The 72,089-nt window shown below is 47.1% G+C and overlaps 3 protein-coding genes across 3 annotated transcripts; all 3 read right to left on the bottom strand.

The window, feature by feature from the left end:
• Positions 1–16,673: 16,673 nt before the first annotated feature.
• Positions 16,674–23,945, bottom strand: LOC135919732 (uncharacterized). The gene is made up of 10 exons (XM_070528576.1): positions 21,550–23,945; positions 21,364–21,417; positions 21,243–21,302; positions 21,071–21,136; positions 20,816–20,881; positions 18,716–18,784; positions 18,505–18,570; positions 18,351–18,419; positions 16,987–17,731; positions 16,674–16,925 (listed from the first exon to the last, which is right to left on the bottom strand). Exons 1-10 carry the CDS (start codon positions 21,850–21,852, stop codon positions 16,714–16,716), a joined length of 1,710 nt encoding a protein of 569 aa, XP_070384677.1. The 5' UTR covers positions 21,853–23,945; the 3' UTR covers positions 16,674–16,713.
• A 4,144-nt stretch (positions 23,946–28,089) lies between these two features.
• Positions 28,090–28,500, bottom strand: LOC139051687 (neprilysin-1-like). The gene has a single exon (XM_070528654.1). The coding sequence runs from the start codon at positions 28,498–28,500 to the stop codon at positions 28,090–28,092; it is 411 nt and encodes a 136-aa protein (XP_070384755.1).
• Positions 28,501–29,160: 660 nt separating this feature from the next.
• LOC139051688 (uncharacterized) lies at positions 29,161–30,794 on the bottom strand. Its single transcript, XM_070528655.1, has 2 exons — positions 30,549–30,794; positions 29,161–30,155 (listed from the first exon to the last, which is right to left on the bottom strand). The coding sequence occupies exon 2, from the start codon at positions 30,064–30,066 to the stop codon at positions 29,161–29,163; it is 906 nt and encodes a 301-aa protein (XP_070384756.1). The 5' UTR covers positions 30,067–30,155; positions 30,549–30,794.
• Positions 30,795–72,089: the final 41,295 nt, after the last annotated feature.

Below are 72,089 nucleotides of genomic sequence, written 5' to 3' on the forward strand. Positions count from 1 at the left end.
TTTTTCATATCAGCGGCATGCACTGCTTTCCTGGTTTCGAACTGATATAGTCCTAAAGTTCGTGTGATATTTTCTTGACTTAGTAAATAGACAAAAAACATGGAAGCATTGACGTCAGTTATGTTGGGCACACTTTTTGGCACATACGAGTATAATATTTTATGAAAAAATACATATTTTACTTGTATTTACAGTGCGTAGCTTTCAAGAATTTGTTTGCAGCATCTTTGGCAATGACAATGCAGTTATTATTCATGTATTTGAACCCTCGATAAATTGTTTAAGAGGAAGCTTTAGCTCGGGCCCAATCCGACACGGCCTATTCAAATACTTGTAAAACGCAGAAACGCTTTTCTGAGATAATCCTGCTAATCGCTTTTATTGAAATTGGTTGCATTTGAGAGAGAAAGTTAAATCCTAGTATTTGTTGGAAACAGAATTTCGATTTAGGGCCTGAATTTTGTTTAAAATATTTTGCAAAATTCGAAAGTTTGAAAAAATAGAAGCGCGACGTTTACAAACTAACAGCTATGCATGAAGAACAGATATTGTGGTTCTGTAAACGGCATTTATTATAACATTCAAAGCGCACAAGTTTGCTGTGTCAATTTCTATCTTACGTGAATTGGTTACGTTGTGTACAAAGGTTCTGCAAAAGCCTTATTTCCACAATACTAAATTTTTTTGAGATTCATGTGTAACATATCTATTTTGTCCGCTGTAGATGTACTATTAGATGCTATTCACAGAATTGTGATATCATTTTCCATTGTTGAGTCACGGAGTTTTAAACTTGATAGTTTCGTTTTCAGAAAATTTTTAATTTTGGCCAATTTTTAATAAATAATTGACCACCTAAATGAAAAATTCGAAGCCAGTAGTCACTAGAATTAAACTTTTTCTTTTAAATGCAACAAACCTCTTCAAGTTTGGTGATGTGGTTGCAGGGAAAAATGAATTCCCCTTCTACGTGTACCTAAATAGGAGCACTCGAGCTAAAGCTTCCTCTTAAGGAGGAGGCTGAGCTGCAACGTGCAGCTACACACACACACACACACACACACACACACACACACACACACACACACACACACACACACATATATATATATATATATATATATATATATATATATATATATATATATATATATATATATATATATATATATATATATATATATATATATATATATATATATGGCCAGTGGCGTAGCCCCCCCCGAACAAAATTTCTGGCTACGCCACTGGTTTGGAGATACAAATTTATCGTCGAACGCACCGCCACTTATACGGACGAGCGAAGGAGTGCCCATGCAGACCGCCCGTGTTGCAATATATAATTCGTATACTTGGATAGTCATCGTGAATGAATTCTGCACGAATGTGTAGCTTTTCCTAGAGAAATCTGTGGGGAAGGGGCGCGCTGCATGCTTTCTCTTATGAGATAAGTCCATCCATGGGTCATACTTTTTTCTGTAGCGATGCATTTAATTTAGAATTCTTATTGCCTCAATCGTATTGTAGCGAAGTACGCAGCCGTTCGATATCTGACGCATCAGCTCACCAGTGAGACGAAGATGAAAGGGGATGAGCTCTGGCAGGGGCAAGTCCAAATCCGCTGGTACGACGACGAGAGATAGCATTTCAATTAACTAGGTTTATTCACATGGCATTCACCGTAAGTTTAAACTGTACAAAATATCTACGAACAAAACGATGTCACACCCCCGTCGACGGCCTGCCTGACCGGCCTGGTGAAGTTGCGCCGTCTGCTGCTGTCTGTACTTGCTCACACTGAAAAACTACTACAACTATTCCTTAAATAAGTTTACACAGCATCCAAGAGACACTTTCCTCCACCAATGGGCTATTTCGTTACTCCGACCATTCAGGCAGGTCGACATCATCCAATAAGCGTCAGAGTTCCAGGGGCCAGGAAATGGTCGCGTCAACACTCCGTACACAAAAACACTCTGACCATAACTAATCAGCTTTTGACAGCCGAGCGTGGGACGAGGACGCGTCATGTGTACGTGTGACGTTAGGCGCGGCGGCAGCCAATGCCCGCGGCGCCGTCACGGTTATTTGTATACAAAGGTTTCCCCCCGCGTCGAGGAGCCCACAAAATTCCCGGAAAAAAGCAAAAGAGGCCCGCGCTATACTCTTTTCGCAACAGTATGCTGCCGCCGTGAGGGTGACCTGACCGAGGAGCATGGAGGAGCTCTATTATCGCCCTTCCTGGTTGGCTCGACGTAGCTCGGGCTCTGCCGCACCACTATTATCGCGCGGGATCGAGCACGCGGCTCAAGCATGACGCAAGGAGAACAGAAACCTAAATATAGACCTTTGCACTGAGGCTTCCATGGGCGCCACCATATTTAGACTACTGGCGCCGTCTAGCGTCTGCTTGGCGGCGACGCCATATTGGACTGTCGTTGATCAGCCTCCGCCGGCGTATCGCTGCTGTTGCGATCAACGAGCAGGGCTAAAAACGTTTGTTGCTTTCCACATCTGTGTTTCTCCGTGTCTCTCCGTGTCTTCGGCTTTCACAGAGTCGTCTTGCCACTTTCGTGCTATTCCGATCTGTGTCGAGAGGCATCGGCTACACATCGAGACGAAAACGTTCCTGCTGGCAGCGGCGGTACGACTACGCGCGACTGCCGGATGGCGCCGGCAAGCGTCAGCTCAGCGCTGCTGCTTTCACCGACGATTCTCTGTGGCTTAATTCTCCTCAGCGTCGCTCGTCGCTCAGCGTCCAAGTATCACCAGTGTTGAGAGGTGTCGGTTTAGCATTATTAAGGCGAATACATTCCTGTTGTGAGCACCCGTGGCTGTGAATCAGTCCGTGCGATTGCGGAATGGCGTCGACATCAGCCACTGTCGGCTTGCCGCCAGATTCTCAAGCACCCGTCGATATCGGAGGTAAGTAATTGTTTAGGCCACCTAGTCACGGCTAAGTTTGCGCAGTTCATGACGTTGAATGCAGTCAACATCGTGCCGTGCAATAGTACCATTCGAAATGCGGATAGTGCACCGAGGATCTTTTAAATTTGTGCGAGACAGTAACGACTGGCTTTCGAAGCTTTGTCATTGCATGATACTCATTCGCGATGAGCTGCTGGAATCTATGCTCGCAAAAAGCGATCAGGATCCTGTTTTGCCCACTGTGTGTGGCGCCTAAGGAAACTGCTCTAATTTGTTGTATGTTACAAATTACTTGGTGGTTTAAATACAGGAAAAAGCGAAGGTGTGCATTCGCTAGCGAAAACGCTAGCTTGTGCCTACGGGATAAGTGCTTGGTTTCTAGGTAGCCGATTACGTACATTACGTACCGGATGCATTTCCGTGCTGTAAGGTAATTCACCAAAGCTATAAAAACACACTTATGCGTTTAATGTCGATCGGCCGTCCATTCCTCGCTTATGTGCAGAGAGCGCGCGAAACTGTATTCAGGCTGTGGATGCAAGTTCTCCCGAACACCGCTGACCGGATAGCATACGCGCTTACTCAAGGTAAACTGCCAACGCAGGGAAACGTCGAGTACAGTTACCTGGCGTATATGCCTTCCTTCATAAGGCATGATGTACTGTTACTTTTAAGGGCACGCAGATGAGATTCTTAGATGTTAACGTCAGCCGAATTATCACTCGATTGTTTTTGTGTGCTAGTGTGCACGTTTGCATGCGTGCGCGTGCTTCCCTGCATCCAAATTGGCTTCTCTGTGAGCACTCTTTTGTGTATTCTTGTATTAAAGACTGAAACCGACTAAAATTGCATACATTTGTTTTGGTTTGTTTCAGACAATAGCACATACAGCCACCCAAATGGAGTCACTGCTTGGTGTGAAGACATGCGGGAGTGGCCAAATGTGAATGCGGCAGATATTATATTTTGCCTCGTGAACTCCAAGGCATGTGATTTTCAACAGATCAAAAACTTCAGGGCCCTCGAGTCCTATAACTACGTGCAAAGTGGGTGGGTGGGGAAAGTTTTCACTCACAAGATCTCGAGTGACTTATGTTACGTGAAGGGCACGGTAAGCCCTTCTCAGTCCCTGAATGCAACACCAAGGACTGCTTGGGCGTGCGTGAAACAATGCGGAGAAGTTGTCACAGCCGGATGCACTTGCATGGCCGGGCTAGGAAAAGCCTGTAGCCACGTCGGTGCAATCTTATGGAAAATAGAAATGGCTGTGGCAAAAGGCTATACTACAACTTCTTGCACAGACAGGGCTGCATTGTGGAACAGTGGCACAAAACGCAATGTTGAACCAGCCACGCTTGAAGAAATAACTTTCAAGGTGCAGAAGCAGGTTGTGGATGATCCCCCCCCCCCAAAGCGGCAAAGACCATCATTTGTGCCAATGACCCGAGAAGAAATCCGCAAATTTCATGCTGAGTCACCATTTCCATACCTATTTGATACCCCAGGTAAATAGAATTGACTATATCCTAAATAGCTTTAACACTTCCTTAAATTACTATCATTCTTTGGCATGTCTCTAGACAGTCCTACAAATAAAAGGCTAGAGCACTGCTGAGTGATGCTCAAAAAGACAAAAGTGCAAGCATTAGACCTTAGATCCATGTTTTGAGCTCCTGGTGTATTTCCTCCATCACTGAAGCTGAACACTGACAGCACGCTAAGCTTTGGTAGAGTTGCTGGTTCAGTTCTAGACCGATGTCTGTGGTGTGAAAACAGTTAAGCTTCTTTCAGGACTGTTATGTAAATGAATGCTTCCACTAGTTTCATTTTAACGTAATACGGCAGGAGAAACATGCACTTCACTGCAAGCTAAGAAGTACAAAACACTAGTAGAACAATGTGTAAAAGGTGTGAATTAAGCCTGAAGCGTTGGTTCATTAAAAATTAGTTTCGGGGGAAAGACACTCAAACTAGTTCACTGTCCCGTGCCTTGAGAGACAGGATGGAGAGGGAGGGAAAGGAAGACAGAAAGGGGGCTGTAGTGTAAGGCTGCAGAATAATTTCAGCCACACAGATATGTTTATGTGCATGAACAATGCATAGCACATAGGTGCCTTTTTACAATTGCGGTTTGCGCCCTGCCGCGGTGGCTCAGTGGTTATGTTACTCGGCTGCTGACCCAAAATATGCGGGTTCGATCCCAGCTGCATTTCGATAGAGGCGAAATGTTGAGGCCCATGTACTGTGCGATGTCAGTACACGTTAAAGAACCCCAGGTGGCCGAAATTATCCGGAGCCCTCCACTATGGCGCCTCTCATAGCCTGAGTCGCTTTGGGACGTTAAACCCCATAAGCCAACCAATCAATCCTAGCTCACCTTTCGTTTGTTTTAAGGCTTAACCTGCAAGGGGATGAAACATGTTGTACATAATTGATTTGTGATGTCTTATATTTTATGCAGGCACTCTTCTCTATGAGACGTTCCATCCAAGCATGCAGCGGCAAGTGCCTCCACCACCAGCCAATGATGGGAATGAGCATGGCGACCACGGAAACGAAAGCTGTGCGGTGTGCACTACATTTTATGAAAAGTATGTGGCATTGTCACCCCGTGGTGCTGAGGTGCTTCAGTCAGAAACTGCAAGCCAAGCAACGCCACTGTGGTTTTTTTCGCGGAAGCTACGTTTGACTGCCTCAAATGTCAACAAGGTACCGAAAAGAGAGACTACGGGATGCGAGAAAGCAGCCATGAGGATGCTTTCCACCAGCTTTTCTGGCAATGCTGCCACCAAGTATGGCAAACAGATGGAGCCTGTTGCCCGGAAGCAGTTTTCAAAAAAGACTGGGCTTACTGTAAACCAAATAGGAACAGTGGTGAACACTGAGCTGCCGTGGCTTTCAGCTAGTCCGGATGGAATTAGTGAAGGAATGGATGCCATTCTTGAAATCAAATGTCCCAACATGAATGACTGTGTGCCACTTATCAGTAGTGGCAAGTATGATGTGCGGCTAAACAAAGATGCCGAACTTGTACTTCAAGAGAGTGGGCCAAATGGCTATTACAGCCAGGTCCAGTTTCAGATGCTCTGCACCAAGACCCAGATATGCTTTTTTTATGTATGGAGTGTGGAAAATGATGTCATTGTTCAAGTGCCTTTTGATCCCAAGTATGTGTCGCAGACTTTACCACGGCTGAAAAAATTCTATTTTTCAGAGCTACTTCCTCGCTTGTTAGATTTACACACCAGTGGCAAAATGGATATACTTCATCGATATAAGCATATTTGCTCATTATAGTTGAATTCACGCACTTATCGACATTCCTATTATTAGTGAGAAGCTTTGCCGCAATTTGAACAAAGTGACCGTTCCCCTTACCTCTCTTTCTCTGCGTACGGCAACCTCGCATCGAATTCAGCCTTCAACGTCGTGCACAGCCCGGGTTGTCATTCAAAGCGTTATGTATGTTATAGAATTTGTCGTCCTACCTCGTTCCTCACACGACGTTATTCTTGGATGGAATTTCCTATCTGTCAATCAAGCTCTTATCGACTGCGCTCGTGCCGAACTTACGTTATCAGTGCCGTGCTTCGACCCTGGCGACCATTTTTCTCCTAAAGTTGTTGCCGCCTCTGACATCGATATCGCACCTTGCTCCGCCGCTCTGGTTCCTGTGTCATGTAACTCTGCTGCGAACTCATCTGTTCTGTTTACACCGTCGGCCACTTGTGTGCGCCGCCGGAACTTTCTGCTTCCGTTTGCTGTCGTCACTTTTTGCGACGGTTCTGCTGCCCTTTACGTCTGCAATCCGTCCGCCTGCCCATCATCCCTACTCCGCGGCGAGTGCCTGGGTACAGCTGAAGGTTTCGATAGCGTTCTCCCGGCCACCATGTTTGGTGATACGGCATCACTTCCGATTTGTTCCGTCACTAATCCCGGCGCGACTAATGCCCCAGCAGACGTCTTCGCTCGTGCCGTCAACGCAGAACTCACACCTGCGCAGCAAACAGAAATCATCAAGCTCCTCCAACGTTTTCGTTCCTCATTTGACATTGACCAACCATCCTTGGGTCGAGCATCCGCAGTCGTTCACCGTATCGACACCGGTCAACAAACACCATTGCGCCAGCGTCCCTATCGTGTGTCGGCTGCTGAACGCCGTATCATCGACCAGCACGTTGACGACATGCTGGAGCGTGGCATCATCCAGCCCTCCAACAGTCCCTGGGCATCTCCGGTTGTCCTCGTTAAAAAAAAGGATGGCTCTATTCGGTTCTGCGTAGACTATCGCCGTCTTATCCGAATAACGCGCAAAGATGTCTATCCTCTGCCGCGCATAGACGATGCCTTGGACTGTCTGCAGGGAGCGGAATTCTCTTCGTCGCTGGATTTGCGGTCCGGGTACTAGCAAGTGCCAATGGCAGAGGCCGATCATCAAAAGACGGCCTTCGTAACGCCTGATGGGCTATATAAATTTACTGTCGTGCCGTACGGCCTCTGCAACGCGCCTGCCACTTTCGAGCGAATGATGGACACCATTCTTCGAGGGCTGAAGTGGAAAACGTGCCTCTGTTATTTAGATGATATTGTGGTTTCTTTCTACCGACTTTGCATCACACCTCAACCGCCTCGAGCAAGTATTTGCGTGCCCCTCCACTGCAGGACTCCAACTAAATTTGAAGAAATGCCACTTCGGCGCTCGTACGCTTACTATTCTCGGCCATGTAGTTTCAAAAGACGGTATCCTTCCGGACCCCACTAAACTTAACGCCGTATCCGAGTTCCCTAAACCAACCACCATGAAAGAGCTTCACAGCTTCATCGGCCTGTGCTCATATTTCCGACGCTTTGCCCGTAACTTTGCCTCTGTCATTGCCCCCTTGACGCAGCTTCTCACCGGCAGTTCTGACCTATCAGCCTGGTCCTCGGCGTGCGATGACGCATTCCAAGAACTACGACGCGTTCTCACCTCGCCTCCAGTACTGCGACACTTCGATCCCTCTGCCCCAACTGAGATCCATATGGACGCTAGTTGTGTCGGGCTCGGCGCTGTTCTCGCACAACGCAAGGATGGCTTCGAAGAGTACGTCGTCGCGTATGCCAGCCGCACCCTTACCAAAGCCGAGGCGAACTACTCGGTTACTGAGAAGGAATGTCTGGCCATCATTTGGGCAATCGGCAAATTTCGTCCTTATGTGTACGGGCGTCCATTTGACATCGTGACCGACCATCATGCCCTATGCTAATTATCTTCACTAAAAGATCCAACTGGTCGGCTTGCCCGTTGGGCATTGTGCCTACAAGAGTACGACATCCGCGTTGTTTACCGCTCAGGCCGAAAGCATTAAGACGCCGACGCTCAATCCCGGTCACCCCTGCCCTATGGTCCTGTCCATTCGTCTATCTCTACCTGCGGTGCCTTCGCCCTCAACATTTCCGACATGCCATCAGAGCAGCGCAAAGACCCATGGATTTCTTCGCTTATTGACTTCCTGTCCAGCCAGTCGCCAGCACCGATCTCTCGGACGCTTCGTTGCCAAGCCATGCGCTTCATCATTCGGGATAACCTGCTGTACCGCCGCAACAATTCCAGCGGCCGTAAGTGGTTGCTTGTTATACCCCGACACCTCCGCTCCGACATCTGCGCCACGTTCCACGACGACCCACAATGCGGCCACGCTGGTGTATTAAAGACATACTCTCGCCTCCAGCTTCGGTACTACTGGCGCGGTATGTACCGTTTCGTTTGCCAGTATGTTTGGTCATGCCACATATGCCACCGACGCAAGACGCCACCTCAACATGCCACCGGCCCCTTGCAACCTTTACCATGCCCCGCACGCGCGTTCGACCGCGTCGGCATTGACCTATACGGTCCGCTTCCCAACACTCCAAGCGGCAACCGCTGGGTTATTGTTGCTATCGACCACCTCACGCGGTACGCTGAAACTTCAGCCCTAGCATCTGTCACAGCAAAAGACGTCTCCAGTTTTCTCCTTCAAAATCTGATTTTACGCCATGGAGCACCTCGAGAATTACTGAGCGACCGCGGTCGCGTTTTTCTCTCAGACGTCATTGCAGCTTTGCTAAAGGAGTGTCGCATCATTCACCGCACTACCACAGCATATCATCCTCAAACTAATGGGATGACAGAACGTTTCAACCGCACCCTTGGTGACATGATGGCCATGTATGCTTCATCTGACCACTCGAATTGGGATCGCATTCTACCTTTCATCACCTACGCTTACAATACCGCCACGCAAAGCACCACTGGGTTCTCCCCTTTCTTTCTTCTTTACGGACACGAACCTTCATGCACTATGGACACGATTCTACCTTACCGGCCAGATGCTTCGGAGTGGACGACTGTTTCTAGAGCCGCTGCTTACGCCGAAGAATGTTGCCAGCTCGCTCGTTCGTTCACATCCCAGGACCAGTGGCGTCAAAAGCTTCGCCACGATTCATCCACTACGGCTAGGTGCTTTGCGCCTGGCTCGCTGGTCTGTTTGTGGGTGCCCTCTACTCCTCCAGGCCTTTCCTCCAAGCTGCTCTCCAAGTACCACGGTCCTTATCGGGTACTCAAACAAACATCCGCGGTCAACTACCTCATCGAGCCACTCGAAACGCCTTCCGACCAGCGTCGTCGGGGCCAGGAAATTGTCCACGTCTGCCGGCTGAAGCAGTGCCATGACCCACCTGTGATCTCCTGTCCTTGAGTCGCCAGGATGGCTACTCTTTCGGTGGGGAGTGATTGTACTGAAGGCACTGGGCAGTGGGCATGGTGCTGGTGCATGAGAAGACGACGAGAAGTGCTTGCTTACCCGTTACGATATAGTGCCGACCTGTTTAAGCCTAGCGCTACAACCTATAACTAGTGACCCTTCTGCTAGGCGAACACCCCCGTTGCAATGCACATTGTCGTAGCAAGTGTAAAACCAGGCATCATCATATTCAGCTTGATCACGCCCACTGCAGGGCAAAGGCCTCTGTCGTATCACTCCAATTAATCCGGTCCTGTGCTATTCGCGACCATGTTATCCTCACAAACTTCTTAATCTCATCTGCCCATCCAATTTTCTGCCGCCCCCTGCTACGCTTGCCTTCTCTTGGAATCCAGTCAGTTTAAGGACCGTTTATATTGCCTTCTCATTACATGCCCTGCCCATGTCCATTTGTTCTTCTTTATTTTGATAAGGATGTCATTGACTCGCATTTGTTCTTTGACCAGCTAAGCCCTCTTTTTGTCCCTTAACGTTACACCTATCATTTTTCTTTCCGTGGCTCGCTGTGTAGTCCTCAATTTAAGTTGAACCCTTTTGGTAAGCCTCCAGGGTTCGGCCCCATAGGTGAGCACCGGTAAGAAGCAGCTGTTATATAATTTCTTCTTGAGGGATATTGGTAAACTGCCATTCATAAAACCAGGCATGTGGGGACATATATATTCTTTAAGTGTCAGACTATCACTTCAGTTATTTTTTTCGTTCGAGGAAAGTGACAGTCACAACCCACATTGTACACTCACACACTTTTGCAGGCCGTGCTTAATTTGTGATGTGTTTCACCAAGTTTCGTCTTTTTGCAGCAAGGAAATGCTCTTCCCTTTTATGGCATCATTTCGATATTAATTGCCATTATCAAGTGTGTCCACTGTAGGACAAAGGCATATCCCACAAATCAATCCTATGCTATGCCAGCTGCAGCCAATTTACCCGTGCAAACTTCCTAATCCCATCTGCCTGATTATCTGCCTAACCCTGCTACCATTCACTTCTCTTAGACTGCTATATCTCTAAGGGAACATTGATCGTGTTGCCTTGGAATCACATGCCATGCCCATTTTTTTCTTGGTTGAGCTAGGGTACCATTACCTCGTGTTCGTTCCTGAACCACTCTGCTCTCTTCCTGTCTCTTAATGTTGCCCCCTATAATTTTCCTTTTCACAGCTCAATGCGTTGTCCATTTTGCTAGCATCCACATTTCTGCCTCAGAAGCGAGTACAGGTAAAGTACAGCTATTATAAATGTTCCTCTCAAAGGATACTCGTAATCTGCTGTTCGTGATCAGAGTGTCTCCTAAGTTCACTCCATATCATTCTTATTGTTTATTTCGCTCACATGGTCCGAATATGCGGTCATTACCTGCCATAAGTACACATACTCTCTTTACCACTTCCAATGTTTTGCAGGAAAGTAAACTGTGGTTCCGTTTAGAGGGTGTTGAAGATTACTTTAGTCTTCTACATAATAATATTTAGAGTCACCAGTTTGCTTAGCCTGTCTAGCTTCTCAGTCACGTTCTGCAATCCATACCTGCCAACCTGGCGAGATAAAAAAATCGGGAGACTTTATTTGCGGCAATGGAGGGGGTGGGCCATTCACTGCTCTAACGTCCGGTGGGACCAGGGGAGGGGAAGGGGAGGGAGGGGTTGTTCAATCTTTCAAGCAGTGTTCGACGAGTCCTTTTGCAGGGACCTTGCAGTAGCAGACTTTGCTCGCTTCAAAACTTTGACGGAGTAGCTCTGCTCGAAACATGGTCCAGACTGATGGCCCTTCTCTAGCAGCAGGTTTTGGAGGGTTGTGTTGCACTGATGAGTGGAATTCGGTCCTAGTTTTTCGCACCGTGCTAAAAACCCTCTCACACTCTGCATTGCTGTGCGGTATCTCGAGTAAATTCAGCATCACCTTGGCAACTCGGTGAAACATCTGTTTTCCGTTAGTATTTTTCATTTTTTCCATTCATAGACCACTGCACATCGCACCTTTCTTCATTCAGAATGTCCTCTGGAAAACTGTACGCTTGTAGTGTTGCAAACTCGGCTTCAAGAGCATCTAAAGCATCTTCAGCAGATTTATTGGAATCTCGGTGCAGCAGCTGAGGGAAACTCTGAATAAAGTAACAAGGACTCGAGAGCGATGCCTCTCAAATAAATTTTAGGTTGGCCACCTCCGTATTCTTCAGAGTTGCATTTTCAAGTCGGAATATGTTCCTCATGAAATCGCACGCAGTGATAAAGTAAGAGCGGACACAAGTTAAAAATTGATCTGATCATGTGAACTAAGTTTCGCTAACAATGCTGCTGTACCGAACTGTACCCAATGACCAGATCACTGTCTGCCTTCTGATTGCGGATATCTTGATATAGAACTTCAAGCGGAGAAGGAGCAACCTTTACAGCAGTTGTCAAGGCAAACCTAGTCAAAAGCTCAGTGAGGAGTTTGAGCAGAACCGACTGCAGAATATGTATTTGAGGTGCCTGTGACTGTAGCTGGCAATTGGCTTTCTCAAAAAGCGAAATCACACTTTAAAAAAAAATCCAAAAGCCAAGTTAATGTCAGAGGTCAAAAAATGAAGCAGCCTTTCACTAGTCGGAACAATTTCTTGTCTTGCAGACTCTGTTAACATTTTGGCTTCTTTTGTAGCTGGGGCATCCTTCTCGGTTGGTGCTTTACGCCTGCGACTGGCTTCGTTGGACTTTGCACCTCCTGATGATTCAGGCCTACGAGGAATCTGATAAGACTCTAAAATGGATGGGTGCTGCTTCTTTGATTTGATTTCTTTGAGAGGTTTAACCAGAGGTTGCCACTGGTCAGGCACTTGCCTAGTCACAACAAGTCGGTACATGCTTCAACATTTTTTGCATTTCTACATTGTGCATCTCTTGAAATTCAGACAGCTTGTCCTGGCGTTTAGAGCTTTTCTCCAAGTAATAAAAGATGTCCACAAGAACCTCGCCTAACTTAGCCGGCAAGCACGTGGCTCCTTCTCAGCAGCAAGGTTAATTAGATGGCATGGGCAGCCAATCACAACCAAGTTTTCTTGTTCCTCCTTTAAGACTGCGGCGATGCCGTCTTTTTTCCCTAGCATAACATTTGCGTTGTCGGCACAAGACGCAATGCAGTTTGACACAGGCACGTCAAAGGTTTCCATTGCCTTCAACACGACGTTCCTGATTTTTCGTCCCGTCGCCTCCCCATGGAGTTCCTGAATTCTGAATAACCTACTTTCAATGCGCGAGCATTCCTCGACGTAGTACGTCCCCACAATCGGGTACAGCTGTGCAGTAGTGTTGTTGCTGCCGTCGACCGCAACAGCAAAAGCACAATGCTTGATGGTCTTCAGCATCGTGCTCTGCACCTCTGATGCCATTTCTCCTACAATTGCGCTTGCCTTCGTACGTCCGCATCCATAATGCTTCGCCTCGTCGCATTTCGGAAACATTTTCCGTAGAAGAGGCCCGACGTGGTCGCTGACACTAAGGGGCAGGTTGTGTTCGACGAGGATTCCCGTAAACAGGCCCTCCGCACGTATGACACTGTCATCGCAGTTGTTCCGAAGGAAGTTCACCATGTTGCCTTGCTGCTCAGCGTTGCGAACATAGCTTTGATGCTTCGCCGTGGAAACACGAAGTTTCACGTCGCCTTTGCCACCGTGCGACACGATGGCATCGCATCCACATGTGCAAAATGCAAAATGTTTTCTTGATGCCAAAAAGAACGGAAATTTGGAAGTATATGACAGTAAAAAACTTCTGCAGATACCTTTTCTTGGGCTTTGGTAGCACCATGGTATCAGGCACACAATAACTTTACACGCTGCGCCGCACACAGACGGCATAGCCAACACTAATCACACACTGTGACACATACGTAGCAATAACAAGATGCACAATGGAGGAAGGCATGCACAGGCATACATGAAATGCAAGAGCGACATTGGCTCTGGCTTTGGTTGGCCTTCTAAGCACCGTAATTGGCTGCTTAATTGATGATACCGATGGTGCTAGTGCAGCCGTTGTTGGTGATGCCGACTATTACGATGTGGCTGGAGATTCCGCGGTGCCGGTTTCGCAAAAACCATTATTGCGCGAACAGAGACCGCTTTTCGGGAGATATCATGCAGTGATCGTACAATTGGAAAGTTCAGTAAAAAATCTGGAGTCTCCTGGGCGAATTTTCAAGCAGAAGGTTGCATTGGAAGTGCTGTCCTTAACAAATGAAATGCAAAGAAAACAGACAATCTTAAGGAGGCCAATATAATAGCTGCTGGAAAATTAATAGAAGCTACTTTTGTTAGCAGTTCCACCCGCCGGTCCACATGCCGTGAAGCTGACAGCCCAATATTAATTATTCAGTCTGCCCGAGTTGAAATCTTGTTTTACTGTTCGCGTTTCTTTTGTTGAACACCGTACAGTAAGGTACCATGACAGTTCACTCGGTACCAGTACATTCACATAAGCTGCTTCACAAATATGGCAAAATAAGTGTTTATAGTCGAGCCTGTCAATGAACTGATGTAAGGAACTGTGAAATGATTACTTCAGGTTTTAGAAGAAATTAGCTGCGTTAAAGGTTTTTGAACCATGTGCAAACAAGATAAAATTCTCGCACCAGTGCCCAGAATGTTGGCGTGTATGGTGCCCATTACAGTCATGCATAAAGTTCACTTTATACGAAACAAAAATGTGTACCAATTACTTAACACAAGGACAAATCAGTGAATTCCTTTTCAGTCATTTATGCCTTTATGCCTTTTTGCCTTGCTAATGAAGTTATGTGCAGATATTCTGACAAATTATTGAGCATCTTAGTTGATGCCAACTGTGTTTTTGTACATTTCCTCCTCTCTGACAAATGTACCGTAATTTGTGTGCCTTTGTTGCTCAATTGTATAGACGAGCTTCATGCTCAACTTTCAAATGTTGGCGAAGGTCCCTGGCACATTGAGACTAGGACTGCTGTTCACAGGGGTGCCCTGAAACTGAAGTTGGAAAATTAGATTCTAGTGTAACAGAGTGATGAAAATATATGTATACTCGAGGTGCTTCTTGATAAAAAAGGAACTGGAGCAAACCTTCAAAATAAAGCACTTTATTGCAAAGTACCACAACTGCACTATTTTTACTGTGAAGCTGACAGCATTGTTCCTTCAACTCTCTGAATTTAACAGGATGTGAAGCAAACTACTCCTTCAAATGTCTCACACTGTGCCAATGGAAATTTCTTTGCAAGTGAAGGGCAAAAAAAACCATTGCAACCAACGATAACAGACCCTATACTTCAGTTGATCCAGCAGGAAGTCATGTACAGAAAGTTATGCTTTTTATTGGTATTCTATAGGCCATTTCATCGGGCGAGGAGGATAGGGCGCGCGGAGGGCCTTTCCTCCTCTCTGGCTTGGGCGATCCGGCGCGGCGCTGCTTGAAAGTATTGCTGTCGCGTGCTGCGGAACGATTTCGAGATGTTTTAGATCTTACTTTGTGAAATTTACGCCATGTCCGTTCATATGAGCTCGTCAGGGGAGATTTTCCGCGCATCGGTAACTACAGTAGGCTGAAATATCTTTTCGGGGCACAAAAATCTGACGCGTTTTATCAGCCGCGGTGTACGCACATTATCAGTCGCGGAGTGTGTATGTGTTGTGAACTATTTTGCATATATCGGTTTAAATTCGACAAAGAGAACCGGTGTCTCTGTATTAGCCGCATGAAATGGTAAATCTGTTCAATATCTGATCGCTTGGAGTAGGGAGTAAAACATAAAGCTTATAAGAGCGCATGCTCGTGCACGGCCAACCTAAGGCAACCACGAAACACCTAAGCGGCGGGCGCAATCAAATATTTGTGATGCACCGGCATCGTTCTCGCGCATTTCAAGTCTAGTACGCTTCAAATTACCATATGTCTACGCTAGCCTTCCTGCATGAGGCCGATGGCGCTGCTCAAGACAGCGATCACTGCGGTTGGTGAACCAGCACAGTACATATGTAAGCTGTGCGCTTCGACATTGCCTTTTTGGCCTGCATACAGCCATAATATATGAGGGATCGCATAAAAAGAATGCGATGCCTATTTTTGAGGACAAAATTTCCGTAATGCGTGTGAGTGCATCGTTGAGAAAGGAATGAACACAACCGAAAAAGAAACTCGGTTATCATCCTCTTTCTCGAAAAAGCAAGAGAAAACGGGCTAACGCCGCAATAGGGCCTCGCATAGTCACGCCGCACAACGTTTATAAATATATAACCGCTGATGCGATATGCTTGGACCATGCGGTATATAGAAAAAAGATATATGTAATCCAGCACCTACCACTGCTTGAGACGCTCGTGCAGTTCGTAAACAGTCCCTTTGCTGGACAAGCGTAATTCGGACTGTAAGGTATGTTGCTATCACTTGCCAAAACTATTTTATTCAGGGCGGAAACCTCATTCATCGAACCAAGTAATCACGCAATGTAACCTGCAGCGAACAGTTTGAACGCTTGTCAAAGTATAACATCACCGCTCCTATCGTAGTAGAACGGTGTCCACGCTCACGCCGTTACGATCGTCGCGTATGTTTCATGGCTCCTAAAGCGCAGCATAGAAATAGAGGATAATACTACAATAAGGTCACGTTAGTGACTGGAACATTCAGAAATACACAATTCATCTCCGAGGCTGATTGTAGGCTCAAATATGCGCGCACACATGGCGCTGCGTGTTCCGCTCACCTCAACGCCAGCATAAACTCCGGCCATGACGCATTAAACCACTTCAGCACGTCTCACAGAACCATTTACCACGTAGAAAACGCACGTTATACTAAACAGACCGCATGACCGCGAAAACAAACGCCAGAACCTGCCGCCGAGCGTATACCTGCCATGCGAAAGACCGCTTTCACCCAAGCCAGTATGGCGCTGCTCATAGGTGGTGCCACTGCGTTCACAATATGGCGGCGCCTACGAAAAAACGGTCTATATAATTCCTCGATTTCCTTGTCTATTTTATGTTTTCTGGTTACTAGACACCCTGTTGAATGAGAGCAGGTTTAAGGTTGCATAACCCTGCACAAATAAAAACCATATCGCTAATTGTTTGTTTTGATTTGATTGGGAGTGCCCGTTTGAAGATTCTGTAGGTCTTGATCCGGTTGATTGTACGTTCCACATGAATGCGGACAGATGCAATGCGCCTTGTGGTGGTGACCTCCTTTTCAGTCAACTGCTTTTTTCCTGCAAAACAAAATGTGACATTGTATTTGCTGAAAACTATGCCAGTTGCATCAAAAAATACCTTTCGTGAAGGCTGGCGTGTTTAGCCGGACACCTTGCACAAGTAGCTCGTCGTCAAGGGAGAAACCTCGGTCCGCCATTACTTCATCACCTCTCATGAAGTAATCTCCAATGCCACTCTCCCTTGTGATGAGCTTGTCCGAAGCACGTCCACCATATGCCTTAGATACGAACATGATGTGCCCGTTAGGGGCAATAGCCACGAGGAACTTTATAGTGTTGTGTGCTTTATAGCTACTAAACGTCTGTGCCCTGGCCATTAGCTTCTTTGGGCGCTGCAACATAACTTCAGTGCAATCAAGAATGCACGTTGTGGAACCATATCCACTCTCCGTGAAGGACGCTGGCATGCTGTCCTTGATGTCTTCTCTTGGCAACCAATTGACAACCCACTTCATTACTTTGCACAGCACTTGAAACATGTAGCGAATGTTGTTCCCCACAGCAGAAACTGACATCTGGAAAATTCTCCCTAAATGTCCGTACAGTAGACCAAGACGAAGCCTCATAAGGCACATCATTAGCTGGTCAGCACGTGACAATATGCTTGCCTTTTTGGCCAATGTCGACACTGCTTTCACAAGGTTGTTGAAAGCTGTTTGCGAGATGCCCGTATAAAACAAAATGTCATCAGCAGAAAGCTTCTCCACAAATGAAGTTTTGTGTAGCGCAATCTTGGGAAGTTGCGCATAACAGTGGTCCTCATAGTTCACATTCTCCCACTGTGTTGACTTGTGTTTTTGAACCTAAAAAAAATAAAAGGTAAGATGTCAGAGTCAAGGCACCAAGCTTTGTGTTTTGAGTCGTTCAACCATACTCAGAAGAGCTGAATGGAAGCGATTAGAATCTTAGTGAACAGTAAATCGGAGCATGGTTGAAACGCATGCACTTGTGTTCTAAGCCAGGTGGTCTTTAATGTTTGTGCGGTCTCTCGCACTACAACCTGAAGTAAATCAGTTCTGAAATGGCTATACGCACATGGCATATTTTGGTGTGTTACTCCACATCCATTCCACAACTTAGGAAATTTTAGTTCAATGTTAAGGGCAAATAAACATGGTACATTGAAATGTTTACTTTTTACTGCAAATTTTTTTTTTTGCAAGCAGCAGGCATGGTTCTTAGGAACCAGTGTGTGTGACAAAGGAAGTGTGCAAAGTTTTTGTTTTTGGTACGTGTAGGCTGCACTGAAATCTGACAAAAGTTGCACGAGCTTTTGCGCACCACATTACTGTTGAAAAGTGTTAAATGTAACAGTCGGTCACTTTTACATTTAGCAGATGGGACCATTAACAAAAATGGTTGTGAAGACACTACATTATCTAAATGATGTCAGTTAAGTGTGGCAAGCAATGTTTCACTCACACTGCTTGTACACTGTACTTGAGGTCTTGCGGTGATATTGGAGTCAGCAGCAGCCATGGTCTGTGTTGTCTGAAGTCACATTTGATACATGAATGCTTAACCACCATTATAAAACAAACAAATATGAATGAAATGGTGCAATTTTCCCCCTCACCTTGTCATGGTGTGTTGGTGGCAATCCTGCTTCAGCACTAATGCTGGTACTAGGTGTTTGTACCATCTGAAATAAGTAAAACAGCGAGTTTTTCGTCTGTAGGAACAGAGAACTTGTTATTACTGTCACAACACAGAAATATGGCCCATGTGAAATATAGCCCCCAAATCTGGGAGTGCAAGTGGATTCATGCAGCCATTACTGAACTCACTCTGGCTGCCTCGAAGCACGCCTTTGTCTGTGGTATACAGGCAACAGAACTGCCCTTTGTCTGTGTAACCTGAAAGTAATCAGCATGATATGAGGACCTTGCAGTAAAAAAAAATTGCTTTTCATAGTACAGTGTAAGGATAAAAATTCTGCGGATTCTAGACTGTCAAGTCGGCATTAAGTATGCTGTGTGTTAAGCTGTGCCTACTCAGGTCCTTCCTCAGGAGACGAAGTATTGTACGTTTGCGTACTATCACAGTGTAATGAAGTCGTGCAGATTCACATGTTTAACTGCAGTTACTGTTATACACTGACAGTTCTGACCATGGCTGCTCCTTTCTTTTTTTCTTTCAACCTGTCTTCATATCCCTGTAAAGTGCAATGGTAATAAATATATATTTTTGCCACACTTGTTCGATCATCATCATTATCTTGCCCAGCCAAACTACACTTCCTGCAGGGCACAGACCTTTCCAACTTCTCTCCACTTAACACTGTACTGTGCCAGCTATGGCAAACTCGTACCCATAAGCTTCTCAGTGTCATCTGCCCACCTGACTTTCTGCTGCCCCCTGCCATGCATGCATTGCTTATCTTGAAATCCAGGGCGATACTCGTAATGACGAACAGTTTCTTACCTTCGCATTACATGCCCTACCCACACCCATTTCTTAGTCTTGATTTTTGATTAACTAGGATGTCATTAACTTGCATTATTTCTTGATCACTCTGCTCTCATCCTGTCTCTTAAGGCTGCATGTATCATTTTCCTTTCCATAGCTCAGAGCATTGTCCTCAGTTTGGGTGCAACAAGGCTCCGTTAGCCTCAATGTTTCTGCCCCATAGGTGAGTACCGGTAAGGTACACCTGTTACATAATTTCCTCTAGTGCCATTCATGATCGGATAGCACCTGCCATATGCACTCCAGCCCACTCGTAGTCTTCAATTTTGCTGTCATGATTTGGACCTGCAGACACATCCTGCCCTAATTAAATCACCCTTGTCACTTCCAATGCTTTCGCTAGCCACCGTAAACTCATTTCCTGCTGGGGCTGCGGAACACCAATTTTCTGTATATTTATACCGATCATTCTGCTTTGCCTGTGTCGTCAATCGTGCTTTGCAATTCATCTTCTGCATTACTTAGCAAGGCAATGTAATTGGCAATATCATAGATTACTAAATCATTCTCCATTACTTTTATCCCTAGCCCAAGCATTTAAATATGTCTGGTAAACATGTATAAAAAATTGGGAATATTTTGTACACCTCTCTGCCTGATACCCTGCTTTTTTTTGTGGAATTTTGTGACTTTCTTTGTGGACGACTACGGTGACTACCGGTGCAGCTGTTGTGGATACTCATGCTTTCATGTGCTAATTAGCATACTTCATAATGGTAAAAACAACAAACAAGTACACAGCACTTAACGATAAGGACTGGTTTCTGCTTTGAGGTAGAAAAGTAATGCAGCTTTGAGCCATACAATAAGAACCAATTGCATGGCTTCATTGGTCATCCTTTTTTTTTTTCAAGCGTCATGTTATTGTAGTTGAGCAAACTATTAGCTGCAGTGCAGATACAGTAACAACATCCTCAACGATTTTATCTGTGGCAATTAAAAAAATCACTGGAGCCAAAGTCAACGTCATTAATGTAGTCCTCAGAAATGAATTAAACAGAGTATGAACTCAGGCGATTGTGTACAATATGGCAAGTCATAAATTAGCTAGGGCATTCACTTTAGATCCCATTACAAAATCTTAGTACGTGCAAGCGCTGTACAGAGCAAAGTTTGGCCTGCCTTGTTTCGGAAAATTCTCGGTGCAGGCAGCAGCGCAGATCTTATGAGCGGTTTAACGTCCCAAAACCGCGCATGCATTGCGAGGGACGCCATAGCGGAGGGATGTGGTTTATTTCTACCATACGACTTAGCACAACAGTGGCCTCCATCGATACGCGGCCGCTACGGACGAGATTCGATTCCACGTCCTTGGGCACAGCAGTCAAACGACATGGCCAGTTAGTCACCTCGGCGAGTCCAGTGGCACAGAAGCCATTTGAATTTTACAGCATTGTTAATAAACTGTGGGCACATACCTCGGATAAAGCAGCAGAGCAAAGCAGTTGCAAGCCAGCATTGCAACTGTCATTGCTGTGTTGTACCTGCGAAAAATGCATTTCGATATGTGTAGTACTTGAAGATGAACATAAACAGATATCAAACGCGCTTCGGCGCGTTTCGAAAAATCAGCACAACAGTCAAACGATATGGCCAGTTAGTCACCTCGGCGAGTCCAGTGGCACAAAGCCATCTGAATTTTACAGCATTGTTAATAAACCGTGGGCACATACCTCGGATAAAGCAGCAGAGCAAAGCAGTTGCAAGCCAGCATTGCAACTGTCATTGCTTTGTTGTACCTGCGAAAAATGCATTTCGATATGTGTAGTACTTGAAGATGAACATAAACAGATATCAAACGCGCTTCGGCGCGTTTCGAAAAATCAGTCTGACAGTCGCGCATACATTCGTCAGAGGAGGACTGGGAGACGGGGCCGCCTGTGGCACAAGGTTTTCTTTTGCTCTCTGGAAATGAAAGGGGAACGCTTATTACCGATGTTATCGCGAACACAACGTGCGAGCCTACCTTCTTCGGCACTTGGACGTCTTGTTTCGTGATGCGCCGCCGCCCCTTCAAGACCTACGATTAATTAGAAAACGACCACTGTCATCGCGCTTGCCCATAACTTGACCTTGTTGGCTCATATTTGCATATTTATAGCCCATCTAAACGTTAGGGGCTGACGATGGAGACCCACACAGCGCATCTTACCTTCCTCGCGTATCCGAGCTGAAGCATTGGCTCTGGATTCTCTGATGTCCGCTTCCCGTCGACAAAATGAACCGAGCAGACGCGCGACGACTCCGTAGGGACGAATCCCTTACGATTTACAGCGCTAATCCAGCGATGCTTCAGTACCGCGTCGGCAGGAAACCGATGCAACAGGTACATGTTGCAGCCGCAGTCCTCTTGCAGAACATTGTGCGTGCTGCACTGTACTTTTCTTGCTGCATTGCGCTTCTTTTGGTTGTTCGAACAACCGTACACAGCGCAGTGCTGCCCGGACGTTTGCATAGCCTGTGCGGATAAGCTTAAAATCGCGAGAACTTGGTGCAGTCAATGCGGGAACAACGTGCATGCAGCGTGCGTGACAGTCCAGCAAGAGAGGGCAACTATGAGACGCTAGCTACTCTCGCTACCGGGGGCCTAATATCCGTTTCCGAGTCTCTGGTTCGAGGCTTCCGGTGCAAAGGTCTATAGAACGCTACAAGAACGCCGGTCCAGCTACAGCGTCTCCGTCGTTTCATCTGATAGTAGATCAAGCCACCAGGCGGAACTGTCGAAACAATCAGATTGCGGCGAAAGACGACGACGAAAAGAGGTGCGCGTGTCTGAGTTGCCCGGGGAAGTCAACAAGAAGTATGGCGCCGAGGCGTCGTGGCGTCCAAGCACCCAAGCTGAGCCGCGGACGTGGGCGGGGAGCGCTCCGCGGCCGCACGGCACCCGGCATGTGTTCTCCTGTCCCTGCAGCGCGTCGTTCTCGGAACATTGCGGCGGCGGCGTCCTCGACGGCCACTACCGGACTCGCGGTGGCGGCAACGGACCAACAGCAGGATGGTTCTCCGCCTTCTCACGTTAGCAGCGGTGGGGCACCTCGGACGTCCTACTCTGGCAGCTCTGTCGTCGCGACGACGACGGCAGCCTCTTCGTATTTAGACGAAGAGGTCGAGACCATGCGATGTGCCGTCGATTGCGAAGACCGTGTCGACTCGGTGACTGACGGCCGCTCAAGTTGCTCCTCCTTCGTCGTCCAGCAAGATGCCGGCTGTCACCGTGGGGCCGCGTCGGAGGGACCGTTCAACTCCACCATGGTCGAGGGCGGGGTGCCCACCCACCAGATGCCTCTGCCCGACGTGTGAACGGGAAGCCGGCTGTCCGCGGTGCCCGAAGCCGAGACGGCCGTCGTGTCGCCCCCACCCGTGCCGTCCCCGCCGCCGGCGAGTGACGTCATTCCACCGTGTCCTCTGGGACTTCACAGGCAGATGCAGCTGCGCGAAATGCGGTGCCATGGCGTGCGATTCAGCTGGCAACTGCCGCGTTGAGCCGCACGCAGCACCGAAGTGCATGTGCTGCGCCCTTGGCTGTCTTTCTTTAAATGTTAATTAACACGCTTCTTATGGCGTTACTACAAATACTTTTATGCATTTAGACATTTAGCATACATTATTATCGTGTATATTTTTTCGTTGCACTGCTCAATAGTAAAGCGATGTAATATTATGGATGCTGCGCACAGTGGTGGAGCCCTGTTCTTTCTACGTCATGCAGCGCTTTTCGATTTCGGCGCAAGCTGCACGCTGCCCCGTTTCGCGCGTGGCTTCCTCGAACCGATTGCGACAATGGTAGCCTAATATTCCCTGACTATGTTTGATAGCTCTGTCTTTGGTGTGTGCTTGTGTGTGTGTGCGTGCGTGCGACGAACCACGAATATCTTGTGCCCACCTTGTGGCGATGCCTCATTTAATTTAATAATCATGGATGCACAGACCTATTGTAAGAAGGGATGGCCTATCAGCCTGAATGGGGAAGGGGATGGTAAGAGTACAAGAGAACGAATAAAAATATTGGTGGGTCATAAAGAAGATGGGAGCGGACTCTACTCATGCGGTATGAAATCGGGCGTTATTCCTGTCTCTCTCGTGATTTATTTTTAAAAGTAAAACGTTTTTGCAGCGGCACCGCCACCACCACGCCCATACTTTTTTTTCCTTCAAGCTAAAAATTTTCGGCAGCCATGGATAGCCGAGGATAGTGTGATCTGACATTGTTCGATTATAACGAGGGTTCTGACAGATCGAGTTCATTTTCTTATAACGCAGTTGTAACGTGCGTGGGAACTGCGTTGGGAACTGCGAACTGCGTGCGTGGTGACGTGTGGGTGCAGCGGGAATGTGTGAGTAGTTGTCGAAGACTTGACCGTTTTACTTCATTTAACTTTGAAGTAACTCCATTTGAGAACGTTCGGCCGGCGTACCTTTCACGTTCACTGATCCGTTTTCATTTCGCTAGCGCGCAGTGCTGGTATCAAGCCTCTGAGCCCGTGGCGTAGCCAGAATGTGTTATTTTTTTTTTCTGGCTACACAGAGAAGCTTCTTTGGCAGGGTCATTCTTGCGGGTAACTGTAGAGCGACGTGGACACTATACGCACCTCCCAGGGCACGTTGATGCGAAAAGGAGTGAGCCTCTGCTTTACGAAGCCCTGACGCCATTTACACAGGCCTACGGCGTACAGCGTCACTTACGGCCGTAGTCACAAACCGAACTTATGTCTTAAGTACTGATCGACTCTTAAGCCATATCAAGAACCAACCTGCTACTGAAGTCGTACTCTTGTCTCGCTTCGCGTCGACTGGCAGCAAAGGTAGCCCCCCCCCCCCCCCCTCGTACCATCGCCTGTACATAACGCAAGCAAAGTGGCCGACTACCACGGCGCGTTTTGTCCAGTTCGCAGAGCCTTGTCCCTGAGCAGACAAAATCGACGAGGGCAATGGCTACAGATATGCGGTGCACTTATAAAAAAAAAAACAATTCCATAACCGAGTGATTTGCGAGCCAGTACCGAGCGCAGCTATAGGTCGTTTCGGCACTCTGAAGTATCCGTGGTTTCGGCGTACGCCGAAATTGTATACCCACCACAGCATATTGGCATACTCATCTTTGAGCGGGACCGCTTTAATTCTTGGCGCATTCGGCGACCCGCGGAAACCAACTTGCTACGAGACGATTCTGTGCTGACACGTGACGCTGGAGTATAAGCATGGGCCGCAAACGTCGTCCTCCATCTCTTTTTTTTCGCCTCTCTCTCAATAAGTCATCTCTCGTAATCATTTCCGACGATAACGATAGTGTTCCGGGTTCGCGGTTTAAACCCCGAAAAACATCCACGCCTAATTTTTTTTTATTCGCTGTATTTTATTTATGTCTTAATTTTTTTTGTAGCGCTAATTTTTCCACTGCGACCACCGAAAAAAACACAGTCACGCAGTCACGCATCCTTTGGGAATTCACTATGTATGCGTTAGCGTTCTGCCACTTCATATCAACGCAGCCCGGTGAAATCATCCAAGTTATGAAACTTCATCCGACCAGTATAAATGACAGCGCTGAGGCTACACGCACTACTGCCGGTGACGGCGCCAGGTGCGCTGATGACCTTGCGATTATTAAACGCCGTTATCGCTCTTGAGCGCCTTATTCATCCGCCTTGGACCATTATCAACCCTGATCAACCGTACTGCTGCGGCGGCTGTGCGCTGTGATATCGCCGTTTAGGCGGCAGCATATGGCTCGGCCGAGCCGGCCCTATCTGGAACGAGATCTGCGATGATAACAGAGTGCGCCGACAGCTGATAGCTTCGTGTGCGCTGTGTTGTCGCCGCTTAGCTTTCGAGCGAGACGCGCGGGCGCTATCTTGAAAGCGATGTTGTCTGGCGCGACGGATGGACGGACGGGCTGGTTTCCTTGTTGGATAGGCATAGAAATGCTTACGAATTGAAAAAAAAAGAAAGAAAACATAACGGATTGGCTTTTTCTACGGGCAACTTTCTGCGCGAGGCAAAGAATTGCACGCTAAAACTGTTGGTTCACTTCATCTCGTCACATAACTTTTACTGTAATACTTGGATATTTGATCATACATATCTGTAACAGCAGACATATTACAAAACATATTCACATTGTTCACATTACAAAACGCTTATTTAATTTTACTTCTTTGATTTTCTTTAAACAAAAGTGATAGCAGCTTTCTCACAGCCCGATTCTTGGCCGATCCCCTAGAGACGGGTTGTGCGATTTCAGTAAGGAACAAGTACGGGAAATCAGCGCCAGTGCGAAAAAGTTGAAAGACGAAGTTCGTGGGTGTCTTGGTTTGAAGAACATCTCAATTTCTTTTTATTTTGTTTACTTCGCATTTATCGTTTTCAAATACGAATTTCATTTAACCACCTCGATCCTGCCGCCCGATTCTTGGCTTGTATCCGTTAGTAGGTAGGAGCCACGTCAAAGGATCATCATCATCACCATCAGGATGAGCGCTATGGTGGCCGTGCCTTTCGGTAACTGCCCATTCGGCACAAAAGGTGTTAATCAGCGGCGTCTTTCGTTTCCACGCATGGGTGTCAGCGCCACGCAAATAACGTTACGTATAGTTAATGCATATATTTGCCCATATATTAGCATATATGTCGTGCCACATTATTCAGACTGGTGCTCCTCATTGGCGCGGGTGAGATGCGCGCGCCACAACTCGCATACGATTTTCGAGACGGATAAAAAGCTATATACGCGATCGGGAACGTGGTTTATCTCCTTTCATTCTGGACGCTTCACGCATCTCAATATGGCTGTAACACGCGCTGAACGATCCTGCTTGCACGAGCGGAACCCCCGTGATTGCAGATACTTCGCCTGAATAAATTTACTTTCAGCATACCGGATGCGTTTTTTTTTTTGGGTGGTCGGTGTCCCTGTCTATAAGGTGCCACCATTCAAAAGGCGAAAAATAAAACTCCAAAATTTCGCACAATCGAGAAGTAAAAGAAAAAAATGTAAACATCGATTAACACGGACACGTTGAAAAAGACAAACTCCAGAAGAGATTCGCCGATTTTAGATGAAAATAAAGACCGAAAACGTGGAACCACGATGTCGACCCACAACGCTGGGCACTCTAAAGATCTGCGTACGCAATATAATAATAATAATAATAATAAGCTTTATTTCCATCACAACGATGGAGGGGCCGTGGGTAAAAGCTGCTGAACAGCTTGACTAGAGCCCACGGTCCCCAGTCATACAGTCATACAGTCATACAGTCATACATATGGTCATACGGTCATACAGTCGCATTATACGAAGAAGTCGTAGCTAAAATCAAACAGCTGAAGATTTGTCATCAACGGTGCCACCCACCGCCGTAACGTCAACCTCAGCGAGACTGCTCCGTCTCTTCCTCTCTTCTCGTAACGTCATATGCGTTCCTTGGCTTTTCTGTACGATTTCCTTAGTGCAGCATAGCATTATCCTGAGCAGACTAGGTCCCGTATAGTTCATAAAGGTGGGGATGCGAGATCATGCTATCCAGTCACGCCCTGCAAGACCAGCTCCGACTGATCCACAGGTGCCAGGCATCCCTGGAAGCATATGGAACCCATGGAGAGGGTGCTACCCCGTCAGGGGCTTTACGCGCTCCGTTTCATTATGGGTCAATAAAGTTGTTTCTCTCTCTCTCCCGTAGTTCATTATTACACATATTCAATGCAGTTCACGCACGCTCAAACAATGCGAGGTTTATCCGCTTATGTTGTGCACGTAGCGCTTTCGCTGCATTTCGACGGATGCAAACGTGTTAATCGTACGGCAGAAATCAAATGGTGGCGGTACACCAACGCCATTTCTATTCTCCAATCGTTCGTCTTCAACGGGTGCTCAACTTCGCGTTCTTCGTGTCCCGATCACTAGACGTTTATTCGCAAGCCACTGGGTGCTATAGGTGTGAATGAGGTAAAAGAAATACACCCGTCACGCTCATTCTCATTGAAAACAACCTAACCCACCGTGGATGCGTAAGCAATGCTCGTTTATACAAAAGGATAAGAAGCAATGATCAACAATGACGCGCACCCACACGCCTTCCTCCACGTAACCGCCGCATGCGTAATCAACCAAACAGCGTCCGGTGTAATCTTCAACACACTAGCCTGAATCTGAAAAAAGACAAACGCGTCGACAATGAGGAAATGCCTGCCGGTGTGAAGCGTCTATACGCTATATATATGAACATCAAATTGCGCAAAGCACGTTTCTTTTTATAAAAAAATAAAGAACACTGTATCGAAGAAACTTTAAGACTTTTTTAGACGCACGCATAAAGGATCATGATTTGTCACATACTTAAGTAGCTTGACTCCATTGTACTCATGTTCGGTTGTATATCGCGTAAATAATTGGGCAGTTAAAGTATCCGCGGAAATTGTGCGTTGTAGCGGTAAGCAACAACGTCCATGCTAAAGACACGGACAGGGCATCAGCAAGCGAAAAAACTACGCCGTCGATGAAGGCTTAAGTTATAAGTACTACTTTGGAATAATATATACACTGTGTCAGGGAGATTGCACATATCTCTGTTCTGGCCGTCTGCACATCGTGAGTCGCATCGTTTAACTTCATCAAAGTAACATCTAAACTCGCCGAAGCCTTAGATCGTAGGTCTCTGTGTCCCCGTCACATATAAAGCCTAACGAATTTCCGTTAAGGCTGGCGCATAGTGGTGCTTATCTCATCTGCACTTGTCGTGCACTTGTCGTGCGGGTTCATGAACGAACCCAGGGCGCAGCGGAAGGCCGCCGCGAATTCGGGCACGTGTCTCAGGGGGCCATTGACGCGGGCCCACGCCAAGCTGACGTCGCTCGCCTGCAGCCAGCTATCGAAGAGCGGGTTCGCGTTCTCGCAGTGGCTCATGCCGTAGAAGATGAAGAATAGCTGTTCCGGCGAGAACTGGCGCGCCTCCCTGAAGCGGAAGTTGGAGACCTCCTTGACCATGTACTCCTCGAATGACTGGTAGGCGAGGCCCACTGCCAACACGTCCAGCATGTCCGCGGTCGAAGCCTTCTCGAAGAGGAGAAGCGTGTGCAGCGGAGACGGGCCCGCAGAAGCGCTCATCCGGGCGTAGTCCTTCTGCAGTCACCCACGCAGGTTCTCGAACACAGAGGCCGGGTCGGACCACGTGGTGTTCAGGTAGAAACCGTACGCCAGGAAGTAGACGTACTTGAAGAGGCTCCAGTAGACTCGCGTACCGACCCGAGCGATGTGAATCTTGCGCAGCCTGTGGTCGAGGGGCATGCCGAAGTCGAACACCTGCAGTGGTATCTCCAGGTTTCTGAACGGAGCGCCGAGGTGTGGCCACGTGCTCAGGAAGCCCTTGTTCCAGCCGGACCTGAGGCCCTCTTCGGCTGTCTCCAGGGTGCCACGCGCCCTCTTTACGGCTCGCTGGAGCCAGAAGTAGAAGAACGAAGGCAACTGCTGGCTGCCGGAGTCCTCCCTATAGAGCCCGCTTAGGTACTTACTGCGGTACTCCTTGTCGAAGAACCTCTTAGGAGCCAGGGGCTCCCTTGAGACGCGCGTCAGCTGTCGGGACACGTGATCGGCGAACTCGCGCGTGAACCAGCGGGAGAAGTCGTAGCTGAGGTGTCTTGCCAGCGTGGTGTTGAGGTGACCCAAAACGAGCTCCCGGACAAGGTCGCACGAGATTCGGTCGACGGACTGGTCGTATGCCAACGCCATGACGAGGGGCGCTTCGAGACGGTCCAAGAACCGCACGCACTAGTGCTCCGGTAGCAGAGGCTGGGCAGCGCGTAGGTTGCGGCCGTACGAGATGGAGGCAAGCCGATGGCGCACGGTGGCGTTGGCGATGAGTGGTGAGAGCGCCATGCAGACTCGGAACGCCAGGTAGTTGAGGATATTCGGCTTCCGCAGGGTCTGCTGCACGTCGCTGCCGATGCTCAGCAGGTATTCGTAGTTAGGCATCTTGACGAACCGGTTCACAGCCGCGATGCGGTCGCCGAACGCTTCCTTCGCTAGCAGCCTCCAGTGGACTACGCGAGACTCCGGCAGCTGGTCTAGGCGCACGGTCGTGCACTGGCTGAGTAGCTCGTAGCAACCCGGAGTCTTTCGTGGGGCCATGCGCCGCGCCAGGTCCGTCTCCACCACCGCAACGTTGGTCGACAAGGGCCTGCCCAGGTACGACATGAGCGTTTCGTGAGCCTTGGCCAAAAAGGCGAACTCTGCGACGGAGGATCCTTCGACGAATCCGGACGCCAGGTCGGGCTCGCCGACAGACATGAACGTGTACTTGTCTTCGGGATCCTCGATTACGGAGAGGTGAAATAGGCTATCCAGCCCCAAGAGACGGTGAAGAGCGCCGACCTTGGACGCGACGTCCACGGCCATAACCCTGTCCGAAGGCGAGTAAGGACAGTGCTGTAGACCCACCATGTAGAAGAAGGTGGTGACGACGTCTCTGAACAATGAGGCGTGCGGTTCGACGCACGCGTCGAAGAGGGTCTTGGCAGCGGGTATCTCGGCATCGCTGTGACCCAGCACGCTGACCAGGAAGCGAGAGTAGCTGTCCAAGAGGTCGTCGTCGACGGACCGCCCGTCCTGGCCTTTCGTGGGACGGTGCTTGTCCATCCAGACAGAACACACGTATAGGCGTAGAAGTCGTGACATGGGTCCACGGAGGCGTTGAGCGAGCCGACTATGCGCACCGCTTCGTGGTTGCACTCGCGCGAGCCGCACAGATCCCTCTCGTGGACGACCTGGCATTTCGGAGAGAAAACTTCATGAGTGGTGCGCCGGCTGGTTTGGCCGGCGTTATTCACACGGCTATCCGAAGAGTCTTGAGTATATGTGAACAAACTGCTCAATTTGCTTCTAAATCTCCGTTCGTGCTCTTAACAAGCAGCCTTTTGAACTTGCAATATAATGACGAAAGCTTGTTTGCATCATGGATACGAGGATGTGCTTGTCGTTTTATCACGATTGTGGGAATGGCTATTGAATATTCGAAAATTATTCCATATTCGGCTCCACTTCCCACTGTTCAATACTTATTCGATTCGATCCCAAAAATTACTATTCGCCATAGGTAAGTGTAGTAACGCCACACATGCACACAGAAATGATATTCGGTGTAAAATGGTTAGCCTGACCGTTGTTCTGTCGGCTTGAGCGGTAGGCGAGAAATCCTGACGCTCGAATCCGTCCGGCGATTCATCGGTGAAGTTGAATCGCAGGTGCGTGTAGTCGAGGCCGCCTCGGCTCGGTACGATGACGAGATAGCTGACGAGGCCCATCACCAGGACGGCGAGGACGACGACCAGCGCGCTGTAGGCAGCGTAGTTGCAAGCGCACATGAAGCGGATGGCGCGGTCGGCGATGAACGGTTGCGGGCCGTGGCAGTCCAAGCACGAAGGCCGCATGTTCAGCGCCAGCTCGTCGGCGTCTTTCATGATGCACGAGGCACGGAACGGCGCGTGCCGGAGCTCGATGATGATGATGACGATGACGACAACGATGATGATGATGATGATGACCTTGATGTGTTTGGCGCATTCCCACTCACGGGGATTGGTCATGAGTCCGGCGTATTTTACATGTGTCTTAAGGTAACAAATGTAAAAACGTATGGTTTTGATGAATAAATAAAGCGAGGAAAGTACACGACGATTTAGTAGAAAGTCATTCAATAAAAAAAAGTATGTATATTATAAAAGAGGCAATAAAGGAGGGATGAAATGAATAATGCGGTCAACAATGACATCGATTTCCTTCAATTAAGAATTTTTCTAAGGCGATGCAAACTTTCCTTTGCGAGCGCCCAAGCACAGACGCTCCGAAACACAGCAGCACCGGAGTGTTCAATGTCGGGCCGAGCTGTCGCACTGTAATTGCCAACGTCATTTTTCTCATGGAGGAGAAACTCCCGCTTTCAAGTAAGTAGTGCTCAATCGTTTCTAATGAGTTGCAGAAATGGCACAAATGGGAAATTGCCAGACCAGATCAGCGCAAGTACAAATTTAGAGGTGGGACTCGGCGACGCAGTCTCGTTAATGCCACTTCCGTGTGTCTGGTTTTGAAAAATTTCCTGCTCCAAGGGAATGGTAAGTGGTGTAGTTCAGAGGACGGTGTTACATTTGATTTTGATGTTAAAAGGATGTATCTTCTAATCTTTGCAGAACACGTAAAACCTGTTTTGGAATAACGGTAAGCACAGGGCCCTTTATAAAAACCAAGGCCAAGCTGTCTGCCGTTTCATTCATAAGTATGCCTTTGTGCCCAGGTACCCATATTAATCGTAAACTCCGCACATAACTTGGACCCAGTGAGTGCAAAGTTTTGAATATATGCGGCTCACCCGGGAGCAGCAAGTCAGGTGCACAGCGATAAAAGAGTTTGTGATTATTACTGCGGTTGTCCTGGAAGCTTGTGGCTGACGCAAAGCTAGGACAACAGCTAGGCATTCCGCTAGGAATGTTGGAGTGAAGGCGGGAAGCCGAATAGAAAAAGACCAATCCAATGATGAGGAAAAAATTCCAATTCCGGCGTTTTCCTCACTCTGCGAAGCATCTGTTGTAGTTACGCTTGTGCGCAGCTGATTTAAGTGATCTTGGAGTAAGCCGTTAAGGATATGCGAGGGAAGCTGCTATGTCATCATGACTGCGTAAATGTCATCATAAGTAATGACCAATGAAATTGAGATACTGTTTCCCGTGATTACATAATATATATGTACATCTAATGGACTCAATAACGACTGTCTTATAATAACTTGCGGCGTGTGAAACCGAGGCCATGAGACTCCGAAAAAATTGGGCTGGTTGATTGATAATGATTTACTGGAATCTCCTTTGTAGGGATTCATAGCGCCTTAATTAGGAATGTTTCAATGGTGGGTATTTTAAATCTCATTTCAAATCTCATTCGTGATTCCTTGGAGAGCGCAGCGTTTGCTACAAACTTCGGTACCCCGAGACATAAGCGAAGCGCTTGCCATTGCAGCAAAGCTAGTGCACTGTAAAATAATTTACACCCTAGAAAGTGAAAAAGGGTGTAAATGTGCCTATAACTCCCACCCTAAGGATGTTATCTATATAACGGACACCCTAATGGTGTGAATTATAGACACATTTACACTCTTTTTCACTTTTTAGTTTGTCAATTATTTTACAGTGTGGATGTAGCTTGTAAGCAGAGGCTCTAGAGAATAACACACAGCCGAACTCTAGTATAAGTCGCATATACATGCGGTTAATCATTATGAGTTTGTCCCTGTGCATGTCCCATCAATGATTGCTTATCCTTCTTAATAACCCCACTGCACAAGAAGCTTTTGAAGTTATATGTTCAATATGATGATGTCAACTAAGGTTTTTATCATAAATAATTTCAAGGTCCTTGATTTTTCCCACTTGCAGAATAGTGGAGTGGCGCTATGAAAGGGACATAATAACTTGTTCTTGTAGTGGGAAGACAAGAACGGCACTCTTATTTACATTAGGGGACAATCGGATAGCGTCCAGAAATGCTTCTAGCTCGCATAAGTATTCGTCTAAGCACTCGTACAGTGACTGAATATCACTTGCTGAATTTAAAAAGAAACAAACGCAATATCATAAGCGCAAACGTACGTGCTTACATCCTGATGATAAGGAATGGCGCTGAGTGAGATGTTAAACAACAACGGGGATAAAACTGCGCCGTGCAGAACCCTGCGCGTTTGTCTGAATCTTCCCGGTGAAATTCTGCACTCAAGACACTTTTCCGCAATGAAGATCCTTGTCCCCTGGCCGTACGCGTCGATGGCATAGAGAGCCACGAAAGTGTTCTTGAGTTCCTCAAGTCGACAGGTCTTGGGAACCGTCCGTAGACTCGGTGCGAACTGTGCGCGAAACTGTGCTCTCTCTCTCTCTTCATCGCCATATCCCCGTCCCACCTTGCAGGGCAGCAAACCGGATGGACGTCTGGTTAATTCGCTGCCTTTCCTGTCCTCTCTCTCTCTCCCGATGATATTCCACTTTGTGCACAGTAAAGCTCCTTGCCCTGCGAGAACTCAGCCGTTCACGTTACAAATTATTCAGGTAATCCAATGTCCTGCATCTTCTTTATTAATACAGGGCATTCAACACTATCGTATTGTTTAGAAATGACTAGTGTAACTAGAGATGCACATTGTTTTTGGTAACGAGCCAAATGAATTGGGCTCCCTAGGTCGACCCCCCCCCCCTACGGCATGCCTCATTGTTTCAGCATGTAAAACTCCATAATTAATTGATTAAATCTTAAAAAGTCTGCGGTACAGTTCATTTCACTGCTGAGCCCGGTTTACTCATGAAACTTCACTGCCAACTGAAGTGCAACTTGACAATATACTGAAAAGTTGCAGCGAAGCAAGTATTTTATTTCAGTTCAATAAAGAATTAGGTAATCGCCATTCCACTATTATAGGCTAGAGAGAACGTATAAAGTTACGCGCTAATAATTTTATTTTTGTGGTTACCGCCTGATTTCGTTAGCAGGAAGAGTTTGAAGTACGAATAATTTGCAGCCTCGCGGAGGAACAGTGGCTGGCGATTATGAGGGCGTGTGCGGGGCTTGACTGCATACTTGAGCTGTATCCGACTACAGCAGCGTTTTTTGAATTAACTCTGGAAGAATTAGAGAGGAAGATACATTTGCGCAACAATCACAGTTCTTTTGGATCCCTCGTTTACTGCTCTACCAAGTTAAGTGCCACAACCGACTGAAATTGTTATTTGGGCAGTTGCGTAACGATGCGTGGCCGCCAGTCCCGTACAACCCTGTAGAGCGCAGGACGCTGCGGTTCTAGACGTACTGCGCCCACCGCCGAAGGTTAGAAAAACACCTATGCATAAGCACAGCAGGAGAAGTGGCTATGGCAGGCGGCTCGAATGAGAACTGTAGAAGCGTCATTCAAAACACACGGAATTATTCTCCACTTTTGGCAGCGTTTTCTCTACTTACCTTTTAAATAAAAAGATGTTGATCCATAAATATTTTTATAAACAACGGGTAAATTTGTTGATATTCGCTTTTTCTTCCTGTTCGGCTGCTGCCTTGGCTCTCTCCCTTAGTAGATCACTTAATTTCTCAACTCCTTGCGACTCTTGTTTCCAGTAGCCAATTTTGCGCGAAAAGTGCTGTACAATTATGGAAAATCCAGACGAGGCAACGCGTGACAGCCATATTGCTTATGGATTGAAGAGGAAGCTTTAGCTCGGCTGCTCCTATGTAAAAACTTGTAAAAGGAGAATTCGTTTTTCTCGGCAACTAGTGCACTGAATTTGACGAGCTTTGTTGCATTTAAAAAAGAAAATAAAATCTAGTGAATGTTTGTTTACAATTTTTGATTTAGATTGTCAATTATTATTTTAAAAAACGATACTTTCAAGTACACAACTCTCTAACTCAGCAAGAAAAAAATTTTACCACAATTCTGTGAATTGCATCTGATACATCTAAAGGGGACAACATTGATATGTTACATATGAATCCAAAATAACTCAGTAATAGAGAAATACGGCTTTTGCTTGTACACTGCGTAAGAAAGTCACGTAAGATACAAATTGACGTATCAAATTTGTCCTTTTTGAATGATCTAGTGGATGCCTTTTAGAGAACTGCGATATCTGTTTTGCATGCAGAGCTATTAATTTATCAACTTCGTGCGTCTACTTTTTTTTTGAACTTGCGAATTTTCGAAAATATATTTCACAAAACTCAGGCTATAAATCGAAATCCCGCTTCCAACAGTAACTAGAATTTAACTTTTTCTCTCTATTGCAACAAATTTCATTAAAAGCGGTCGAGGTGTTATCTCAGAAAACCATTTTTGCGTTTTACATCTATATGAATAGGCTGCCTCGGAGTTGGGCGCGAGCTATAGCTTCCTCTTAAACGTCATTGCAGGGCTTGATGATAGACGCTGTTTCGCATTATTTCATTTTTCGCCTTATCTCATCCATATTGCGCTTATATGGTTCCGAGGATCTGCCACCGTAGCGGCAAACCGTCGCTTGAGGAAATAATGAAGCAAAAGGACAAGTTAACCGCAACTGGCGTTTTGTCCGGCCGCAACTCGTTTCTCGTGCATACAGACCAGCCGACAACGAACCGAATCCCTTTCTTGGTCGCTGAATTAGTCTAAACGAAGAAGGTTGAACTAGCCAAGCAACAGCAATGCGCGTGACCGTTGAATAGGTGGTGAAAACTGACAAATCTCTAGTTAATCGCGGGGGCTCCGAATCTGTGAGAAAACTGATCTTCCGAAGATCAGTTTTCTCACAGATTCGGAGACCCGGAATTCTCCGAATTACTTTCGAATTCATGATGAATTCGAAAGTAAAAACGTTTGTGGTGGTGAGTATCGAACTTGTGACACCACGCTCAGACACCCCACGTTCAGACCTCACGTTAAACCAGCGCTTCCTGGATAGCAGGCCTGTGTACTCTACGATATAACGCTACTTGGACCGAAATTTTCATTTCCGAGCTCGGCGTGACGAAAGTGCTGACGTCGTCACCACGGCTTACTCAGGAGCGTCCCCATTAGACTCTATAGCAGTCAGGCAAGGTAGCTTGACGTTACGGAGGGAAGCGCACCAGCCTTGTGCATAGGAGGCCTTGGCCAAGCGTCTCCAGGGGCTTGCTTTCCCGCGAGGAGTTGACAACTCGAAGCACCGCACAGCGGCGATCAATTGGACATTATTATTTTTCGCATTCACAACTCCCAAAAAAAGCTCCGTTGTCCTCGGATTTTTAAAATTTTATTTATTTATTCCCTTATTTACTCGTTTACTTATTTATTTGTTTATTTGCAGCGCTCCCCATTTTTATGGTAACGAGCTCTTTTGCAGACAACAACGTCCCTTTCCACGCACAAAACTCCATATATCGGCTATTGCTTCAGAAGGACTGAAGGTTGACATAGTTGGTGTAGGTTGCGCGAGCAGTGTACAACTTGCCGTTGTCACGTGGTCGCGCCTGCATCAGACAGACGGGACGCTGTATTATGGCGCATTACATTGTGCGAACAGGAGAACTCAGAGAGAGAAACAACTTCATGTAGTCGCCTGCAGAACGACACCATGGCTAAATGGCGCCGTGACGCGGGCCCTGACGTCTTCTCAGCGGGTGGTCTCTAGTCAACTCCAGCGCGTGTTACTCCCGCGGTCGGTCGCCCTGAGAGGCAACGTTCCGTAGGTTTCGCTCGGCCTTTGTCTTTCAAGAGCCGCCGAGACCTGCTGGACGGCCCAGGTTTGGTTTTCCTGGTCGTCGCATTCCGCCGCAGCCGCGAGTCGCGGCGGAATCGTTGTACTTGTCGAAGCTTCGTCGGGGAACTTGGTGCAATCCCATAGGATGTGCGTCAGGGTGGCCCTCTCGCGCTGGCACACGCGACACACATCACTCACATATAATTTCGGGTATAGATGAGTCATTAACACTGGGGTGGGTAACGAGCCAGTTTGCAGTTGTCTGAACAGCACCGCCTACGCTCGGCTCAGCCCCGGGTGCGGGGGTGGAAAAGTCCTTCGAGCCAGGCGGTGGAACTGTGTAAGCTCGTTCAACGTGGTCATGCGGTCCTTGGCACTACACCACGTTGGACGGTCGGTTGCAGCGGCGCGGTTGGTTAGCGCTCGCGCCACTGCGTGTGCCGTCTCGTGGTTTTCGTGCTTCTCCGACGTATCGTTGCCCGCATGCGCCGGGAACCACTTGATTCTAACATACCTATTCTCTCGTTGCAGGTCAGCCGAGCACAGAACGCGCACAGCCTCACCACACACTTTGCCCTTGTCATAATTCTGCACTGCACTTCGCGAATCACACAACATCGTCTCGCACCCGGGGTCGGCAATGGCCAGGGCAATGGCCACCTCCTCCGCCTGACACGCCTCGCGGACCCGTAAGCTCGCCGCTACCCTCGTCGCGCCGGACGACGCCTCGATGACGGTAGCTACGAACGCCGCGCAGTCTCCCTGGTATTCTGCCGCATCCATGAACCTTGCGTGCTCGTCCTTGGCGTGAAAGTCGATGAGGGCCTTGGCCCTCCCCCTCTTCTCTCCTTGTTAAACTCCGGGTTCATGTTTCTCGGGATGAGGTCTACCCGAATCCGGCGCCGGGTCCCGTCCGGGACAGAGACGTCGCTACTCGACTTTTTCGCCCCGGGCGTGAAGCCTAAGTATTGAAGTATGCGCCTGCCGGCTTCGGTCATAGAGAGCCGCTCCAGCTGGGCGGTCCGTTGTGCTTCCGCAATTTCCTCGAGGGTATTGTGTACCCCCAGGCTCAGGAGCTTGTTGATGTTCGTGCACTCGAATAGTCCGAGCGCCGCCTTGTAAGCTCGGCGTATCAGGGCGTTGATCTTATTCTTTTCACACTGCATCCAGTTGTGGAAGGCTGCAACGTAGGTGACGTGGCTGATCATGAAGGAGTGCACAAGCCGAATCAAGCTTTCCTCCTTCATCCCGGCCTTACGGTTGGCGACCCGTCTGATGAGACGTATTGCGTTGGTAATCTTGGCTGTAATGCGGGAAATGGTCTCGCTGTTGCCCCGTCGCTTGTCTATAATCATGCCGAGCACCCGGATTTTGTCGACCTCCGGGATCACTTGGCCGTTCCTCGTCACGATCTTGATGGCCTCGTAATCCCTCGCTGCGCTCTTGTAACGCCAGCAGTTCTCACTTGCTCGGTGAGCTGATAAAACCGGAACCGTTCAGCTGGTCTTCGATCGCGTCGACGGCTTCTTGAAGCGTGCTCTCAATGTGACCATCGCTGCCTCCCGGAACCCACAGCGTGATGTCATCGGCGTAGATGGTGTGCCGGACGCCCTCAACGCGAGAGAGTCGCTTGGCCACCCCGATCACAACGGAGAACCCAAAAGCATCCCCAAAGTGTTCTGTCAAAAGCAGCTCAACGGGCGGACAGGAGATGGAGCGCTTTAATTCTGTGGCAAAACTGGAGTAGTCTTGCGGCGCCTAGACCGGTCTAGAGCTCTTCAATCTGCTCCCGCGCGAAAGGCGGAGTGCGAAGGAAGTCACGTGACGCAAACGCGTTATCTTCTCTTAATTTTGGTCCGTCGGTTTGGAGCAGCGTGCGGTCGCAGTGGCGGATGAGAAGCGAAATTCGCGTGATAATCACCACAGAACGTAAACAGTTTGGTCATGTGATACCCGTTCGCCCTCGCACCTGCTCTAGGCACGCGAGGAACGTTTAGATAGGGGAGAAAGCAGTCGCAATCTCGCTGCGCTGCTGCTCTGCTCCTCTCAGCTCTTTGCCTCCGCTCCGGTTCTTTCAGTGAAGTTCGCCATTAATGTGCGATTGAGGGAGCAGCAGTCACACGAGCAACAAATGCGACTGCGCGATGGCGTTCAACTCACGTTCTAGCCAGGCAACCCGCGCGATAATTGAGGCTTGTCACATTCACCAAGAATACAAATGCGTCATTCATACATCAGTTGCGTTGCATGAAAAATAATTTCTTTTTATTTGAATGGATATAATCGCTTCACGTGACCACGTGGTATTTTACACAGTATAGATTCTGTTAGCTTTCTGACTAAGGTTAAGAGTCGGAACTTATGTCCTGAATGTAATTTCTTTTTTGAAATATTGATTTACTTTCTGAGGCGTCACTGCAGCAGTGTGAGGCCTGTGAAAAAGTTGCAACTCAAAGAAAAAAGGAGGGATCCAGTTCCGTCCGGTTTACGTTGCCGTTACTACGCGGCAGAATGATAATCGCGCTCGCAACACTCCACAAGCGCGCTTCGGGACTCGGGTTCGAGTGCTCCGCGCGTATAGCTATTGCGCAGGTTTCTCGGGGCAAGGTGATTAGGTCGAGTAGCAAGTGGATGGCACACTCAATAATCTGAAGAGCCCTGCATTTAACGCTAAACAAGATATTTCGGGACCTTTCTTGCTCTCTTATCACCTCTTTCCTTAACGGCATCCAAAGCACGCGCATAGTCCCGGCGTATAGCACATGGGAAAGACCGCTGTATGCCTCGCTATAGACGCCTCTGTCGGTCTGACGTAGCTGTGTGCTGTGTAACAATGCACTTTACTAGTGGTCGACGCCACACATTGCCGTCGATTGCGCTTTCGAGGACTATGTCGTGCCTTGAGGGACGATTAACAGTTATTGTAGTGAACTGACGGGTGACAAATTGCAAGCATTATTATGGGGTTTTACGTGCCGAAAACACGATCTGATTATGAAGCACGCCGTAGTGGGGGGACTTCGGAATAATTTGGACCACTTGGGCTTCCCTAATATGCAACTAAAACTAAGTACACGGGTGTTTTCGCACATCGCCCCCATCGAAATGCGGCCGCCATAGCCGGCATCCGATCGCGCGACCGCGTGCTTAGCAGCTCAACATCATAGTCACTAAGCAACCACATCGGATGTTGCAAGCAATGTTGAAAGAGCATAAGGGGTCGCTGCCTTGTTCCTTGATTAAATTGTTTTAATTTTTTCCCTTTTACTGCACTGATAACTTCTGAGATCATTATCCACTTATTCTTATCACATCTCGCTTCCTTGTAAAATCACGCTCGATGCGTCCGAAATAAAAAAAGAAAAAAAAGTTCCCTAATTCACCCGTGTCCGAACTAAGAACCTCAGGGTTTGAAGCGGGTGCCCTGCCACTACTCCACAACTGCATATCATTTGAGGTGAACAAATGTTACGTTATGAGCTTGCGTTTAAATTGTACAAAATAGCTTCAACTGGGCATATTACAAAATCGATCTGAAAACATAAATTTATTTATTTCGGGGTTGAAATTAGGCCTTATATTTATACCCAAGGCCCAACCAATAGCAAGCAACACTCCACCTCGTTGTCTTCTCGCATCCTGCAAATAAAAAGGGATGCTTTATAATCTTGCTGCTCTCTAGACAAATATTTTGATAGGTCACATTAAAGGTAGCAGAAAACGTCAATTAAATTCTTTATTTATTTCTATTACACGTTAAAGTACACACACGAAGATTAAACAGTGAACAGCGCGCCTCTTCGTCTTTTTCCATCCAGTAATCTCTAGTTCCACATCGCTTGACTGGCACAGTCGATGAGGCAGATCATCTTATGCCTTTAAATTTATTAAAGCAATGCTAAAGATTGTTCTTCGCTTCTCACTTCACATTAGTTAAGTTCCAACCAATATAATGTAGTGCTAGTGGTAACCAAGGCGAATGAAAAAGAAAAGCAACTCCTCCGCAATTTTTTATTGCCTGAAAACAACAATAATGAACAAAGAGTTGTTGTTTGCCTTTCCTGGATCACAAAAGGAAATTACAAAAAAATCATGAAACCTTAAAGAAGGGAATTGCGCTAAAAAAGACACGAACGAGTCCTTACTCGTCCGTGTCTTTTTTAGCGCAATTCCCTTCTTTAAGTATGTACGACCGACTCGCCCAACAACGTACTGTCATGAAACCTATTTGTGATTAAAATAAAGCCTATAAACTATTGCGAAAATGAGCACGCGTGCTACCCTATCAAGTAGAGGGTGCAGAAGAGTATTTGCTAACTCCATGGCTTCCGAGATTTACACCATCGCCATGTTGGTTCCCTCGATGTTCGCCTCTGAGTTCCGACGCGCCTGAAGGGCATATGCACCGTCTCCGTACAAGCCGAAGTCCCCGCGCCGAAGTCTACGGCCTACACAATCTGTCCTGTATGCTCCGCCTTTTCAGAAGTACATTATCTTGGAGGACTTATTTCTTACACTCCTGCATTTGACGGAGCGGGAAACGGTAAATTTAACCATGTCAGCGATAACCCGAACCGTAGTGCACTGTGGCGTTCAAGCGAGCATTGATTGTGTAAACATTATTTCATTTGTACCGTTAGGGTTACAAGGTCGGTTGATTTAATACATTGCAGTGGACACGCTTAGCGCGGTCTTTGAACAGGAGCTACTGAGTCTGTCATTTTTTTTTTCAACGTGGCCCATTATGTACTACAATATTCTAAAATTTACGCAATCTGACTTTTGTGGTCAATCTTCAGAGGAAGTGACATACAGCACGTGTTGACTTTCAGCATAGCTTGCTTGATGTATTCACTCTGTCCTTAGTTTAATCTAAGCACGTTTTTCTTCTAACGTGGTGTTCTGTGACTATATCGCTGTTTACACTGCTGGGAGAAAGAGGGGAGGGGAAGCTAGGAGCACATTTTTTTTTAATTATGGAGTATTACGTGCCAAAACCACTTTCTAACTATGAGGCATGCCGTAGTGGAGGACTCCGGAAATTTAGACCACCTGGGGTTCTTTAACGCGCACCTAAATCTAAGCACACGGGTGTTTTCGCATTTCACCCCCATCGAAATGTGGCCGCCGTTGCCGGGATTCGATCCCGCGACCTCGTGCTCAACAGCCCAACAGCATAGCTACTGAGCAACCCCGGAGGGTTGACGCACATTTAGGCTCTGTTCCAATGCTCGTCGTAGAGGCAAAGTAGACGGCTACACGTACAGCGGCCATCTTAAATCTCGTCCCGATTCTGACGAAGTCGTCCAAGAAGACATCTTCATGAAGACAGCGTCTGCTAAATAGCGCCAGTGCTTGTATCGTATCTTCTTTGTGGGTTGTATTGGGTGTTCGCGCTGAAATTTTGCGCCTTAAAGATACATAGACCAAGAAATACATAGCCTTGGCTTTTCCTCGTAAAAATCACCAGCGCCAAAGGCCGCTGCGAAGACCTCTGGAAGCAGCTCCTAGGAACTTTATGGCGGTATGATGTGGTGATAACTCCGCAGCGTTTTTTTTTTATTCAGCGCAAGTTTTACAAGCGCCCACGTTAGTTAGAGTGCACATTACTAAGGCTCTTTAAAGCGCCCCTCACCAGGTCTGGCCATTTTGAGCTGACAAGCGCTGTGTATACTATGCGCGTTAGCGATCGCGTCTGCTAAGTATTATTACATCGGTACGCACCGCGGAAAAAGCTGACATTTCAAACCAAACGTCGTTTGCCCTTCTCCTCACGGGCGCTGCGCTCTCAGCTGCAGAATCGACGCATATCGCACCCGCACATCGTAACTGCGGGCCACGGCACCGCAGTTACGATGCCACGCTCGCCGCTGATGATCTTCCAGGTGCTGCTGCTATCATTCTTGGGCCAGCTGTCTCCCGTCACACCGGCACCGCTACGGCTGGTCATGCCTCAACTTTCTTGGTGTCCTGATGCCGCAAGGAATTATGCGACTCCATTCTCAGCCAAGTGCACCGCATCACCGCACCCACCGCTACCTGTTCTGGACACTACTGTGTATGCAGTCCGGCGACATGGAACGGCGTCAGCTGACCCAGCCGCTCAAAAACGCGCAAATTTCACCGATGCAACGGGCCACGGCACCGCAGTTACGACAAGGTTACGATGCCACGCTCACCGTTGATGTTCTTCCAGGTCTGTCAGTATGAAACTTTGTGTTACCGCAACGACGATGTTTGCCTTTCGCGGTGTCGTGGCCACCCAATTCTTTCAAATGCGCCCGTGCTGCTTTGATGTACCTTTGGCACGTTCTACTTCTCGGTGGCGATGTTGAATCGAACCCTGGGCCCATGACTAAGGCGCAAGAGGACAAATTAGACAATGTGGCTCTTGTGGTCCAACGTTTGGAAGCTAGCCATACTACAGTCTTGGAGTCATTAAATAAGATCCTAAACATTCATATCAGCCTCAAGAATGACTTGGATGCCCTAACTCGTAAACCCCGAACTTAGAATTGTCTAAAATGCAAGACAAAATTGATGATTTAGAAAACCGGCCTAGATGGTCTAATGTTCTTTTTTATGAAATCCATGATACAGACGATGAAACTTGGGCGACTTCGGAGCAGCTCGTGAAGGAATTTTGTTCCAGCAAACTTGGTGTCGTCACAACTTCAGTTGTGAGAGCGCATTGTTTGGGCTGTTTTTCTACAAGTAAGGCAAGACCAATCATTGCTAAATTTTACAATGATAAAGAAGTTAATCTCTGCTGAGCAACGGATTGAGGCTGAAGGACACCGACTTCAGCATCGCTCGTGATTATTCTGAGGCTGTCCGACAAAAGCGCCGTCATCTGTGGCAGTACGGGAAATCTGTAAAAAAAAAAGGTGACCGCACTCGTCTCGTATTCAACAAGCTTCACATTAATAGCGATACTTATGTATGGGACACTGAGGCTGCTCGCGTAGTATGTGTTTCTCGGCATCCCACGCAAGAATGATGTTCGTCTGCCACTCCCTCAAATCAGACCACAACTTTCCATTTTCCTCAAAGATCGCCATTTAATGCTTCCAAAACCATTTCCTTTCCTTTACACTAACATCAGAAGTGTCGTATCGAAGGATGTTGCTATCTCTTCACTAATCGATTCATACTCCGCATCACTTGTAGCGCTAACCGAAACATGACTGACTGATCTTATTCCTGATAATTCAATTTTTGTCAGCCAGACACGTTTTAACATCTTTCGATGCGACAGACCGTACCGTAAAGGAGGTGGTGTGCTCTTGGGGATAAGGGATGATTTGCTAACCGTGTCTATGATGATTAGTTCTTTTCTTGAATGTGTATGGGTTTCTTTTGAGTATTGTTCAACTGATGTAATTATTGGTGCTGTTTGCCGTCCTCCTAATATGAATGATGCTTTTTCGTCCAAATTTCGTCGAATTCTGTGTGAAATATGTACGCGTTTCCTTAACTGTACTTTACTCATATTTGGAGACTGCAACTTCCCTAGTATAAACTGGTTTTCACAATCCGTCACAGCGAGTGAAACCGAAGCTAACATGTTTCTTCAGTCATGTCGTGATTTTTCACTAGCACAACTTATTTTTTTTAATATTTGGGGTTTTACGTGCCAAAACCACTTTCTGATTATGAGGCACGCCGTAGTGGAGGACTCCGGAAATTTTGACCACCTGGGGTTCTTTAACGTGCACCTAAATCTAAGCACACGGGTGTTTTCGCATTTCGCCCCCATCGAAATGCGGCCGCCGTGGCCGGGATTCGATCCCGCGACCTCGTGCTCAGCAGCCCAACACCATAGCCACTGAGCAACCACGGCGGGTACTAGCACAACTTATTACCAATCCCACGCGTCGCACATCGTGTACCACCAACATTATAGATTTAATATTAACGAATATATAATCCCGATATTTCTTCAGACATTATTCATCTAGACGGCATTTCGGATCATGACGTAATAACTGGACGCATTACCGGTTCCTTTAACGAAAACTACTATTAAACAAATCAGGTGTTACAACAGAGCTAACTATGAAAAAATAAATTCCGAATTATTTCACCACCCAGTTCATGAATCAATATTTATTGCGCACTATTGAGCAGAATTGGGATTTATTCAAGAGTACTTTCACTAAACTTGTTGATGACTTCATTCCACTTATGATGACTTCATTCCACGTGTGACAGTCAACTAGCTGGCTTCGTCAACGACTTACAATTATAACTTGACGCAGGCTTTCAGGTCGACGCAGTGTTTCTTGATTTTTCAAAGGCTTTTGATCGGATTCCTCATCACAGATTTCTACTGAGACTAGCACAGCTTAACCTCCACCCTATCGTGCTCGCTTGGATGTGAACTGTAGGTGAACTTGGAGCTGAACTTAGAACTTGGAGGTGAACTGTGTTCTAGATGACTTTCTGTCATCTAGAACACAGTTCACCTCGGTTAATAATTCTAACTCCTCCTCTGCTTATGTGACATCTGGTGTACCACAAGGAAGTGCGCTCGGAGCTTTGCTCTTTTTAATCTATATAATGACGTACCTGCCTGTGTAACATCTAGAATTCGACTTTTCGCTGATGACTGCGTAATTTACCGTAACATTACTAGTGACAGTGACCGCCAATCCCTACAATCTGATCTCAACGCAGTAAGCTTATGATGCTCATCCTGGTTCATGTCATTAAACGTTTCTAAAACAAAACAGATATCTTTCACTCGTCGCACAGATCTCATTCCAACCACTTATATTCTTAACGACGATACTGTAGAACTAACAACAACATACAAGTACCTTGGTGTGCACCTTCAGTTTGACCTATCATGGCATCACCATATCGACCTCACCCTAGCATCTGCTAACCGCTAACTTCGTCTTCTCAAACGTAACCTCAGACACGCCCCTATGCACGTTAAAAAACTGGCTTATATAACTCTAATAGGCCCTAAAATCGAATATGCTGCGGCCATCTGGGACCCTGAGCAAGCCTACGTTATCAATAACATCGAATCCTTGCAGAACCGCGCTATTCGCTTCATGTTTTCAGACTACTCACCCTTCACAAGTGTTACAGCATTAAAAAAAAAACGTGCAGAACGGGGAGATTTGTCATATCGCCGCAAACGTGCTCGTTTAACACTTTTCCATAAACTTTATCACCACCCCTCCCTTCGAAGCGATTTGTTTCAGTCACCTCCTGCCATCTTTCCACGCCGTGATCATTCTTTCAAAATTAAACGTGTGAAGTGTCATTCCTCGTCTTACGCCAATTCATTCATTCCCCGTACTATCATCGAATGGAATAATTTACCATCAGCCATCGCCACAGAAACTCACATCATAATATTCCAAGAGTTTCTTCGCTGTGACAGAAATGTGTAAAATTTGATGTTTTTCTTTGTGTTCATTTTTTCTTTTTGTGTTATGCCTTATGTTTTATTACATTTATTACTGACATGTATCGGGTTTATTAAAAGCTGTATCGCCCCCCCCCCCTATGTATTATCCTCTCCTGGAGGGCCATTAGGGGTAACGTGATTAAATAAAGTGTGTCTACGCACATGGCAGTGATGTGACGTACGTCAGTCATAGTGGCACGTGATTTGGTGAATTATTCAAGGCAATGTCGGTTATTTGTGTAATCTGTTGCTTCAATACACGAATTACAGTTTAGAAAAATAATACGCACACAAACCGAATGTCTGCGTGTTTTTGTTTTAGTTTGCACCGCAGCAAGATGGGTGTACTGCCGTTTCGTCTGCTTGTTCCCACGTCGTGAAGTCGCGCGTGCAGACAACGAAACTATGTCACTTTCTAGCGTGTTTCAGGGCGCGATCGTGCTCTGCGATCCGCTTGTGTCTGACTCAGTATTCATTTAACACTGACTTATAACGCTAGTCAACTAGTCAGGTCTCCTCGTGCACAGCGCGCAAAATCGTGCGCTGCGCGAAACGACGCTAAAGGCCAGAATACATGGAGAGAACTTTCACAACGATGTTTGGGCGGCAGAAAATCTGCCGCGGCGCGACGCCGTATGTGCGTCGGGCTGCGCTACATGGAGCAAAGACACGGCGGCCGCCGCCGGCGAGTCGCTGCGTTGTTATCAGTGTGGCTAGACCAGGCAAATGCGCTGTAGAGAAACACATGACACAACAAAAAAACTTTAACGACAACTATTATCGCTTTTGTATTGTAGAACACTCTAAAAACGCGTCAAATTTTGTTTAGAAATGGTTTCTAGTGTTTTTTATGTGTTTGAGACATTCATGTGCCGATGTAGTTTCAAGAAAGCGGCGATGCTATGCATTGTGGCAACACTGGGCGGGTAAACAACTTTCGGCTTCTTCAACTCCGCGGCTCTGTACTGTGCATAGAGTTAGTAGAACAACTCTAGAGGAAAAGCTGCGCCGGAAAAGTGGGAACCTCTAGGGCGCCGCCCTGTTGCTACTGGTCAATGTGGCCAGCCTCATTACTATTGAAAGAGCTGAGAACAAGTACAGGTCACCTTATGCTTTGTCATTTAAAAACGCATACCTGATGGCCTTATGAAGGTGGTACGTTAATATTAAGTTTACAGAAAGCGTTCGCTAAGTCCGTGGCTTATGGAAATCACGATGTATGCATTCATGCAATAAAAGATGACGCGAATTTCGGTTTCGAATCTGTTTTTTGGATGCGTAGTAGTTTCGTTTAGGTTTCACATGCGGTCGCGCGTCGACATCGGACGCTATGGCACACTCGTGCCTTATGTGCCACCGAAGCCCCGAAGTGGTCTGGCATATACCTTCACATGTAAGTAAACGAATGTATCTCCTTGTTGAGAATATCACGCGAGTAGGCAGCTCTTGTGGTACATCACAATCGTTTGAGAAGCGTCACAGTAGAGCATTTTTCTGCATGCGGAGCGGTGTTTTTATTTCCAGGTTTCCCTTCAGTAGGAAATTGCTGGACTGGCGGACCAGCGCACCGGAATTGTACTGGCGAAGCCACAAGCAACTCAAAGAATCTGTTTAATTGTTGCACTTTGAACAATCATGCTTCTACAAAGGCCACAGCAGAAAAACAGCCTGATGCCGAGTATTTCTGTGCCACGAAGTAATCAAGAGGCGAGTGCCTAATGCGGACGAAATCGAGTGCATCGAGACTTAGAACGACAGAAAGCTGAGCTAGTTGGTAAGGATTCATTATGCAAAACAGAGGTGAGGCGTGCAGACAGGACACAAGAGTAGAGAAGTGGGCGGCGCTCGTGTTGTTTGCTTGTAAATACTCTACTCTTGTGTCCTGTCTGCACGCCTCACCTCCGTTTTGCATAACGAGTGCATCAACCCACATATTAATAGTTTAGGCGTTTTATTAACTGTACAATATTTTCAACACTTCCTTACATGCCATTTCATGTGGAATATCTTTTCTGGTCACAAATTTGTGCAGCAAATCTATTTGCATGATCGACTCCGGGCCTGTGGGACCGTTCACTTGCACTTGATGCTGAGTCTTTTACATGTATCCATAAACTGCAAATATGCACATCAGATCACTGCGAGCATTTTCAAAATTCAGTTATTTTCGACAACAGGCACATATGCAATACTGACATAATCCCGAATACCACTAAGCAGCTGGGACACATTTTTGTTGACCACACTCGCAGGTAAAATAAGCACATCATGTGGACAGCTCCAGCTCATTTTCCTTAAGTCAGTGTGTACAAGGGTTATGCAAAAATAATTTTTTTTTCGCGCACCGATTATTTTGCTGTATAAGCAAGAGAACCCACCACGTTAGTGTAACGTATCTTGTGCATCACACTAATATGTGCTTTCATTTACCAAGTGAGATGAGTTACTTTTATGGCTCATTCAGTCATATCACACTGCAAGCTGCATTCATCAATCTTCAATTGGATTTTGCAAATGTTTAATGAAACATGTTTCCCTTTTATGCAGATATGCAATGGCGAACCCTTCCATGTGTTCCAAAAGTAAAATTTAAGCTCTAAATTAAAGAAGATATTTCAAGTCAGAAACAAGCAAAAATGGTGACTGCAGAGTATCAGAAGGCCAAGGTACAGAAATTATGAGAAGTGTCGAATGATTTTAAGGAAAGAGTCGTATTTGAAAATGCAAGACTCTTTAGTGGAGGTCAAGCAAGTCAATATAGGTAGAATACTCTGCAAAATTATGCGAGTGAGGGGATGTCAAACAATGGGTCAGGAAATGCATTGTTTTTCTGCAAAACAAAAGCTGATTGCCATTACATAAGTCACTTTAGCATCATGATAAATTCAGAAATAAACCAAAAAACAAGACACGCAAAAATAAAAAAAGCATTTAATGATATTCCAGCAGAACTTCTTGTTGGGCTAGTTGGTGCATATTACTGAAGTACTATAGCGCCAAACAGACGACACAAGAAGAAGAGACACGGACATAAGCGCTCGTCCGTGTCTTTTCTTCTTGTGTCGTCTGTTTGGCGCTATAGTACTTCAGCCATTTAATGATGCTCTCTCCACACTTGGATAAATAAAAACAAACACATCACATCTAATGTGGACATATCAGATGCCTTGTGAAACACTAAAGGAACAATTCAGTTTCGAGCTATGGCACTTGCCGCATAGATGTGGGGGGGCCTTGCACCAATAGTGATAGTTACCACTGCATTTAGAAATTGAAAGCATTTGTGCAGAGAAGGATGATTCTTTATATTTTTGGCTGCCACTTCAAATGCCTCCACCAAGTGTTACAACGCTGCACGCAGCCATACTAAGGATCTCGCAGCAACACCCGCAGGTAAAAAGCAGAAGCAGTCAAAGTGCTGGTGTGTTCTGGACACTATGTTTGAAAACTTTTAGGCAAGAAGAGTGCAAGAAGTAGACATAACAACTGCATTTATTTCCATAATTCCCCATTTAAATGGCCTTTTCTTTTTGCTTAGACAATGCCTACGCCTAGCCACAGCAGCTCCCTCATACAGACTCCGCAAGCCAAGAGGCCGTGGAGGCAAATGCAGGAAAGAGGCAATAAACAATAGCACTGGTATCGACATTCATCTAATTTCTTTTTATTTCGTTTAGGCAGCCAGCACACCTCGAACAGCCACCTTGACTGCGGGTGTGTCACCCTAGTCGCCAAGGAAACATTTGAGGGAAAGTGACAGGCCATGTGAACAGCCACTTCTCCATGTAAACAATACTCTTTCTCTCGGATGACTCCTACGCCTCACCACGCCAGCACACTTGTGCACAAAGATGCCGCAGAGGCACGTGCAGGTCAGAGGCAAGAAGCAGCGGTACTGGTGTCGACATTTACCCAATTTCTTTTTCTTACACTGAGGCAGCCAGCACACCTCGAACAGCCACCTTGACTGCAGGTGTGTTAGTAGATTCCTGTTGTACATATGCTCATAATAAACTTCAGTAAACTTGAACTTCATAATAAACTTGAAGGGAAATGGGACATTGATGCATTGTATTTTTGAACATTTACTGTACACATACAATATATGTTATACTTTTCAGTGCTACAGAGCATATTTTGAAGCTTCCCCCTATATTTTGCACCTTTAATTACGTATGTGTTGTGTGGCCCTCAATGCAGTTCATGTTCTAGCAGCTGCTTTGTCTGTATATCGCACATTGGCTTAAGCTCGTGATATCCACATACATCTCTCACATATACAAAATAAAGTTCTATGTAGTCCTCAGTGTTACAACAAAAAATGAAAGTAAACAATCCGATCGTGGATTTGTTTATTACAGTGATTCCTACGACAGTTACTGACAAGTTGACAACTTGAACTGGTCAGTCGGTCCATAGCCTCCTCTATTTTTCAAAAATAAAGGAGGCTATGATCCGTCATGGCAAGGAATTGTATGTATATATAAAAAAGGGGGTATGTGTGTGTTTGTAGTGGGGGTATAGGATTAGGGCGGTACGAAAAAATGTACCTACACCGTCCTCTAGACCCATTACGTTAAGGTACCGTAACAAAGCGTATTATGCATAAAGTTCATACAACCAACTCTGATACTCTACAACTCTACAGACGCCAGGCGACGCGAGCTACATTTGTCATGATGCATTCGCGACTGCACCGGATGCCCTCCACATTATTCTCGTTAATCGTGCTTACTGCTCCGAGGCAAAAGAAAGATCATGGGCGCAGGTGCCTTTAAAGTATCTCGACCTTGCGAGGCACGGCGGTGCGTGCCAGGGGAGCTGTCCGTGCGAACACTCCCTGGCACACACCTGCATCGGCGGCCCCAACCTACGTACCGTTCTGCTTTGAGCTTTGATCCCCCCACTGTCCCTCGGGTGCCCTGGAGTTCCTGCGCCGCCTGGTCTATTATCATCTCAGGTGCTCTCCTGAGACTTCCGTTTGTCGGTTACATGTGCCCTACAGCTGGATCATTACTTATAATAATAAAAAACCCGATCTATCGTCACGACGATAGATGGCGAAAGCGGCTTTTGCAACATACCGCGCCCGTGCGAAGAGAATTACGGAAGGCTAACGAGGAATATGACCACAGCTTCGAGCTCGTAACGTCGTCGAGTGACACTCCTGCAACAGGCGTGACCGCTGAAAACCGCATACCGCCGGAAAATTGAACAGGATCATCCTTCGGTTGCATAACTGCCAGCTGTACGGCCAACATGGACCACACCCACACCATCCCGCAACACAGAATAAAGAACCGACTTATAAAGCCCAAACACACGGCTGCACGCACACATCACAACACTACAAGCGAGACGCCATGCTGCTACGCTGCTACTATTGCCGGATTAAAACTGACTACTGTCACCAAGTCTAGCAAGCGTCTCGGGAGCTGGCAACCTCGGCGCGTAGCAACATGGCGGCGCTCTTGCGGTTCCCGATTTTAATGCATGGGCCCTATGGGTAGCTTGTCCTCTAGAGTCAGTATAGTAACTCTATGGTACTGTGGCTCAACGCGCGCGCGGCACGCTTCTGAACAGCCGAAATTAACTTGTCGTTAAATTCCAGCCGCGCCGCTTTGGATACCATGACTACGAAAAGCGGGAGACCGGCGTGAACGATAGAGCGGGATCGGGATACACGGACAAGCGGGGAAGCCTAGTCGATAGTCGGGGCAGATAGTGAGACCTGATTGGCTAGCTTTGGGGCGCCGCTCGTTTGCCGCTTCCGACGCCCGACGAACTTTTCTGCGCCAGCTAGATCGGCGGCGAACGACGTTTTCTCCGCCGCCGCGCGTCGCGCGTACGCCGCCGGGCGTCGAACGCCGACTATTCGTCGTATATTCGCTCCATGTATTCTGGCCTTAACGCAACAGCTCGCGCGCGACACCGTCAAAGGAAGTGCGCCGCGCCGGAAAAAAGCAAAGAAAAAAAAAAGAAAACTTAGGGCCATGCCCGTGACGTATGCGTCCCGCGATCCTCGAGCTCCGGTATGGGAGAATGCAGGGAAGGAATTTCGCTTGCGGAGGCTGGACGGGGAGAGTGGATGGAGCGTCTTCTTGGGAGTGGCGCTCATCTCCTGAAATCATTGGTTCGCTGCATCGAAATATGTCTATATATCTCAGCTATTAATGAACTATTTAGAAAAATATTGTAACAGAATTAACGCTCCCTAGAGAGCGCATACGAACTTCCCAGTGTATAACCGAAACTTGGTGTTGGGCCTGGTGAGAAGCCCTTTAAGGGCCTATCCACACATTACAAAGTACTAATTTAATTCCTTGTACATATGGTTTCGTTTAACGGTGAGGTATAGTGAATAAAGATCTCAGGATTATCGTCGGCTACTTAACAGCTTAAAAAAAAGCAAACTTACTTTCAACCAAGACACTTCGGACCCTGAAAATATTAAATGTCGAATGACGAAACACTCACTTATCAACAAGACCACTCACTTGGAGGCTCTTCTGCTCTTGCACGACCCAGATATAGCGGTCTTGACTGAGGCTTGGCTTAATGACATTATGGGTGCGATCTTGTACGCGTTCCAAACTCGAACGGAGGCGGTCCGTTCTTTCCGTCGCGAAATTGGCGGTCCGTTCCGTTGCGTTCGTCCGATAGCAGACAACACGGAATGATCGACAGCTGATATCACTTCACAATTGACGTCATGGCGTTCGACACCGTTCAAACTGACCAAGCGTGTGCGGCTTGGTGGAACGGACCGCCTCCGTTCTATTTTGGAACGCGTACAAGATCGCACCCTATGTGTGAATGTGACAGAATCGATAACTGGGATAGTTGGTTTACTTGCGTCTTGAAACTGTAAAAGCGCACAAAGACAAGAACGAAGAGAGTGGACAGGACGAGGCACCTCGTCCTGTCCACTCTCTTTGTTCACGTATTTGTGCGCTTTTACAGTATGAAGATGCAAGTTCGACAGTGAGTTCGTTCCCACTGGCAACAGTTCGTATCGAAAAGACCGTGATGGTAGAGGTGGTGGTGTTAGCATACTTTTTAAATCATCCTTGCGAATTTTTTTAATGCCTGAAATACCCAATGCAGAGTGCAGTTTCTGTACAGCTTACTACGCAAATGTTAGATATGTTATTGCGGCCACATACAGACCTCCTAATTCTACCATTGCCGTATTTGACGAACTGAGGCAATATTTGTATACGAGGTGTTACGGTTGGCGTGTAACACCCTGGGCAAAAAGGATGCTCAAAGATTATGCCTAATCCAAACGGAGAATGGATTCCTAATTTGCTATGGTTGTCTCGAGTGGCTGCCGCCACAGGAGGCAAGCACGCGAAACATCGCCCAGGAGAAAAGGAGCAGCCGCAAAGTAACGACAGGGACTCAGTGCATGTCACGTGACGTTGACGTGAGCAGGTTCCCACCTACGATTTTAGTTGACCCATTTCCGAGGATCTGAGTCCGAGTCCGGATCTGATATTTCTGGGTCCGAGGATCACATTGTGAGGGCAAAGTTCGAGTACACTAAACAAAACGGACGTGTGGCGACCGGCGACACTGACACGAGCAGTACACATTCCAAGCACAGCAGGAGTTCCACCGTCGGAGACCTGGAGCAGTCGAGTCGGAGCAGGAGTAAGTACTTTCTTCAAGCGCGTTGGAAGCTCCGCACTCATGATGGAAATTTGGGCTCCAGTGTCGATGAGTGCTGTAACGAGCTAACCATCCACGTCCTCGTCCAGAAAGTTCCGATTTGTAGGCAGGGTCAGATGAGGAATTTCAGGCCGGTGTTCTAGAGTAGCGTGTTAGGATCGGCCTGCAGCTATTTCAGCCCGCTGCAGGTGCGTCGACCGATCCGGGGTGGTGGCGCCCTTCAGACAACCAGCGAGAACAGCGCTAACCAACCATGAACCTACTTCAGAGCACTGTGGACAACCGGCAGCCACGCGGCGGGGGTCAGCACAGGGGAGTTCTCGAGGGGAGGTAATTGGCGGAACCTCGCCATGCGCTTTTCGAGACACCAGACAATGTGCAGCGTCGGTCCGCCCTGGAATTTAGAGACGCCGGATGGGTTCGGGCGTGACCACCTGACTACGACGACGCCGGACAATGGATAGCATGACGGGCGTGCTGCAAAGGTCATCTGCCTTCGGATGGGGGCACTGAAACTTGTGTGTGCGTGTGTGTGTGTGTGTGTAAACTGTCCCGCCGAAAGGCGGCTGGTCTGCGGTGACGTTGAACGATGACGTCGAACAGAGTGCTTATAAGCAGCGATTGTCGGCTGCTAGAGTGTGCTCGTTGTCGTGCTCGAAATGTACTCGTGAGCTGTGTGCTCGTTTGCTGTATGCTTCGTCTTGCGGGCTCCATTTGGGAGTCAAGCATAGACTGTGTAAATGTATCCCATGTTCATCTGTAAATACTGTAAATAAATTCTGCTCGCCTAAGTCCTGTCCCTCAAGTTCCTCCGATCGTCCTACAAGCCCGACTCCAAATCTTACAAATGGTGGCAGCGGCGAGATCGTCCGACAACTCCTACATCTGGCTGACAGCGATGGGATCGTCCGCCAAATCCTAATATCTGATTGGCAGCGGAGGGATCGGCCTATGGCTCCTATATCGGCCTACGACTCGGGAGACAGCAACGGCAGCTGACGGACGTTGGCACATGGTGACCGACCGGTATCCTGATCAAGTCGGAGGCGACTTGGGACTGACCACCTCTTGCAACTGACTGGGTACGGCGGAGAAGGACTGGTGATATGGTGCTACTTCAGTGGGTAAGCGTTTGGTTTTGGCTGTAAGATTTGCCAGGCTTCAATTTCACTGTGTTTTTGGATTTGATTCGCTGGGATCTTTTACTTGTATTTTGATTTGCGTGGGTATCGCAACAAGTATTGTTTGACAGCAGAGCCAAAGCTTAAAGTAGCGACCATGGTCCTAATGTGTTTGACGAGGGCTGACCGGTTGTGGTTCTGTGAGGAGATAGAGGTAAACGTAGAGGAGGACTTGACGGAATCAGAAATTTGTAAGACAATTCTAGAAAGCAACAATGATTCGAAATTCATAGAACAAATGGGTAAACGAATTCTAAACAAAAGACAGGAACGGGAATCAATTAGGCAAGAACGCCAAGAGCGTGAGCAGAGACGCCAAAAGCTTGAAAAAGAAATTCCAGCAGTAAAGAAACAGATAAAGGATTTGCAGCAGTTAAGCGCACGAAGTCCACAGCGGCTTGAGAAATCTGTAGGCTGGACGCAGCGAAAGTGGGAAGTAGATAGCAGATTTTGCTCAAAAGCCGAGGAAAGTAGTAGTACCTATGAGAATAGCAGCACATTCATAAGCGAACTCGAAGTGCTAGCAGCTAACGATCCCTTAGTGGCAGCAGAGGCCGTTAAAGGCCAGAGTGAGAGCGACGAGGTGCTGTGCCAACAGAGGACTGTAGAGACAGCTAGGCCAGCTGCGAACAAATTGGCACAGTTGCCACGGGTGTGCGTCGCATCTCATGGTAGCGAGGTCGTTAGCGAGGTACAGAATACTACGGACTTGACAGACGCGAGCACCCATGTCGAGTCAGATCTGCGTGCCGAAGTGAAGTGCGAGCTGAGCGATGCAATTGAGAGTGGTTCTCGGGATGGCGAGCTCCGTAGTTCACGAGAGAGCAACTGCATTGTCCAGGGATCGGTGCGGCTCTCCGCCAGTCTAGGAAGCCTATAGTCGGATACAACTTTAGAAAAAAGGGGAGGCCCGCCCAGATGACCGAAGTGGTGAAGCCACCGGCCGTCCGGCGCATGACGTCGGTCCAGAGTGCGCGCCCATTGGTGAATGCTCGTGTGCATCCGCCTTGGAGGAGTACACGCCCCCTTTTTTCTAAAGTTGTATCCGACTATAGAGATGGATGATTTAATTAGGAATCAGTCGGACTGTGCGCATGAGACAGCGATCGAGAGCGACGAGCTGTATGTCGATGCACAGCGTGAGCTGGGCAATGCAGTAGAGGGCAGTTCGCAAGAGTGCGAGTTGCATAACTCGAGTAAAGTCTGCTGCATTGTTCAGGAGTCGGTTGCGCTGTCCGCCAGTCGAGGCAGAGAGAATGTTGATTTAAATAAAAAATTACCGACGATTACGTTACTTCCTAATGCGAAATTTGAGCGCAGCAAATAAGCTGTTTCACCTTTTCGATAGATTGAGGCAAAGAAATCGAGCAACACATGTATGCGCTATCACAGAATTTTTTTTAATTTTTCACACGTATTCCTTTAACAAAGACTCCACTAACAGTTCTTGACAGTCATGAAGGAAGCTTTGTGGTCGGAGAAATAGACTGATATATGTTCGACTTGGTACACCAATGCTTGATTCTCAAAGACGAGATCTATACAAGTGCCTCGCGAGGTACGGCAGCGGCAATTTCGGCTCGGGCGGTGCCCATATACAGATCCGCCGCCACCGATCTGGCTCTCTGATTGCCACCGCACAGGGCGAACGGCAGCGGCAATTTCGACTCGGGCGGTGCACATATACAGATCCGCCGCCACCGATCTGGCTCTCTGATTGCCACCGCACAGGGGTTGCATTGCAGGAGGAGCGAAGAAAGGAATTAAGTTCGAGCCGGCGCTTTGACAACCGGAGACTCGCAGGAAGAGGGGGGAGGGGGGCGGCGTGTACACCCAGCGGCAAACGATGGGGGCAGAAGCGCGCGCAGCAAGCGGACAACACGATAAAGGGAGGAGGGAAGAGATAGCAGCGACTGACTGATGCCGCTGACGCCGATAGTGAGTCAACCCCAGCTGCGGAGTTGGTTTCAGGGACAACGCCGCCGATGCCGACACAAACAATATGATACACTCGCTTCCGCAGCGCTAAGAACCAGGTCTAGCCGTGGGAAGGTGGTCACGTATTCGTCGACGTGCCGGGGCCTACGTGAAATAACCGGCGCGTCGGCAACTGAAGAGCACCCTATCCGCCACACAAGAACAGGGGGGGGGGACCCTTTCCTCCTCTTTCTGCATAGCGGCGACGGTGTTCTATGCAGCCACGTTATCTTGACTCTCTAGCGGCGTCAGCGGCATCCAGCGGTATCAGTCGGTCGCTGCTAGCGCTGGGGGGATGAAAGGGGGGCGGAGCTGGTTACGAGGCCGAGGACAACGCCGACGACGACGCGAAACCCAGGAACGGACGCCAAAGAGCTGCGCTCTAAAATCAATCAGACTGTGCGGGTAAGAGACCGATCCGGGCCGACGAGATGTGTAACGGCCAGCACGAGGCGCGAGATGACGGCATGAAAGTGAAGTCAAAGAGAAAGCGCCGCAGAAAGAAGCGCCGAAAAGATCGGAATGTGGTGACTAATGTAGCGCCGCCAAAGACGGCGAGAGAACCAGAAGGGCAGGGCGCGGAGAAAAGACAGGTGCGGTTGTCACGGACGATGTTGTCGCATCAAACACGTTCGAGCCACTGGTCAAAGGGGGACCGAGAAGCATGTTCTGCACGGACGCGGACAAAGGGCACGGGGCAGTTAAATTCCTCGTCGTTCCGTCGTTCTCTTCGAAGCTCAGCGTGCAGTACAAAGAAGCGCAAGGTGGCAAGACGAGACCAGGTGGGGAGTAGCGACGCGGTCAGTCGAGGTCATCTTGAAAGCGGGGCGCCAGGACGCAAATTGGCAGGGAACTGTAACGTCTTCCGTAATGCCTCCATGACTGCTGAGGTTTCGACAGAATCAAACGCTTTCTCGTAATCAATGAAATTTATATATGAGGGTTGGTTATATTCCGCAGATTTCTCTATCACCTGATTGATAGTGTGAATATGATCTATTGTTGAGTAGCCTTTACGGAATCCTGCCTGGTCCTTTGCTTGACAGAAGTCTAAGGTGTTCCTGATTCTATTTGTGATTACCTTAGTAAATAGTTTGTAGGCAACGGACAGTAAGTAAGTCTTTGGCGTCTCCTTTCTTATGAATTAGGATTATGTTAGCGTTCTTCCAAGATTCCGGTACTCTCGAGGTCATGAGGCATTGCGTATACAGGGTGGCCAGTTTCTCTAGAACAATCTGTCCACCATCCTTTAACAAATCTGCTGTTACCTGATCCTCCCCAGCTGCCTTCCCCCTTTGCATATCTCCCAAGGCTTTCTTTACTTCTTCTGGCGTTACCTTTGGGATTTCGAATTCCTCTAGACTATTTTCCCTTCCATTATCGCCGTGGGTGCCACTGGTACTGTACAAATCTCAATGGAACTCCTCAGCCACTTGAACTATCTCATCCATATTAGTAATGATATTGCCGGCGTTGTCTCTTAACGCATACATCTGATTCTTGCCGATTCCTAGTTTCTTCTTCACTGTTTTTAGGCTTCCTCCGTTCCTGAGAGCATGTTCAATTCTATCCATATTATACTTCCTTATGTCAGCTGTCTTACGCTTGTTGATCAACTTCGAAAGTTCTGCCAGTTCTATTCTAGCTGTAGGGTTAGAGGCTTTCATACATTGGCGTTTCTTGATCAGATCTTTCGTCTCCTGCGATAGTTTGCTGGTATCCAGCCTACCCAGGTAGCACAAAAGAGATACGTAACGTTTTTGTAGCGTTTATCCAAGACGATAAAAACGGGTTAAAGAAGATACGAATGAGAGAACTTCGGCGGGAAAACGTCGTATATCTCTGCTAATGTCCGGCTTAATTACTTCCTTGAGACGATCTAGAACAGGTCTGCAAGACGTATTCGAAAAGCTGGTCTAGAAATAGGATTGGAAAAGACACAAGTAATCCCTTTGCCAAAACTATTCGTAACCAATTTCTAAACGTTTTTAGGACGTTATGAAAAAGCTGGTCTAGAAGCGGTCTTGAAAGGTTTACGATCATCTGAAGCTAATTTTCGCGGCTGACGGGCGCGATCAGAGATCGTTGTTCAAAACACGCGTTTAGTTTCGCCTCACGCGACTGGCCTATGCCGCGCAGACGTCGTCAGCCGCACCCGTTGGACGGCCTATAGGTCAATCGCGCGAGGTGAAACTGATCGGGCGTTTCGAACAACGATCTCCAATCGCGCCCCAGATGAGTAGAAGCGTCGGTGTTGACTGTAAGAGCCATGGCGCAGTGCCAAGCACTGTTCCCCGCATGGCCGGCGCATCCTCTACCAAGTCGCACGAAAATGAGCCTGTTAGAAATAATAAATCCTTAATACCGCCTTTAGTAAGCTACGATGCTTACAACCACAATGGGAATGACATCCTGCAAAGAACAAATGGCCACGTCTTGGCAGGTGGCCAGACCAAGCCCTTCATGCCAAGAGTGCATGAAATGAGAACTTTGTGACAGAGCAAAAAACACTTTATTAAAATGTAATGCTTATGCAAGGTTCGAACAAACTGTGTCAGAAATGCAAATAGAAGTAAAAGTATATCAATGACAAAAGTCGCAGAAAGGATTCATAATGAACTCGAAAGTGAACATTCACTAGCACATAAACAAAATTCCAAGTACACATACAAAAATGAACAGAAAAACCTGGAGTGTACTGAAGTGTCTAATTTATCATAGTAAAGTGCACGTGCTATTAGATGGACTAGAGTTATGCAGAAGTGACATCGGAGCGAATGGAAGAAGTAGACTGAAAAATGCAAGAGTATGAATCGGATGGTAACTGCCTCCAAGCAATGTTACCAATCAGCTAGAAGCTTGAAAAGAGCACAAAAAGAAATACCACCGCATACCATCATAAAACAATCCTGTGACAGAAATAAAAAAATGGGAACAATGCAAAATTGGAAATATTGCCTTTAGGATATATCAAAGAAGGTAATGGCGAGAAAAAATAGTCATACAACAAAAAAGCAATAAAGTGAAATTAGTACAGAATACTTAAACGGGGGATTCAGTGTAACAAGTGAACACTACTGTAGTACAGCGAACGATGAGACAGTAATGCTGCATCTTGCCACTCCAGAACGTGAGAAATGAATATGCAAGCCTCATATTAGAAACTTACATAAACATGGAAATAAACTGGAATGCACTGGAAGCTGCATTTGTGTAACAAAGGAAGCAATGGTCATAATAAATAGTAAGTGTTTTATTTAAAAAGCCCTTTACAAGAGGCAAAGTTGTACCTCTCTGGCAAAAACAAAGTTGCAACGAATAATTTGCAAACCAGCAAATACATTAATTAGCACACTGACATGTCACACTTTGCGCACATCTCCAGTCTCCTAAAGTAAAGAAAAGCACTCTGAATGAGAAAAACGTTTAACCCATGTAGCCCAGAGCAAATTCTTTGCCAGTTCACTCACATTTCCACATGCAAAAACATTTGCCACAAAGTCCAGGCACAGTTCCACTGATGTTGACCAATTCACCCCCACTTTCACGTCCAAAAATATTTGGCACACAGTCCAGGCAGTGCTTCATAGATAAACAGCTTGAGAGCACCCAACTGATTATTGTGCAGTCCCGCTGCTGGAAATAGAACTGCCGCACATGCTGGTAGTGGTTTCAATGTAGACACACTTGCTGCCCTGGACAGGTATGCTCAGATATCTGCACTGGTGCTCCATTTTGCCAAAGTAGACATATTGATGCACTACGCTGGTAATTGAAATGTTTTGAATGCACAAGTATTGGCTTCACCAGAAAGACTTGCTCACATACCCCCACTGGCATATATATGCACTTGCTCATCACTCAGTAGCATTGAACTTAAAGTGTTCCCTATGTGGAAGCCATGTGTAAACCCGGTGTCACACGACCACTCTCGATCGCGATCAAGCCCGATCCGGATCGAAATTATCGATGCGGCTGGATCACTCTCGTAGCTTGCGCAGAGGAGCCAATCACGACCGAGAAATTCGATTTGTAACGGGCTGGATAGCGGCTAAAAGAGCCCCGTGTGAAACCGGTATCAAATTATGCACAGACGTACGCTAGGAAAATATGTTGCACAAGGACAAAGAACTGCGACATGCCCTGTTGTGCGGAGCGCGCGAACAGAACCCATGTATATATATATATATAAATCTGCAAGAGCGCTTCGCGAACTCCATGCGCACACATGGAACCCGCACGAACTCGGCAGGCCGCCGTAAAGCGCGAAGGGCGCACAGCGTACATTCCGACACATGTCCCAAACTGCAAACAATCGTACTACCTAAAGCATACAAGTTATTTTATACCAAGGGAATACTCGACTCACGTATGCAGTATTCACAAGCAAGTTATGCAGCGTACATGTTGTATCCATTCGCGAAATAGTAAAATCGATAACAAGCACAAAGCTACAAGGGACTCAATACATTACTACCATTTGAGGCGTCAAATAAAGTCGAATTTGGCCGTTTCATATATTGGACACAATATATGGACACATGTGGTACCCGGTAATACCATGAAATACCCATCACGTGGGTAAAGGGCGCGAGAACACAATCGAGAACCTGAAGCGCAAACGATAAAAGCGTGGTATGGTGCACGCAAAATTCTGTCAGCGCGCTGTAGCGCGAGGGAAGAAAATAGGGCGAGCACTTGACCTCACCTTTTGGGATACCGCACTAGTACTTAATCATTAAAAAGAAAGCCTGTACGAACCAGTACCCTTGTCTGCAACACTCTTGCTAAGCGGGAGACTAAAGTACCACGATGACGGCTCTATTGCGGAGATCGGCAAGGTGCGCACAGACAGAAATTTTGCCGCCTTTCTTCGCATTCTGCAAAATGCTTTCTTGTTAGGATCACGCATAGCGGCCGATCCCGACGCTAGGGACACACAGGCACGATTTCGTCCCTCTAACTTGCGTCCTTATACTGCCCTTAACGCCTTAATTACAGCGTCAGTGAAAATGCGCCTCACATAACATGACAATGAACTTGAAGAGCTGATTAGTGCCCTCCACTCCGCGCCCACCAATTGAAAACACTACTGATTTCCAAATTAAAACCACACAAACATATCGCACAACCCAAACTTATCACAGAATATAGTTTTCGTGACAGCAAAACACTGTAACACTTACATAGCAAAGGGCAGCGGCAGCACATTCAGAAGAGCCGCAAACACACCACAGCGCAATGCGAGTGCGGTGACGCGACGACGCCATGACGACATAGAATAAAGAACTTATGACGACGCGACTATGCCCGGCTGCCCGGCATCACGAATCACGTGGCCACCTTGGTCACATGATTTGACGACGGTATCGCCACCTTGCGCAAGGTTGGATCGCGTTGGGTTGTTGAATATTGTAGAAGCCGCTAAAGAGGCTCGCGCCGTGGCGTGGCGGTCGTTTTGAGTCGTTTTCAAAACGTATTCACCCCTCGTTTTTAAGCTATCTTGTTTGGAACGTCTTTGATGCGTCGATTTTGGTCAAAAATCCGTTTCAGACGTTGAATCCCTTAATACGACGTTTTCAAGACTTTGTGTGCTACCTGGGTAATGTAGTTACCACCGACTTCCATTGCACACTCCTTAATGATGCCCACAAGATTGTCGTTCATTGTTTCAACACTAAAGTCCTCTTCCTGAGTTAAAGCCGAATACCTGTTCTGTAGCTTGATCTGGAATTCGTCTATTTTCCCTCTTACCGCTAACTCATTAATCGGCTTCTTAGGTACTAGTTTCTTCCGTTCCCTCCTCAGGTCTAGGCTAATTCGAGTTCTTACCATCCTGTGGTCACTGCAGCGCACTTTGCCGAGCACATCCACATCTTGTATGATGCCAGGGTTAGCGCAGAGTATGAGGTCTATTTCATTTCTAGTCTCGCCGTTCGGGCTCCTTCACGTCCACTTTCGGCTATCCCGCTTGCGGAAGAGGGTATTCATTATCCTCATATTATTCTGTTCCGCAAACTCTACTAATAACTCTCCCCTGCTATTCCTAGCGCCTATGCCATATTCCCCCACTGCCTTGTCTCCAGCCTGCTTCTTGCCTACCTTGGCATTAAAGTCGCCCATTTGTATAGTGTATTTGGTTTTCACTCTACCCATCGCCGATTCCACGTCTTCATAGAAGCTTTCGACTTCCTGGTCATCATGACTGGATGCAGGGGCGTAGACTTGTACAATCTTCATTTTGTACCTCTTATTAAGTTTCACAACAAGACCTACCACCCTCTCGTTAATGCTATAGAATTCCTGTATGTTACCAGCTATATTCTTATTAATCAGGAATCTGACTCCTAGTTCTCTTCTCTCGGATAAGCCCCTGTAGCACAGGACGTGCCCGCTTTTTAGCACTGTATGTGCTTCTTTTGGCCTCCTAACTTCACTGAGCCCTATTATATCCCATTTAGTGCCCTCTAATTCCTCCAATAGCACTGCTAGACTCGCCTCACTAGATAACGTTCTAGCGTTAAACGTTGCCAGGTTCTTATTCCAATGGCGGCCTGTCCGGAGCCAGTGATTCTTAGCACCCTTTGCTGCGTTGCAGGTCTGACCGCCGCCGTGGGCAGTTGCTTCGCAGCTGCTGGGGACTGAGGGCCGGGGTTTGATTGTTGTGTTCATATAGGAGGTTGTGGCCAAGTACTGCACCAGGGTGGCCAATCCTGCTCTGGTGAGGGAGTGCGTTACCGGTTCTGGTCACCGGGATCAGGCCACACTCCAGGCCTGTTTGTGCAATTTTATCAACGCGCGGATTTTTTTTTTAATCGGGTGGAAAATTGCCGGCACCGGGATTCGAACCACGGACCTCTTGCACGTGAGGCGGGTGTTCTACCTCTACGCCACCGCTGCACTCCTACGGAATCAGGGTGTAGACGAGCCGTATGTAAAAATACTGAAAGATATCTATAGCGGCTCCACAGCCACCGTAGTCCTCCATAAAGCAAGCAACAAAATCCCAATAAAGAAAGGCGTCAGGCAGGGAGATACGATCTCTCCAATGCTATTCACAGCATGTTTACAGGAGGTATTCAGAGACCTGGATTGGGAAGAATTGGGGATAAAAATTAATGGAGAGTACCTTAGTAACTTGCGATTCGCTGATGACATTGCCTTGCTTAGTAACTCAGGGGACCAATTGCAATGCATGCTCACTGACCTGGAGAGGCAAAGCAGAAGAGTGGGTCTAAAAATTAATCTGCAGAAAACTGAAGTAATGTTTAACAGTCTCGGATGAGAACAGCAATTTACAATAGGCAGCGAGGCACTGGAAGTCGTATGGGAATACACCTACTTGGGGCAGGTAGGGACGGCGGATCCGGATCATGAGACGGAAATAATCAGGAGAATAAGAATGGGATGGGGTGCGTTTGGCAGGCATTCTCAGATCATGAACAGCAGGATACCATTATCCCTCAAGAGAAAAGTATATAATAGCTGTGTCTTACCAGTACTCACCTACGGGGCCGAAACCTGGAGGCTTACGAAAAGAGTTCTACTCAAATTGAGGACGACGCAACGAGCTATGGAAAGAAGAATGATAGGTGCAACGTTAAGGGATAAGAAAAGAGCAGATTGGGTCAGGGAACAAACGCGAGTTAATGACATCTTAGTTGAAATCAAGAAAAAGAAATGGGCATGGGCAGGACATGTAATGAGGAGGGAAGATGACCGATGGTCATTAAGGGTTACGGACTGGATCCCAAGGGAAGGGAAGCGTAGCAGGGGGCGGCAGAAAGTTAGGTGGGCGGATGAGATTAAGAAGTTTGCAGGGACGGCGTGGCCACAATCAGTACATGACCGGGGTTGTTGGAGAAATATGGGAGAGGCCTTTGCCCTGCAGTGGGCATAACCAGGCTGATGATGATGATGATGTAACGTCTTGGGGAAGCTGATAGTGAGTCAGCGCTTTTGTTCTTTCTCGGTAGCAAGAGTAGCTTTCGGACCGCGACCACCTCGGGTACAGCTGAAAAGTGAGTCAGTTGTAACCGTTTGAAACGGGGGGGGGGGGGGGGGGTAGCTAAGAGAACTTCCGTAGAAGTGAAACGTGTTTTGTTTTATTTTTCAGCACTTGATAATTCTCGCGATTTAAGTTCCTTTCAATATGCAAAAGTACGAGCTTTGTTTGTGTTTTTGTTCGAGAAGCTCGAGATTTGAAAGACGCGGTTTTCGTAAACATTAGTATCGCGAGGTGTTCATTAATAAGTATATAGGCTTTCTTTTTTGTGTGCGTGAGTAACCTGAAGGTCAAGGTTATCGTTGAGAGGCCTATCATAACGCGCGTGTGTGTTATTTAACCTTCTTTCTTTAAGTGTTTTTTGAATTTTCTGAGGTTAAGCGCGTAGGTATTCAGTAAGTGCGTGATTTGCACTGAGAAGAGCTCTTAGGTCTATTAGCGTGTGTCCCGTGCGGACGGAAGGAAGCAGAAGGCTTATGAGTGGGTTGCTCGTGTGTGTCGAGGGCAGCCGTATTCTGACTTCTCTAGTGCGCGTGCAAAGAGCTAGTTAGTAAAAGACACATTTGTTCAAAGGTTCCTCTGCGTTGCGTAAGTTACGCAAGGGTGGTTGTTTGTTTAAGGAACGTGTCCTGTGTGGATTAAAGGAACAAATGTTAGTCAGCGTGATGAAAACTTCGTATGATGCAAGCACGTGCTCGGAATAGGGACCACAAACTTAGCGCGTTTGTGATGACGTACCTGTGGAGTTGGCCAGACGGATCAGTGGCAGCAGCAGATTAAATAAGTACGCCACTGCGATAGGGTAAGAACAGGCTGTTCGTGAAGTTAAGCTGCTTAAGTTATGTTTGGGTATTATTGTTTGAAAGCCTTCGGTTCAATTCTGCATAAACCTTTACTCTTGTGCAGTGCGATGGTCGGGTTTGGTCGAACTCAGGAGGAACGTGAACGCTCGCTTTGGCGGCACGAAATTTGGGGGCAAAATTTGGGATTCCCAGTTGAGTGACTTGCATGGAAATTGTGATAGGAAGCCTGGTGGGTTAGCAGCTAATTCCGGGTGTTTGAACGCTGAGCGGTACTGTGTTGCCGGGTTGACTCTTCTGTGCCAGTTGTTGTAAGGTGGTTGAAGGCATTCCAAGTACGCAGGGGTTGCAGAGAGCAAGGCCATCGTCTTGCTCGCCAGCCATTCTCTTCCTGCCCAGCGGTTGCCAGCACTGGCCAGGCGAGATTTTCCGGGCCATGGAGGAGCTGTTAGGAATGGCCGTACGGGGTGGCAACGTGCCAGCTTTCAGCCCGCTGCACGTGTTCCAATCCCACCAGACGGGGCGCACTTCGGAGAACTGCGAATGGCCGGCAGCCACGTGGCGCGCGGTCAGCTGAGGAATGTGGTACTCCGCCGCGCCACCCGGGACGGAGGACAGTTCTACGAAGCCCTCTGACGTCAACACCGAGAGCTATGCGGCACCGCGAGCTATGCGGCACGGAGAGTTCTACGAAGCCCTCTGACGTCGGCTCCGGACACTCGAACGGTGTGTGCCTTTGTGTGTGTGGGCCGTCCTGCGGAGGGGCGGCGGCTAGTTTACAATGATTGGACGAACGTTTCCGTCCACTGGGACTCCGTCCATGGGGCCCTCGAACGGTGACGTCGAACTATGACGTCAAGCGGAGAGGATATAAGCAGCGTTTGCCGGCTGCTAGTGTGTGCTCGTCTCTGGAGCTGAGTGCTCGTTGTCATGCTCGAAATGTAGTAGTGAGCTGTGTGCTCGTAAACTGTTTGCTGTATGTTAGTTTTGCGAGCTCCATATGGGAGTCGCGCTAGACTGCCAATGTACCTCATGCTTTAAATGTAAATTCTGCCATTAAATCCTGCTCGCCTAGTCCTGTCGCCTCAAGTTCATCCCTACAGCTACGACCGCCAAATCTTACAGAGGACAGAGTGTATTTAAGGAGCTGTTGCGCGGCTCCTCAATGTGCTTTCTCTCGCAGTCATGCTAGACTGATGAACTGCAACGTCCTTATGTACGTACTGTAATTAAACCCAAATTCTTCGTTCTCGATGAGAGCAAGTCTGTCACTTCAACAACGTTCTCAGCGTGGATGAGTTGGACGACGGCATGGGCCAGCTACCATCTAATTCATGCCCGACTCCAAACCTTACACTGCTGACGAAGCGCTGTTTCGTAGCGCCGTCGCCAGCCGCTGGCGGTAATGTCAGAGCCGAGCAATGGTTGAAGCCCTTTCTCGTAAGTGAAGGGAAGGCGCGGCGCTGGCGATGTTTTTAGAAATCACTCATGAGAGCGCTGTAATCGCGGCGCATTCGGGCGCACAGAGCGCATTGTCACGTGGTATTTTTAAAACTCCGTGGGCTTTCATTTTTCCCGAATAAAAACGGCCACGCTAAGTCTATCTCGTTGGTAGTAGCTGGGTTGGGCAATATTTGTGAAGCTCCACAACTTTCCTATTGATGCCTGAACGTTTCAAGCTATATTTAAAAAGTTAATTAATTTATCTCGGCTAATTACTCAAAAAAGACGAGCAAAAACATGGTACTGTAAGTTTAGATAAACGCTAACATCCACGCGATTTCTGTTCTGAAGAACGCATAGGTTTTTTTCACAATCTTGATCCAAGTTAGCTGGAACAACGTGCATATTTGTCTGCTGCAGATGTACTCTTAGCTGCAATTGATAGAATTGTGATATCCTTTTTCATTCCTGATTGACAGAGTTCTAAACTTGATAGTTTCGTTCTCTAAAAATTTTCGATTTTTGTCAATTTTTAATAAAAGATTCACCACCTAAACCAAAAATTCGAAACCAACAGTCACTAGATTTTAAGTTTTTCTTTGATATACTACAAACCTCGCCAAATTTGGTGCAGTTGTTACCGAGAAAAACAAATTCTTCTTTTACATGTATTTAGATAGGTGCATCCGAGATAAGGCTTCCTCTTAATGAACGATGCTTTTCGACAAATCGTTACCTGGTGCTAAGATGGGAAGTGTCCATTAATTTCGAGAAAACTGTTTTTATGTCCATTACACATAAGAAGCATAAACTAATATTTCTGTACGGTACTAATAACATATTTCTTTCCAAAGTAACGCATTATAAGTATCTCGGACTCTGGATCACTAATGACCTCACATGGACTAAGCACCTCGAATATGTAGTAGGTAGTGCTAACTGGAAGCCTTTTTTATTTATTTTTTTTGAAGAGGGCTTTGAAACTTTGTACTCCCACTGTACGCCTTCTGCATATAAAGTTGTAATTCTGCGGATGCTAGACTATGCATGTATAATTTGGGACCCTTTTACCAAAACTGGCATTAACACGATATAAATGGCGCAAAGAAAAGTAGCTCATTTCATTTATGACAGCTTCGGACGCACTTCAGTGAAAGACCTCTTAGCAAAAGCAAGCCTGCCACCATTAACGCAAAGTAACTGGGTATCACGGCTAAAATGTTTTTTTCAACGTATTAACGGTCCCCCACTATAAGACACATCTCACGGGAATAAATATTTTTTGATCTTGTTATGCTACTAGGAAAATACATTTTCGAACAGTAACCCCATTTAGCACGCGTAAGAATTGTTTTAGGTATTCCTTCTTTCCACGAACAGTAGTTAAATGGAATCATCCAACCAATAACCAAGTTTTAAAATTATTAATTTCGGCGTTTGTTTCAAGTGTTTAGTAAAAATTTTGTACTGCTGTGTCACTGCTATGTTCAAGGTCTGTTGACTTGATTTGTATTGTGTTCGTTGCCTATACTTTAGTGTTTCTTACGTATGTATTGCATCCCACCCTGCTAAAATCCCCAGTGGGGATTGTAGTATTAATCAATCAAAACAAATCAAATAATTCTTAGAAAATGCCGTTATTGAAATAAGCATTGAAGGTACAATAATGTAAGCGCCCTAAACCCATAAATTCTCTTCGGCTTCAATAATTTCGCGCGTTGTTTTGAGTGATGTACTTCCTCGTAATTATTGTTTGCGTCCGTTACACATGTACACCCTAAAAAAGTTTACAGCCTTTGGAGTGTATATCTGCCACACAACGATTATCGTCATCTGCTTTGTTTGCAATTCCTTTTTTGACACCACCGCACCCGCTACTTTCCTGTCGGCAATGATATGTCATGCTGATGACGTCCATGCCTTTCGTTACTGGAAAGTACCGGGCTCGCAGCGTTAAAGAAATGAAAGGCGGACAAGACAGATGACGTTTATCGTTGTGTGGCAAAATACGGTCGTCTAGTCTGCGAACCCTTTTTGAACGGAAATGGTTTGCGCGGTCCATTTAGACCGTCCCAATTTCCGTCCCCGGCGTTCTACTTTCTACGCGTTGCGTGCTCTTCGGCTAATTCAGCCGCCCTTTCCAGAGTGTTTACAATCCCTGTGTCTTGCACCCACATTTTCACAGCTTGGGAGATGCTTTTGTAAAACTGCTCTAGACACATGCATTCAATGATCATGTCTCTGCTGTCGTACTCTTGCGCGCTTTTCAGCCACTCGACTAGGTTGGCCTTTAAGCCGTATGGAAACTCCGGATACCCATCGCTATCTTTCTTGCCTGTGCTCCTAAACCTTTGCCGAAAAGCTTCGGCTGAAAGGCGGTATTTCTTCAGGAGACTAGCCTTAACTTTCGCATAATCATATGCATCTTCCGCACTCAGTCTGGCGATTACCTCTGCAGCCTCAAACGGCAACATAGATAGCAACCGCTGTGGCCATGTACTCGGGCCGAAGTTCATCTTCTCGCAAGTCCTTTCAAAATTGCATAGGAACAAGCCTATGTCGGTCCCGGCCTCAAATGGCTTTAATAGCCGCTGCATGCAGTATAATTCTGCTTGACTTGATCGTCCCAGAGCTGCTTCACTTCCGTGAAACAACTCCAAACGTTTGCTTTCAAGTTCAAGTTGCATTTTTCTTAACTATTTTATCGCGTTCCTCTCTCTCGCTCTCTCTGTCCCGTACTTCTCTGTCCCGTTCCTCTCTTTCTCTGTCCCGTTTCTCTCTTTTTTTCAGAACTTTCAACCCCATTTCAATTTTTTCCTCACTGGCCTGTTCGGAAATTATCTCCAATATTTCCGCTTTTAGCATTTCTTTGCGTACATCTAGGCCCAGTTCCTCGCCAACAATCAACAATTCGTCTCTCAGCAGTCTCCTTAACTCCATGATTGCTGCTCTACCGCCTTGGTCCTGCTCGCTAAATCTAGCTAGGAAAACACAACCTAGCTAACACTCAACAATATAGCTAGGGATACTGTTCTAAACAGAACAACCACAAAATGAAGCCTAGAGAGTCAAAGCAAGAACCAAGCACTCACCACAGACACAGCACCACGTCGCAAAGTCCATCTCACCGGTGTCCGCCAGTTGCTAGGATTGGGGGCTCAATCCCATCGTTCGTAACCCGTTGTCAAGATTGGAGTCCGGCATGAATTAGAAGGTAGGTGGCCCATGCCGTCGTCCAACTTATCCACGCTGAGGACGTCGATGAAGGGAAGGACTGTTTCTCAACGAGAACTAGGAATATGGGTTTATTTACAGTATATACATCAGTCTAGCATGACTGCAAAAGAAAGTACCTCAGTATAACATGACAGCCGCACAACAGCGGCCTATAAACACTCGGTCCCCCCTTGATGCCAAGGTGACGGAAACGTTCTTACAGTCATCGTAAACAAGCCGCCTCTCCGCGGGACGGCTTACACACACACACTTCCACACAGGTTCACGGTCCGGAGCCGACATCAGACGGACTTCGTAGAATTCGGGGCTTGTGTCAGGAAAGGTGCCTTTTATTCCCCGAGCTGACCCCTGGAGCGCGGCCGGGTGCCCATTGTCTTGCGTCTTGGACGGCGCGTGGAAAGAGCCTCGAACTACGTTCCCGCGAGCACTCCGCCGCTCGCGGCAGACCAGGGTGGCGGTGGCGGGCTCAGTAATAATAGTTGGTCCGCTGATCGCATTCACTCACAAAGGCGACGAGGCGAGAGCGTAGTGGTGGCGTTCCAAGAACGTTGACGCCGCTGTCGCAACTGGCTGGCAAAACTTGCACCTCAGCTGGGCCGTTCTTAACAGCGCCTCCACGTTCTTAACACCCTGGAAAACGAAAGGGGGTATACTTCCGGTCATTGCCCCTGCCAAGGAGACGTGATCTAAAAAGCATTTTACCAAGCTTCTTGCTCATTTACATACGTCATCTTTGTGACCTTTTACATAAAATTTCTTCATGAAGTACTTGGTAATCCACATCATCAAATATGACTACTATTGTGCAGTGGAACTACTGTGGTTTAAGAACTAATATTGATGACATTTACGATCTTTTTGAGGATGCTGAGGCTTCTGTTATGTGTTTGCAAGAAACTCATTTGAAAGGTTGCCATAAACAACCTCTGCGTCTATATAGCATCTTTCGCAAAGATAGGGAACAGTTTTCAGTCGCATCCGGAGGAGTCGCTATAGTGGTTGCTCAAGAAGTCCCAGTACGTGAAGTGAAGCTTAACACCAACTTATAAGCTGTTGCCGTAAAGGTTCAGATAGAGAAAACAATAACAGTATGTTCCCTGTGCTTACCACCAGGTAAGAATATCACAAGAAAAGAACGAGAAAATCTCGTGAAAGAACTTCCAGAACCTTTCCTTTTATTGGGTGATTTTAATACTCATAACACCATATGGGGCTGTAGCTACACTAACGCGAGGGAGAAAATGGTAGAAGAATTTTTACACAACTGCAATGTTTACCTTTTTAATGATGGAAAGCCAACATATTTTATTGCGAAATCACAATCTACTTCAAGCATTGACCTCTCCTGTGGCACCCCGTTGCTTGCTAGGTTTTTTACTTCGGACGCCAGGGAAAACCCACGTGGCAGCGACCACTACCCTATAATACTCAATCCGAACGACGCGCCTCCAGCAATGCCAGCACGAAGACAGAGATAGAAGTTGGGTAAAGCAGACTGGTCTCCTTTTTTGGAAAGGTCTGAAATAAGGATTGATGATTTCATCGCACTCAATATTGACGACTTATGTGATGCGATAACGAAACAAATTTTAGATGCAGCTGAAAACTCCATACCACTTTCACAAGGGAAGCTTCCACGTAGACCAAAAGCGTGGTGGAATGATGCATGTGATAAAGCTCGTAGGAAACAAAACTGTGCATGGTCTCCACTAAACA

Source organism: Dermacentor albipictus, unplaced genomic scaffold (assembly GCF_038994185.2).
Source record: "Dermacentor albipictus isolate Rhodes 1998 colony unplaced genomic scaffold, USDA_Dalb.pri_finalv2 scaffold_13, whole genome shotgun sequence".
NCBI lineage: Eukaryota > Metazoa > Arthropoda > Arachnida > Ixodida > Ixodidae > Dermacentor > Dermacentor albipictus.

What these genes read in the sequence shown, in the direction of transcription:
- LOC135919732 (XM_070528576.1), bottom strand. Translation starts at nt 21,852, where the DNA reads ATGCAAACGTCCGGGCAGCACTGCGCTGTGTACGGTTGTTCGAACAAC. An exon ending in AGCTCGGATACGCGAGGAAG is followed by an intron (nt 21,418 to 21,549) that starts GTAAGATGCGCT and finishes AATTAATCGTAG; the next exon opens with GTCTTGAAGGGGCGGCGGCG. An exon ending in CACGCCAGCCTTCACGAAAG is followed by an intron (nt 16,926 to 16,986) that starts GTATTTTTTGAT and finishes TTTGTTTTGCAG; the next exon opens with GAAAAAAGCAGTTGACTGAA.
- LOC139051687 (XM_070528654.1), bottom strand. Translation starts at nt 28,500, where the DNA reads ATGAGCGCTTCTGCGGGCCCGTCTCCGCTGCACACGCTTCTCCTCTTC.
- LOC139051688 (XM_070528655.1), bottom strand. Translation starts at nt 30,066, where the DNA reads ATGTCACGACTTCTACGCCTATACGTGTGTTCTGTCTGGATGGACAAG.